The sequence below is a fragment of the Scomber japonicus genome, chromosome 8 (genome assembly GCF_027409825.1).
Source record: "Scomber japonicus isolate fScoJap1 chromosome 8, fScoJap1.pri, whole genome shotgun sequence".
Lineage (NCBI taxonomy): Eukaryota > Metazoa > Chordata > Actinopteri > Scombriformes > Scombridae > Scomber > Scomber japonicus.
The window spans coordinates 17,120,757-17,181,704 of record NC_070585.1 but is presented as its reverse complement, the minus strand read 5'-3'; the positions used below and the strand labels follow the sequence as shown (position 1 = coordinate 17,181,704).

At 40.4% G+C, this 60,948-nt stretch overlaps 2 protein-coding genes across 3 annotated transcripts; both read left to right on the top strand.

Annotated features, from left to right (window-relative positions):
* The first annotated feature begins 798 nt into the window (after positions 1–798).
* On the top strand, positions 799–19,042 carry jakmip1 (janus kinase and microtubule interacting protein 1). 2 transcript variants are annotated; one of them, XM_053323343.1, is made up of 22 exons: positions 799–845; positions 3,689–4,003; positions 4,878–5,210; positions 5,820–5,981; positions 7,429–7,647; positions 8,134–8,247; positions 8,494–8,640; positions 8,956–9,126; positions 9,653–9,712; positions 10,998–11,126; positions 11,327–11,455; positions 11,596–11,679; positions 12,674–12,736; positions 13,832–13,930; positions 14,844–14,945; positions 15,027–15,080; positions 15,245–15,310; positions 15,523–15,591; positions 15,852–15,929; positions 16,882–17,091; positions 18,782–18,847; positions 18,992–19,042. In XM_053323343.1, the coding sequence occupies exons 2-22, from the start codon at positions 3,848–3,850 to the stop codon at positions 19,040–19,042; spliced, it is 2,562 nt and encodes an 853-aa protein (XP_053179318.1). In that variant the 5' UTR covers positions 799–845; positions 3,689–3,847. The 2 variants fall into 2 exon arrangements, with proteins under 2 accessions (XP_053179318.1, XP_053179319.1); XM_053323344.1 differs by lacking the exons at positions 14,844–14,945; positions 15,027–15,080; positions 15,245–15,310; ... (3 more) ...; positions 18,782–18,847; positions 18,992–19,042 and having other exon boundaries at positions 7,429–7,641; positions 13,832–14,207.
* Positions 19,043–20,317: 1,275 nt separating this feature from the next.
* Positions 20,318–36,548, top strand: LOC128362775 (golgin subfamily B member 1-like). Its single transcript, XM_053323627.1, has 17 exons — positions 20,318–20,490; positions 20,833–20,974; positions 21,821–22,669; positions 23,386–24,176; positions 24,258–25,236; positions 25,347–25,433; positions 25,795–25,950; positions 26,277–26,393; positions 26,931–27,053; positions 27,146–27,202; positions 27,344–27,886; positions 28,298–28,522; positions 28,743–29,484; positions 29,962–30,092; positions 30,185–30,238; positions 30,343–30,450; positions 36,474–36,548. Exons 1-17 carry the CDS (start codon positions 20,318–20,320, stop codon positions 36,546–36,548), a joined length of 5,352 nt encoding a protein of 1,783 aa, XP_053179602.1.
* Positions 36,549–60,948: the final 24,400 nt, after the last annotated feature.

The window sequence follows — 60,948 nt, the reverse complement described above, 5'->3', positions numbered from 1 at the left end:
TACATGAGATTACAAATAAACTATTAAAAGAGTATAGTCTACTAGTTTAAATCTCACTGAATGTTGATCATGGTGGTGGCATCCCTCAACCACACTGTCATTAACAAATGCATGTTATGTCACTCTGCAGACTTAAAGATTTCCACCAGTCAGGATTATTGCACTAATACCACACATGGCTTGCTTTGAATGGATGACTAAATTATCAGGCTTTATAGGGAGGTGTGATAAATCTAGTATTCTCATCAAAAAAGGCGTGTTTCTATTTACAGTATTTGTTTAAATTGTATTGGATTGCTGTGTACTGAAAGAAAGACCAACGGTAGAATGGTTTCAGGAACAATAACACTGAGACCTGAAATGATGATAGCAAACTGTCATGTAATTGTAACTGAAATGTAATGAAATGCAATGAGAATCACTTTTATTGGCAAAAGGCAGTCATATAGTTTTATGCACATCATCAAAATTGTCTACAGTTGTATGTCAAAGTAAGCAAACAACACCTAACAAACACTGAACTGTTGTAACCCAATACATAACAGAGAAAAGGCGTTTCCTCAGCAGTTGTGAAACTACCTGTTTGTTTGTCACGCCTTGTTCAAGTATTAAGGTTACAGCATCCAACCAGCCACCAGTAGCCAGGTATGTTCCTCTGCAGACTCACTTTTACAGTAGGTAAAAACATGTGCTGCTGTGTTGGTGCTCGTGGACACATTTGGTTGCTGACACTTTCAGGGTGGCCCACAGTTAAAGAGTTCCTTTCTCAAGCAAAGATTAGTTTAATTGTGAAACCCCCTCAGCGGCTGCAGAATTTCTTCATCACGTCTTTCTTGCGGTCAGCAGTAAGTGCTTTAGCTCCATTCTTTGTTTAAGCAGATTGTGTCGGTGCTACAGTACATTCACTGCATTTTAATAAGCCTAGAAGGTGCATTTTCTTTATTATTCATTTTATGTGACTCTGATTGATCGGTTGATTTTGAGTCATGTCATCAGCCATATCTGGGTGAAGAAGACTTTTTGATCTCTGCTGTCAGTTTTGTTCATTGAAAGGTTTTGTGTGCCCTTCGAGGTTCCCCAGCTGAATATTAGCAAGGCTAACTGTTTATACTCACAGTGAACGAGATAATTTAAGATGTATGACCTGCGCTGGCTTTTGTTTGCCTCTGTGAACATTAAAGGTGCTTGTTAGCTTCTCGGTGCCCCTATAAAAATGTTCCTGTGTCCCATTTAACATTCCTGGTTTTCTATGAGCTATAAACTTTCAGAGTTAGCTCCTGGCTGCCAGCTTGGGAACATGTGGCTCCAGTATGTGCCTGTACACACATGTTTGTCTCAGGAAAAATCTGACCTCATGTCATGAGATACAGACACTGCTGACAATTAAGGGTTTGGTTGTGACAAGAGTTTTTTTCAGTCGAGGAGCCCTAACCTAAAATGTGTAAAAATAAATATAAAAATGATGCATGAGACCAATTAAGGAGTCACTTATAGTTATTTGCGTTGAAAATAACCATTACATGTACAGTAGCCTCCATGCTGATGAAGAAAAAACAGTGAAACCATCTGTCATGCCTTACAGCCATTTCAGCGTGGGTACACCTGGTCTCCAATAATGGCACAGACATGTTTAAACATGCTGAACGGTGGCAGAATGGCAAATGTTAAGATTTTTTTGTTCTTCTAAATTATTTTTGCAACTTCCCGTGTCACATGCTAGTTAATAAAGTCTATTGCCCTACTAGCAAATGAATTGATGTTTGTGTTACTAATGTCAATAAGTTTCGAGAGCTTTTGGTGCTGGAGTGAATGTGTGTCAACTGAGTCTGTCCCTGGTTGTTCTGTGTAAGATTCAAAGAATGTGGGCTTGTGTCAGTGCTCTCTCTCTCTCTATGTGAATGATCTCTCTCTGCCTCTCTTTCTTTCTGCTTCTGTGAATGAGAGTGAGATCACTGATTGCCTGTGCTCTGTAACATCACTGTGCCAGCTAGTGTAGTGGGGGTTGGTGGGATGGAGAGAGGTTGGAGAAAGTAAGTGGAGAAGGGGGAACGGGGAGATGATTGAAGGTTGGTTTCTCTGTGTGGTTTTCCCTCTTTTCCTCTTACTCTTTCCTCCCCTCTTCCTCTCTCTTATAGTCTTAACTATTTCTCTGTCATCGGTCTCATTTTCCATCGCTACTGGTTCCTACGGTTTGACTACGTGTGCCGTGTGACAATCCATGTGGAAGAAAGCTTTCTTGCCCTCCAGCGTCGATGCATTTCTGTATCTCAGTGAACCTCAGCTGAGAGATTGCACCAGATAAAAAAAAATCCAGTGTGTGTGTGTTTTTCAAATATGCAGCCTCTATATGATGCAAGAGTGTGTTTTGTGTGTGTGACTGTGTCTCAAATTCACTGCAAGACTCCTCCTTCCCATCATCCCTCGCTATGAGTGAAATGGAGTTTTGAAAGAGCATGGGTTGCCTTGGTAACTGTTGCTGCCATCTGTGTTATGTTGTATGAATGTTTTGTAATGTGTGAGTGTAGGAAAAGATGGAGGCGCATGCGGTCTTAATGCTTCAGCTCCCTCATCGTTGCATTATTTATTTAATAGTCAGCAGAACGACTGGAAGGTTACTGGGTTACAATTCATTCCAGGAAGAGATTAGAGGAGTCCACTTGCACCTCATTGAATCTGTGTCATGGTTGCAACTCATCTACAATAAAAATATGCAAAAAATACAATTACAACAGCTTTCAGTGGGGAGAAAGGGAGAAGTAGAGATTATACTAATAATTAATTTAAATCCTTTTGTTTTTCCTTGACTTGTGTGGTTGAAGTGTATGTGACCTGTTTTTTCTGGCTTATCCGGTGTACTTCCTTATTGGTTTTGCATTTGAAATGACTTTTTAACCAGAAAAATAATACCAGTGGTCACTCCTTCTGGTATGTTCTGTGTGTTTAAGAAAGGGAAGGGTCTTGTAGTTGTATTGCACTTATGAATTATGATGAATGTTCAAATCAGGCAACTTTATCCGTCTGGTCTACAGAGTTAAGACCAAATGAATCAATGATGTGAGATTTATTTGACAAAGTAATCCAACTTCCTTTCCTCTTTATAAAAAAGAAAGCAAAATAAAAGACAGATGAACGACAGAGAAGAAATATATGAAGCAAAGATTTGTAACTTAAATAAAAGGAGACTTCTCTTGGACGTCATCAGTACATAAAGTTAGTTTTTCTCTACAGGCAGGAAGTAGACGACACTGATGCTAGTGCAAGCCTTTATTTTTATGTATGCGAATCCAGAGCAGATTAAAGCGTATCTGAGAAAGTAAAGGATGATTTTATGTAGTCTACACAAAGAGACAAGGGTAAGTAGAGATGTTACAGTCTAGGGGCCAAAATGATGGTGGCCAGACACATTTTCATGCACTATGGAGCTGTTAAGCACAGCCCAGGGAGTGAAATGGGATGATGATAAATGACCTGAGAGCTTCCAGTGTTAGATCCACGTGTATACGTTAGAGAAAAGAGGGTGGCAGAGGAGAGTGTAAATGTTAGTCCCAAAAATAGTCACTTTTCCCCAGGCTGCAGCGCATCATGTGGCTTGGGTCCAGAGTATTGTGCAGAGCAGTTTTGTGTAACCCAGTTTAAGCACTGACTCACCCTTTTTTTTCCATCTTCTCTTTTTCTCCCTGTCAAATAGAAACTCTCAGGATCCTCCAGCAATGATGTAGACTTGACAATGGTGATGATGTGTTGGGTCAGCCTTGCAGGGAGGAGGAACAGCAGCTACTGATTCTCTCCTCTGTTACGCGCAACACCTGGCACTCTATGTCTGTCCTGATTGGACGGGCAGAGTGCTATGTCATCAACCACACCCTCTGCGGCCCCGCCCCTTAAAAAGGGAAGGAAGCCGGAGAAATCAGAGGTGATGGCTGACTCGGTGCAGGCCACCAATGAGGAACTGAGGAGCAAACTCATGGACGTCCAGATTGAAATTCAGCAGGAGCGGGGCAAGGTGTGTAAGAAAAGGAAAAAAGGGAAGGCCTGGTCCAGAAAACTGATGACAGTAGGAATGTATTGCCCTTTAGATCATGACTTTAGTAAGCAGAGGAAAGAGAGTGAGGCCAATTTTGAAGAATTATTTATTAATGTTTATACAGGCTAATAGTCACAAAGCTGAAAATGCTTCAGTAGTTGCAGTGTGCAACATATTATCAGCTAAACCATAAATGGCTGCATTTATATAGCAATAGTGATTACCCTCAGGAGAGCATATGACTCTGTAATACTACACATTTTAAAGATTTGAAAGTTCTACACGTTTCATTTTCATCAAAACTGACACACTTTTTTCATTTCGCCCTAATCTATATCCTTCATGCTTGTACTTGGAGAATGGCAGTAACAATACCAGAGTAGGGTGAAGTCCAGTTCCCATTGGAGCGGGCCATGCTTTAAATCTTTTCAATTTGCATAAAAAGCATCTGAAAGATGGTATGTGGAACACTGGGTGGAAGATTATTAAGAGCAGTTTATACAGTGCAATAATGACAGCTAAGGTGAAGCTATTGGACAAATATTGAAATTCACCTTAATATTGACCATTTAAAATACCTATAATGTATAAAAATGCTGCATTTTATCATAAGAAATAATAAACTGCAGCAAAGAAACCTTTATTGTTCTTCACTTGATACTGCTCCCTGTTGGTGAATAAACCACCACCTGACAGCTGATCATCCATTTTGTTTCAGACTGCTAGGACTACATACACTATACACCAGCAAATTCAGTTATCACTGTGCTGCATGTTGTCTGTGCAAAAACACACTGGTGATGTATGTAATGATGACCTGTTAACAGTCTTATCTGCTGTGTCCCTCTCTCAGGCGTGTAAGCTCCGTGAGCGGCTCCAGGAGCAGCGGCAGGCTCGGGAGTTGGAACAACACAAACATGCTGTAGCACTCACTGACCTGCGAGCTAAACTCCATGAGGAGAAGCTACGTGAGATAGCAGCCGCTCGTGAAACCCTTGCACGGCAGCATGAAGTCGAGTTGGCCAGGGCCATCAAGATCCGAGACACTGAGGTGCAGAGACTTCAGGGACTGGTCAATGCACTGAGAGATGGAGCAGCTGACAAGCTCAAAAATGCCCTTCTCGGAGAGGCCCGGGAGGAGGCCAGGAGGGCTTTTGATGGGGAGAGGCTAAAGCTACAGCAGGAGGTATGTTGTAGCATGTACATAGGTGAAAATAATGTGTTATTGATTAAGTTATAATTATATATTGTGGAAAAATGTCAATGTAGTTACTGTGATTGATACAGTTGTGAACAAGTGTGAACGATGCCAGTAGTGTGAAGGTTTTAAACACCTTCACACTGTAATCCATTGTCAACTGTAGTGGCTGTCTTAGTTTTATTATAATTTAATCAGTAGCATCAGTATTTAGGGTGTAACATCACATACCTGAAATGACTGTAGGAGGCTGAATATTTTCTGAAAGGGTTGTATGTTTGTTTTAGATGAAGACAAACAGTTTTCTTGTGGAAAGGTGGCATTCTGAAACCATTATGTGTGTGTATCTTTGTCGTGTATTGATGTGGGTCTGTGTAAACCTTTTGTAAACTTGCTGCTGAAAAACAGGAAGCCGCATGGAAAAGCCTGTTGCCAAGCTATTGTTTCACTGTAGCCTCTCCAGATAAACAAGACACCTATCATTACGACAGTTTAAAGGGATAGGACAAGTGTTCATAACCTTGTGAATATCAGCTTCTTTGTTGTTTTTAGGTTTTGTGCCCACAATGAACATTATGTGTGCACGTGATCTTTCAGATTCAGGAGCAGAAGACAGCCAGGAAGCAGGCTGAAGAGGCACTAGCCAATGCTCTGCAAGCAGATAAAGCAAAAGCAGCTGATCTGCGGACAGCTTACCAACAGCACCAGGATGAGGTTCATCGCATCAAACGGGATTGTGAAAAAGACATCCGCCGACTGGTGAGACCACATGCTGCTATTCCCTAGATGTCACATAACACATATACAGGGGTTGATTTTTTTGGACAATTAATATTTAACACAAATCATTTTAATCTAATTAAATGTTATATATCATGGTTCACCAGTTAGAATATGTATCTTTACAGTAACAACTATACAGAAAGCTGCATTGGCAATCTTTGACTGTAATTGGTAGAAGGAAAAATAATAATTGATGTAATCAAATAATCAAAGACACATCTTACCCTTTAAACCTTAAATCTACTATTCCTCAGTGGTAGATTAGCTTGACAAACTCAACATCTGTTATTTTTCAAGATTCAAGATTAACTTTATTGTCATTCAGACTTTACACAGGGCAAGTGTATAGCAATTAGGTTGCATCTGGCTCATGAATGAAATATTAAACAGCCATTTGTATACTGCACACAATGTATGGAAAATTAAAGATGCTTAAAAAACTGATGAAAATAAAAATTATAATTATATATATCTATATACATATATAAAAAAGTAATTATTTTTACATTCCTCATCCGTCACATTTGAATATCACCAACAGTTCCTCACACACCAACATCTGTTTTCCTGCTTTTGAAGTTCAGTTTCACCTCAGAGTTTATTTCACTGACGCTGTTTGAACGATAGAAGCTAATTACTATTCTGTCTGTCTTGCTCTAACTTTATCTCACCATGTGGAGCACACAGTGTGGTGCGATGCAAAAATAAAATTCTGTGTATCTGCTGCAGTTAATCATTATCCAAATTACATGCAGTGGAGCTACAATGACAGGCATTGTCAGTAGCAAAGCAATGTTTGAACAAGTTACCCTAATGAATTTTGGAGGCAGAATGGTGAATGAATAAATGATGATGATCAAAATGATGGAGAGCAGGCAATGCAGGAAATACCTGGGGTTAAAAAAAAATAGGAGTGGAAGTAGAAGTGGGAGCATTTGTCAGAATAAGTTATGTAACGCAGAGAGCAAGAGCAAAGCTTCATGAATTAATTACAGCTGAAGCACAATATTTTAAATGTAAAAACACTGTCAATCCCTTATTCTGTTCTTAGCCATCAGCAAACATCTTGTTAGAGTGAAAGTATTTACAATTTACAGTCAAGGTTAAAATTTGTATTATACTAAGCCTAACTGTTTTCACAGAAATTACACAGAAGAAGAACCCAATCTTAATTTAAACCAGATATTCACATTGGTTTTAAAACCAGAGAAACAAATGAATCAAGCTTAATTCTTGCCTAATTTCATAAAAGTTCTTGGTGTATTTTCTGCAACTTGATCTCACAAATGTCTTCAGGACCTTTTATTGTGAACATATTCAGTAATGTTAATGTTCTCTGTAACTGGGATTTAATGGACTTTTGTCTGGCTGCCTCTTTCCACCATCCACCACCTTGTTGTGATCCTTGGTGTTTTTCCTGTAGATGGATGAAATGAAGGCGAAGGAGCGGGTGGTGTGTGCGCTTGAGAGAGAGCTGGGGCTGCAGGCCGGCTACGCCCAGAAGCTTCAGCTTCAGAAGGAAGCCCTTGACGAGCAACTGGGCCAGGTGCGAGAGGCTGAAAGACACAACCATGGCAGCCCAAAGAGGGAGATGGTGCCTGGGCTGGGGGATAACCAAGACGTGCTCAACAACCAGGTACATGCACACCTCATTCAGATATATGTTTCTGTAAATCTGTAACTGTATTGGCTGAATTAATTTTGACCAACATGAGTTCATGAAGGCTCATAGGTAGGTTTGACAAAAAAGACAACAACTTTTTTACTGAAGATGTAAATAACAGATATTTCTTCTGAAATTCATAATCTTCAAATTTGAGCATCTTCATACAAAAACATGCAAAAAAATAAATAATAATTTGAGTATTGGTGTCAGAGAGGAAAAAGTGGAACTGGTGCATCTCTAATTTCTGTGCATTATTTATTCACCCAGAGAAAAGGAAGAACATTCGTCAAATTGGAGGCGTTCAATACTGTCCAATAAGTCTAATCTCCACTTACATTCAGTCAAGCTCATCCTTCATCCTATCATCCCCTCTATCCCATCAACCTGTTCTACCTGCCTGCATGATCTCCCCTTTTTCAGTTTTTGTCTTCCTCCTCCTCTCCTCTCCCCCCTACTCCCCAGGAGGTGGAGGAACGTGACATGAGGAGGTTCCAGCTGAAGATAGCAGAGCTCCACTCGGTCATCAGGAAACTGGAGGACAGAAATGCACTGCTGGCTGACGAGAGGAATGAACTAGTGAGGAACACACATGCAGAAGTACATATATGCATTGGTATAGGCATGCAAATACATGCACAGTATTACACGTGCATATGCTACACACAAAAACGTGAAGAAACACGTGCATAAAACTTGTATTACAAAATTGATTTTCTAACCCTAGATCTAGACTGTCATGCTCAAACTGGAAATACTGTCGCTACAAGGAAAGACTTACTTAAGATTACAGTGTTTCCCCTCCTGTTTCCTTCCTCTGTCCAGTTGAAGCGGGTGCGAGAGGCAGAGAGCCAGATGAAGCCGATGTTTGAGAAGAACAAGCGTCTGTCCAAGAAGAATGATGACCTCCTGCAAACGCTGCAACGCATGGAGGAGAAATTAAAAAACCTGAGCCGAGAGAACGCTGAGATGGTGAGAGGCACCCAGTGTTTGTTTATCTTTACTCTGTTGTTTCCCACCTTCATCTTGTTATTAGCTTAAGGTACATTCAGAGTTCAAATACTATTAGAAAATAGCAGATAGTTGAGTTTTTATCGGTGGGGGGGAGGGGATTTGTCGTGGTACTTTTTGTGTCACTGAGATGAAACAGCAGGACCTCTAGTGGCCATTTGAGGAAAAGTATGACATAATTCTCATTTAGTCTCTCTGTCTCTGTCTCTGTCTCTGTCTCTGTCTCTCTCTGTCTCTGTCTCTGTCTCTCTCTCTCTCTCCATCTCCCTCCCTCAGAAAGAAAATGCCTCCTCCTCTCGGCCCCCCTCACAGCAGCAAACCCATCAATCCCAGCTGAAGCGGCCAAGCTCCCTGACAGACTTAAGCCACGCCCACGAGGAACAGGAAGTGGAATTCCTCAAGCTGCAGGTTGCTGAGCAACGTGGCATCATTGACGAGCTCACGCAGGTCAGGATTTCACTAGAACCACCAGTGTCATACACCTTTTTGCAAGCTGCTGGAATTAATATTTTGTGAAGAAATTAATTACTTCTAATTGGTTTTAATTAAAAAAAAAATCTATGAATATATTAATCTCCTTCCAGGTGTAAGCATTCATATTGCCCATTACTAAATAGGAGCATCACTTTGTGAAAGTATTAGCCATCAATTCTTGGTCCTGTCTGCCTTTGCTTCCTGTCAAAATTGGATTAGGGGAATATGATACATACTTTCATTTTCATACTTTCATACTTTCAAGTGTCATTTATTGCTTATTGTCTTTATACTCCAACACTGTTTTCTTTACTTTCACTTCATATTCTGACTCATCCCAAACAGTTAATCACAAACTGCTTATTCTTGCATTTTGTACAACTCACACTTGGATGATCCTGGTATGTAATGTGCAGCAGTCATGTCTGGACATCAAATGTGAGGTTGGTTTTGCCAGCAGCAAAGTTGAGATGTTAACCGGCTGTGTGTTTGTCTTTAGGAACGTGACCGATTGGTGATGAGTAAAAAGAACAGGAGGAAACCTCTCAAACTGTCTAAAGTAAGTGTTGTTCGAATGCTGTGGTGTTGTAGCTAAGCAACTACCCGCAGTATCTGTGGTTGACTAATCTGCAAGTAATGGTGTGTGTATGTGTGTGTGTTTGTCTCTGTGTGTTTAATTGGGCTCAAGAGATAATAATGACAGTATCCCTCACAGCTGGGAGCATCAAACTGAGAACGCATGCAAATTTTGCATGTTACTATTCCCACAGTTAGTGGAAACTTATTACCTTTTCCCCATTGTTGTTTTCTTTTGTGTTTAATAATAGTGTAGGATTTATAACAAAAATAGCAATAATGCTGAATTTGTGTGCAGCAGTTGGGCTTATGGTTTGTTGTGTGTGAACACAGAGGGGAAAGAGATGAGGATGTCTAATTGGGTAACATAATTGCTCTGATTTGTGTGTGTGTGTGCATGTTTGGGCTTAAACGTCAGGGGATTTATGGGGAGTCTATGATGTTGTTAGGAGGAGGAGTTTTCCATTGCATGATACATATATTCTCCCACCTTCCCTGCTGGAACCAGTTTGTCACCTTGCCGAGGGGGAAACGGGGTTAGGCGCAGTGGTTTGGCTCTTGGACTTTTACCTGGACATTTGTCTCTGCTTAAGAATTGAATGAGCTGGCAGACAAAACACAGAGGCTCGCCTTTTGCTTTTTCTGTTGTAGTGATTTGATTGTAACCAGACTCTTCGTTGTCTGTTTTTCCATTTTGTGTGGGTGTCTGGCAGAAAGCTACAATACTTTCTTGGAAAGGCCTGGAGTGTGCTGTATAGATCCACTGGTACAGTCCAAGAAATGATAGATGCATTTTGAGGATATTATTTATAGTTTGGTTTTAGTTTTAGTCTAGCATCATGACAGAGTACATCCTCCTCATCCTCTACTTCTCTTCCTTCATTTGTCTGTGTGCCCTGGTCTGCCTCTACTTCTCTGGTTGCCAGGAGATGACTTATAAACATGATGGTAAGGACCCTGTGGGGTTTGGAAACTTTAATAGCCAGAAATCAGTAAACATGCAGAGACTTGATTTGATGACAGAATGACAGTGCAAGTTTGACAAATTTAGGACAAAATTCTGATGAATAAAGTGGCTGTACAACAAGAAGTGCATTTATGGGAAAGTAGGCAGATGTGAGAGGTGGATTTAGGGGCTCTTTTTTGTTGCAAATAGAATTTCTTAAGTCTAAAATCAAGACTGGTTTTCTACAGAATGGGCGATTTAACGTATGTCTATTTCTGAATTTGATTTAACAAACCTGTTGTTTTGCCATTCCTCCCTGCAGAGGCATGTTGTGGAGACATATTTTGGATTTGATGAGGAGTCGATAGACTCTGAGACGTCCTCTCTGACCTCCTATAACACTGACCTCACTGACCGTACACCTGCTACTCCAGAAGAAGATTTGGAAGAGGTAAGAAATTAATTTATCTATGAGCAAAGATATGATTTGAACAAGATTCTGCCATTTTAACAGCTAAAATATGCTTAGCACAAATTGAGGTGACTGACTGGACAGAACTAAGACATTCACAGATTGAGGGACCAGTTTATTAATAGGTTATGGTGAAGGTTTGTGTGTGACTTTGACTCTGTCCTTCTTTGATACGGCAGTGTGTTTCTCGTGAAGAGTCAGAGCTTCGTTTCCGTCAGCTGACCAGAGAGTACCAGGCTCTCCAGCGGGCTTATGCCCTCCTGCAAGAGCAGAGCGGAGGCTCTCTAGATGCCGAAAGGGAGGCCAGGGTTTGTACTTTGTACTTTGTCATTTTTATCTGTCTTCTGTCGACTCTCAACCTTTTTGTCTTTACAACCCCATGACAAACAGAGCTTACTTGTGACATATTTGTACACTAGTTCCTTACTGTCTGATCTCTCCTCCACAGACACGTGAGCAGCTGCAGGCAGAGCTCAGCAGCTGCCAGGCCAAGATCATCGACCTGGAGAAGGCTCTAGTTGAGCGGGGGCAGGTAACAAAGACGAGGGATGGAGACAGGAGCTCACGGGTCGTACTCTCACTGGCCCTCCTGCATGTTTGTCTGGTTGCTCTGCTCCTGGGCTGGCGCTATGCCGACCAGGTCTGCCGCAGATTCCTGTGATGTCACTTCCTGCATGTGTGATGTCACAGCTCTGTGCCTGCACGCTCTGCCTCATCTTCTATCCTTCCTGTTTTTGGTTCTGTTTCCTATCGGTCACTTTAGTGCTGACCACAACGGAGAGGATTCTCCTACCACTTTGTTTTCTGTCAGCTATGAAAAAAATGTTTGGTATAAATAATCTTGATCCAGTAATATTTTAAGATTGAAAATACAGAATTTAAGTTAATTTTAGTTAATTTAATATGTACAAAAGTCATCATAAAACATGTTGGTCGTATGAACAAAGCCAAACCTAAGCATGTGTAGAAGAAATTAATTGAAAGAAATTCTCACACTGAGCACCTTAACTGTCACCTACACTGAATATCATGAAAAAGGCTGAAATTTTTAAGATTAGTTCATATCACTACCCTTAATTTCTTCATTTGTTCTCAAGATTTTCTGTTGTGTCACTGCATGTTGCCTGTTCCACTGTGGCTTGACTCGGCTCTGTATTTTGATTTGCTGCTCTGCTGTTCTTCACCTCAGACTGCCTTCTGTTCCTCCTATCACTGTGAACTCTTGATGACTGTGAATGCACCATCACATTTTATCTCGGGAGTGGGCTTTATTTCTCTGGGTCAATAAACTTGTGCTACCGCCACTCTGTTCCTGTCTGTTTGTGTCTGTGTTACATTTGCATGTGTCATTTGGAATTAGAGGAGACGGTCACTGTGTGGCAGGTTTGGATTTAGCTGATTGTGTTTCGGACAGCTTTGTTCATTACACCCTTTTTTTTTCTCGAGAGATTTTCTCTCCTAGTTCTTCCTCTGCTGTTCCTGCCTGTGTCATTTCTTGCTGATGTTGTGTTTGGTTGTTATGGCAGGACTCAAAGTGGGTGGAGGAGAAGCAGTACTTGCTCAGGACGAACCAGGAACTTCATGAGAAGGTAGATTTCATTAGCTTTTACTGACTTTGGTGGCAGCATGGTTGCCCTATGAAGATCTAATAGCATTACTGTACACTTGATGCATACTCGGACCTGAATGTGGACCATCAGAAATTTCTGTTGCCAAATTATATTTTCATTGGAATACATGTTTTTTGTTTTTCTATTGACAAAAACAGTCAAACTTCTAAAATGTTAAATGTTGTAGAATCACAAGCAACCATATGAGAACTTCACCTACAGAAAATAAAACAGTTTCTACATTGGCGAAGTTAATATTTAAAATAGAAATAAAATGAGAGAATTGGTAAATAGATCTATGTCAATTTTGCTTGGTCAGTCTCAAATAATTATTAAAGGATATATTCACATTTGAAGTCTGTCTTGAAACAATTGTGCACATATGAAAATTAAAACACACTGGCCACTGAAAATTCCCTTTCTAATGTGCTCTCGATGAAGGTTCATAGATATACAGTTTTTGCTCTATGTGAAGGTAGTCTTTTTAGTACAAAATTCCCTTTTTTTGTTACTATCCTGTTCACTGTGTCTGAACAGCAGACCATTCAGGTGAACACAAAGGGGGGGGGGGCTTATTTTGAAAATATCCAGTTCATGTAAATCAGACTGCTGAAGCCTCACATAAGCTTTGGAATACATTTTTGCACAAAATGTTGACTGTAGTTTTTATACCCCTTCACCTACACTGAATGCACATTAGAAAGGGATCTTTTAATGACCTGTATTAACAGGAGGAATGATTACAGCAAGAACAAATAGTTTTAATGTTCATAAGGGCCTGGCTATTGTGTAAAGACAGGCATTAAACATTGTGAACCTGTCCTTTAAGGTTTGATACCCAACCTTATAATATGTTCGTCCTCTTGGAGGCTAGCAAAGCACTACCAACAAAAGCTGGCCAAAAAGTGGAGAAACATGAGACTCCAGTAGAGACCTTCAATGATGCATTAGCCTGTTGAAATATACATAAATATGCTGTGACAACTACGGAACATTCAGGGTATTTATAATGCATTTAAAACAAACCAAACCTTTGAACTTGTGTAACAAAGATCCGTATGTGTGTGTCTGTAGATGTGTGTGTTGCAGCAGGCAGAGTCGCGGCTGCAGGCGGAGGTTCAGGACGCCCGGGACCAGAATGAGCTGCTGGAGTTCCGAGTGCTGGAACTGGAAGTAAGAGACTGCACGAGTGTCAAACTGTCACCAGGAGGCGACAACAACAATCTCAGCTCCAGACGCAAGACCTACATACAATGACTCACCAGACAGACATACATACTGTAGACTTAAACACACCTTTTGAGTTGTCCAGTGGATGAGTCTGTGTTTCCTTGTTTTGCATGGCAGCTGTGTGCATACCCCTTTCACTGAACTGGAATATTTTTTTAATGAAAGAATGTTATGTTGAGATGAATATAATTTTTAATTTGAATAAAAAATGTATTTAAGTTCACCATCCTATCCCATCTTTGTTCAGTTTGTCTCATTTTTACATTCATGTTCTAAATTTTGTTTACATTTTCCATACAAATACCATCTGTGATTTATGGATAATTAAGGACAGATTGACAGTAGTGTCATTTGGGGATTGTATTGCTGTTTGTTGCTAAACAAATTTATCTTTAATATTAAAGTTAACCACATGTATATCATCAAAGAAGTTTGGTAATTTACACAAGGGCTTAGAGGCATTAGGTAGTTGGAGTAGTAATAATCACATAACCAACCTCTCGTATCTGTTGATTCTGCATCCATTTATGTTGCAGATAACTTCCTCAGATTTGAGTTTCAGCATGTGTTTTCAAACTCCTTTTTAGTTTTATTTGGTTATATAAATCTCCGGGTTACCACCTCCCTCATTTTGGCAGCTTCTGATCATGTTTTCAGTGTCATGTAAGTAAATCCCTCCTTCACTCCCTTTTCATTCTGTCATTTGCATTCAGTATCTGTTGTCACATGTCTCACTGTTCACCACCACTAATGGTGAGGTGAAAGCAGGATTGGTTGAAATCTAGTCATTTTAGCTCATCAGATGATGCATTTAGGTGTTAGTTTCTAAGCATTAACATGATTTGTGCCCCTGCAGGAGAGGGAGCGCAGATCTCCTGCCCTCAATCTCCACATGTCTGCCTTCCCTGAGAACAGCAGCAGTGCCCTGCAGCTCTACTGCCACCAGGAGGGGGTCAAGGTGAAAACGCACTCATACAAACCCATTTATATAAATATATACAGTCAATATGAGGTCTTATTTTGACCTGTGTGCATGCAGGATGTAATCATTCCTGAGCTGATGAAGAAACTTGATATCCTGGGAGATAATGGGGTGAGTTCAAAGACTGGTACAAGTTCTTTTTTGCTACATGTTATTAAAGTAGTGTAAGACAGACATTGGTGGAGAATTAAAATGAGCTCTGGTACTTCTGGTACTTCTCTACTTTTTGAATCTTATACATTCTTATGTACGCTACCTGCCCATTATTTCTGCAGAATCTCAGAAATGAGGAGCAGGTCGCAGTGATCCAGGCAAGAACAGTAATCTCTCTGTGTGAAAAGGTGAGTGGAAGGCCTGTATGGTGTCCACTAAGTGTCTTTACTGACACTTAGTGGACACATTTTGTAATTACACTGTTTTCAAAGCAGTCCCTGTGTTGTCAAGTCAAAAGTGGAAAGTGAAACAAAATACCATTCTTAGTTTCTGAGACATAATTAATGCCTCTCTTTTCCACTTTGCTCCCCATTCTTACTTTTCCTCTTGTCCTGAGCAGTGGTTGAAACAGATTGATAGCACTGAAGCCGCTCTGACGCAGAAAATGATTGACCTGGAAAATGACAAGGTGAAAATTCTATTTAGCATGAGAATACACCATCTGTATGTGTGTTTTTATTGTTTGTTCAACTGATGCAAAATATAATTCTGCACACATAGTCCATCACACACATGAAGTGTCCCTGTGTGTTTTACTGTAATACACAAAACAAACTATATGTTTGTTTTTATTGTTTTCATATCAAAAATTCCATCTGTTTTCACAATAGTATATGACCCAGTTCTGATATAATGTCTATTATTATTTAATATCATCTTTTGTTTCAGGAGCTGTTCAGTAAGCAGAAGGGATTCCTCGAGGAGGAGTTGGACTACAGAAAGCAGGCCTTAGATCAGGCCTACATGGTACGGAGTGTAGACCTGTACATTTTAGATTAAAGATGGCCAAAGATCTTTATTAGACAAAATAAACCCATTTATGTTAAGGACAACATTTACCAAGGTTGTGTAGATTATAATGGTTCATGATAAAGTGATTCAGAAATGCAGGGGTGTAACATTATCATTTCAGCATGACACATAAACATTTGGGACCCCATTAAACATCATGAATGCAACATTCTCCATGGAGGTAAAATCTGTCACATTGTGTCGGGATACTGCATCTTTTACCACTGAAGCCTAAACTCTCTGAACAATCTAAACCATTTGTGCTGGTATTTTGCTTCTTGGTCACATTGCTCTCTTATCTTCTCAGATATCCAATTGTTGATTTACTCTCTCTTAAACTAATAATATATAATGATTTTAATCAATCATGTGTAATGGTATTCAATGAACAGAAAAATTGAGAATAAATACTCCTCCACACCCAATGTACCTCACTGATTTGAATAGGTGGTAGCCTGAAATCAGAAGTCAACAGTTACAGTTGGTCACTTTCCATATACTGTAATTCTAACCATTGGTCAGTTTTGGTGTTGGTTTGTGTTTATGGTCCCATTTCATATTACGTTGGCTTTACATGGTAACTTAACTGTGTAATAAGAATGAAAACACTGTTTGTGTTGTTATAGTTACCCTGTGAAGGTGAAGCCTAAACACCCCCCAATATAAAGTGGAACAGTGTTCTCCATATCTGCCATGATCACAGTGGTGTGTGTGTGTGTGTGTGTGTGTGTGTGTGTGTGTGTGTGTGTGTGTTTGTGTGCATACCTGTATCTGTGTGTGTGTGTGCCTCTTGTGTGCTTGTGCATGCATGTATGGTTTCTGCATGTGCATGTGCACGTCTGTGGGTGCGTGTGCTTGTGTACCTGTACCTGTATGTGTATGTGTGTGTATGTGGCTGGCTGTGCAGAGGATCGAGGAGCTGGAGGCCACGCTGTATAGCGCTCTGCAGCAGGAGCAGCCGGCATGCCAGGCGGTGGCCGAGTCGCTGACAGACAGGCAGAGGGAGGAGCTGAGGCTAGCCGTGGACAAGCTGCGGCGTCAGATTCTCCGGCAGAGCCGGCAGTATGACAGTCAGATCTTACAGGAGCGCATGGAGCTCCTACAGCAGGCCCAGCAGGTAAGGCTTAAAACAAACCCAGCCAGGTTACTGAATCCAGCCCGCCCTCAATCTGACCCCTATTACTTGAAAAGTCTGACCCCACCAAACCTCTGGTGTATGAAAAAGATGCAGTATCCCCGTGTGTGCAATCTGTAACTCTACCTGTAAGTGTTGATGTAGAAGTGAGAGAGTGAGAAAGAGTGAGAGAATAACTTGTGTGAGAGTGTGTGTTTCATTGTGATTTGAAATATCCCTCACTCCTTCAGTATTCCTCCACTCCGCAGCCCTCACAATAGTTTCACCCATGGCTTATAAAGTGTGTTACTCATCAACTACATCAAACAACCACGGCACCTTGAATTTCATGTGAATCAGTTTTGCTGTAATTAACTAACACAGCACCCTCTAACTACATAGCACTTACAACACATGCTTAATCAACTACTTAAGACATGCACTACTAAATAATTAAATACATATAAACTAACTGTATATTCATGCCTGTATGGAGAGTCAACAGCAGAAAGCTGACAGGAAATGGAAAAAGACAGACACAAAGTGAGAGATGGGGAATGACATGCAACAAACGGACTTGAACCAAGGAGGCTACCAATCCAGGCCACTATCTGCTGTATCCTGTATATTTAACCTACAGTTGAGCCCAGAAATCAAAGCTTTAGAAAGCTGCAAACATCCTGAATATCAGAGAAATTCTGTATATATGTCCAGTAAAAATATTTCTTTTTCCACACAGTTGGGCTTTTATTTGCCCACTTCTTCAGTCCCCTGGTTTTATTCAGTAGTGGCCATACTATTAAGAAAGCTTATTTATTATGTATTTATTATTCAACTTACTATTTATATGTTTTTAAAAGAATGTTTAGTTGAAGCTTAAGCTCCACCAAATACTCCTCTGGAACAGATGATATATAGTTACAGAATTTAATGACTGTACTAGTGTATTTGTAAATGAATTTACTAGAGCTACAACATTTTGTTGATTAATTGATTAGTTGTCAACTATGAAATTAATTGTCAACTGTTTAGATAATCCATTAATCATCTGGAGTTATTTTTAAGACCAAAATATCTACAGCTTCTCAGCTGGTAATATTTTTTGGTTTCTTTAATCCTCTGCGGAGGTAAACTGAAAATCTTTGGGGTTTACTGTTGGGCAGGACAAAAACAAGACATTTGAGGACATAATCTTGAGCTCTGGAAAACTGTGATCAACATTTTTCACCTTTTTCAGGCATTTTATGGACCAATTGATGAATTGAGAAAATAATAGATAAATAGATGAAGGAAGTAATAATTAGTTGCAGCCTTGAAATGTATATTCTCCTTTTAAATGAAAGATGCTTTAGCTTCTCCAGACACGAATTCAGTGTGGAGTGCTCTTTAAGCTAATGTTTTATCCCAGAGATAATGAATAAACTGCTCAAGTTCAAAGTCACTTACACTGTTCACTGTTAGAGCCAGTCTTTGGTTGCCATGGCAGCCCAACAGCTACCATGGAGACAGAGGGCATGATGGGAAGGGAGCAGTGTTTTTGGAGTACATACAAAAATAGTTGGCCTCACAGTCTTTAACTGTTTCATGACTGTTTGTTTTTGTACAAATGTGCATGATTGTGTGAGATTTGAGATGGTTTTACTTTTATTTGAACACATTTAACCACCTAACCGTGTCTGTGTTTGCCTTGCAGAGAATTAGAGAGCTGGAGGACAGGATTGACTTGCAAAGGAAACAAATAAAGGAAATAGAGGAGAAGGTACATATTTTTTTTTTAAAAAAGAGAGAGTATAAAACACTCAACATTTACTGAACTGTTGTGTGTTATTTTATAAAGTTGTTGACACTCTTTTTTTTCTGTCTCTTTTCCCACCTGTCCATTAAACCTCCTGTGTTCTTTTAGTTTTTGTTCCTCTTTTTGTTTTTCTCTTTAGCATTTATTCTTTGGCCTTAATGAAAGTGACGGGTCCCACATCAGGTAGCTCCTTTATCCACCTAATATTCATTACAGAACTGCACTCTACTCTACTCTACTGCATAGTATTCAGCACATTTATGGTGGTGATAATGATAGGAATAAACATGAAGAAGGTATTAAAAGATGTTTTCTTTTTTCTCAGGTGTTACGGTGCTCTGGAGACAAGAGTCGACAAAACAAAACCTAATTGTTTTTTATGCATTTGTAGACAGCTCATGAAAACCTTATGGCCTTTTTGATAAATATGCACTTTTTGCAGAAGACCTAACCTGGAATGCAAACATATGTGAACGTTTAATAAATAACAAGATATACATGAGATTTATGTGAGATTGATTTATAAATGGCATCTAATAAAGTGATACCTGGACCTGGAGCATAAACTCTAACTGCTTTGTGAGAAGCAAACACATGGATTTACTGAGAGAAAACTCTGAATCAGAGGATTTATTAAAAGGAGAAGAGCCACAGCCTCAGTTGTAGGTATGCCCAGTCGGACATCAAAGAGTGCAATCACAGAAGGAGAGGTGGAGGGAGGAGAAGAGGAGTGAAAGTAAAAGGCTGAGAGAAGTGGCAGAGTGAGGGGGTCAGCAGTCTGAATGCCAGCTGGATATGGACAATTCTGGCAAAGTCCAGCGTCTGTGGCGTTTCTAAGGAAACAATCATGCAACAAAGTTCACGGGCGAAAAGCTGAACTCATAGGAAGCTTGCCTCTGCATGGAGAAGATGAAACTACAATCAGTGGAGCAAAAACACAAGGTTATTATTTAAGGTAAAAAAAAAACAATCATTCAAGAGCCAATGTAATGACTTTTACTTGTTTAGAATACAATATCTGTTGATGAACAATTTTGTGTTTTCACTAATGTGAACTGATTGTCCATTAGTATCTGTGTTCTTGTCTACTTGGTTATGTATTGGACAAACCTGTTTACTTATTAAGCCTAAAATTTCAGGATGGTAGGATTTGTGAACAGTGGAAGGAGGTGCAGGATGATTAGGAGGCGGGGTAACCTGAGAGATACCTGTGCTCGACAACTTGCTACCAAGCTGTTGACATCATGAATAATAGATGATTGTATTTTTTCATCAAAGATACACATTGTGTATTTCTTCCTAAGTTTATGCTTATATTTTTTATTTTGGTGTGTCTATGTAGAAAGACACAAGAGATGTGTTTTAACATTGTTCTTCTTTCCTGTGCAAAATAAGTCTGACACTATCAGTTCCTGTGCTCCAGGTAAAACTCCAATGGAGGATCACATGACCTCATCAGACATGGCGGCTACCGGAAACATTTCTGTCCCCATGGTAACAGGCTCAATAGGAACCGACCCAGACTCGCAGGTTCTGTGTGACAGAGTGAAGGTCTGTGAGCAGAATGCAGGTTCAACCATCCAGTCTGACAGCTACCTGTGGAACAGGTGAGAGACTGGGAGAAAGGGGATCCAGTGACACACACACGCACATGCACGCACACAGATGAACACACGCACACACACACATACACACCTGCTACTATATACTCACTTTTGACGAAGGTGTGATATCACATATCACACACACTCCTGGCTGCACTGCACACTTGCATGCAAACACGCTGCTGTTAACATCCACCTTTCTGGAATTACTTGCTGCAGGAGATTTTATATTTTCATCTATTCTCACATTAGGAGGTAAAACTGAGTCAAAAATATAGATTTAGATCAACTTAACAGAGACAGTAATTAAACTTGGCTGAATGTGTGCGTTCTGTGTTCTGGTAGGATCAGAGAGTTAGAGAGGTCAGAGAAGAGTCTGCTGCTAAGGCTCCATCAGCTGGTCTCTGCTTCCCACCTCCCCAGCATGCAGCACACACAGAGGCTGGATCAGAGACTCCACATGCTCAGGGAGGAGGTCAGGACCATGGTGAGTGAGAACTCTGGATCACTGAATCCATCAACACCCATGAACGTGCAAATTGTAAAACATGATGACTTATAGGAATGTGAGTTCTTGAGTCAGGTCCTGTGGTAGGACTAGACAGAAAACATTATATATACATATAGATGACATTTGTCAGCATTTGTTGGTTTGATGTGATATGCAGGTTATATTCTCTTATTTGTACTTAAAGGAGAGGCTCACAGTTTTTCAAGTCTGTCTTAAAACAATAGTCAGATGTCCAGATTAACACTGAAATATATTTTTCTTGTAATAATCATTCCCTCTGTTCATAATGGACATTAGAATATCCCTTCATAATGCACTTAAAATGTAAGTGATGGCAGGGAAAAAATCCAAAAGCCTCCTTCTGTGCACAAATGTATTTAAATTAATCTGAAGCTAATAGGAAGCTTTACTCATCCAAATTAGTCAAATCAAGTAGATATGATTCAACGTTACAGTCTTTTTAGTGTCAAAGTGCCTCTTTTTGTTATTATACTTCCACCACAGCTCAATAGAGAAACTTTCTTAGCCTCATATAAACTTCAGATTAACTTTTAAATACATTTTTGCACAAAATGACTGAGTGGACACACTGGATTTTTGAATGTGCATGTGAAGGAGATATCTTTCAGTGTTCATATGGACATCTTACTGTTTTAAGACAGATTTGAGAAATGTGAATCCTTAAATATATTTATTGAAATTGTTTGGTTGCTCTTGCAGTAAAATAAAGAAGAAGCACAAGTCAGACAGGTCACAGCAATTGACAGCTAAAGATATACTTGTAACCTACTAGAACAGTTAACACACATTTTTACCTCTTAGACTCAGGACAAGGAACGGGGAGAGCGGGTATGGAGGGAGCGACTGCAGCGCTGTCAGAGGCAGCTGAAGGCCAAAGAGGAGGAGATGAGCCGCCAGTCCCAGTACTTTGAGAACTTTAAAGCCCAACTCCAACACAAGCTAAGTCTGGCCCGGGACAGAGAGCAGAGCCTACAGAACCGTATCCACACCTTAGAAAAGCAGCTGCTGGACATGACTGTGAGTGCCGCCACTGGTATTGCAACAATCAGTGCCGTCAGAATTACTGCTGGGACTTTAACACAGCGGGAGGAGCAAGAGAGGCTGCTTTCCATGAGAGGAGAGGGTGAAGGAGAGGAAGAGAAAAAGGAGGAGAGGAGAAAGCAATGGCAGCCAAACAAAGGAACTGAGAGAGAAGGAAGACGAGAGGGTGATGAAAGAAAGACAGACATCAAGCAGAACTCAAATGAGGCCAGGCTCCAAAGTTTCATCCTGAGCCTGCAGGAGGATCTCAGGGTGCTGCTGGAGAGAGAGGAAAGTGGAATGACAGAGTGGAGGAGGCTGACGGAGCAGCTTCAGGAGGCTCAAGAGAACAGCCATTTCCTGTGCTGCAAGGTGGAGGAGATGAAGGCAGAGGTGCAGCAACTGAAGCTGTCTGAAATCTCCCTGATGGAGGAGGCTGAAGAGCTGAGAGAGGAGAACCACAGACTCCAGCAGAACCTCAGGGATGCAGCTAACCAAACACCCAGTCAGTCATCCACAATCCTTGAGTCAACATATCCAAGTCCTGGGAACAGCTTGCTGAGCTGCAGCCCCGTTGTTCCCATGAACACTAATCCCACTGGACATTATTCAGATGAGAGCTGTGGAAAGGTGTGTATAATGCGATTAGGAGCATTTATTCAGGCACAAATAGATTTGAAAAGTCACAAATTCCTGCATTATTGTGTTAAAACCCTTATAAAACACAGTTAAATCCAAAAGTATGATCAATCTGGTGTTTCTTTTACTTTTCAGTGGTTTATTTTTCACTCTAGATGCTTTGGAGGCTAAACATGCACAATAAGAATAACAATAGGTGCAGAGAATATTTGATGCAGAGCTATTATTGACTTTGTGTTGCTAATTCCTTCTTGTAATACTGTAAGAAGCTGTTAAACAGCATAATAAGTATGATTGGATGTGGAGAATATAAAGTGAAAGCTATATTCCCAGGATTTATAGTGTTATATAACCACAAAACTGAGGGTACCCTGTGTACAGCAGTGCTGCTCTCCTGGGTGCCAGCTGGTGCAGGGTAAACCACAGTAAGATGAAAAATCAGTATTCCGGTGCACACCAAGACACATGGATTGACATTTCTTATTCACAGATTACATTTCACATGTTGATTCACTGGATTCGTTCTGTTTTTTGGCTTTCTGTTACATAACCACTGAACCCCCCCCCCCCCACACATACACACACATATTTTAAATGCTTGTCTGTGTGTCTGAATGTTAATGCTTTGCTATAGCTGAATTAGGATAATATTATATTTCATACAATTATATTATCATTTTAGATGATGAACTATGATCTTTGTGCAGGTCCAGCTAATCTTGGATGAACGAGAAGGCCAGTCACATTCATCTGCAGTTGTGCCTGTTCACCATCAGGCTGCAGCAGAGAGCACACAGAACAACACAGAAGACCCTTCTGCAACTGTAAAGTTAGATACTTTGTCTTCACCTGAAACCGACTCTCCAAACCTTATTACCTGCCTTGCCTCCAAATCCAACCTCAGCCTCCAGTCACTATCTGTGACTACAGAGACAGTAGATGACTTTAAACTGGGGACCTGGTGCTCCAGGGGTGTCCTAAACCTCGAGGAAATCCCCAGTGAGGAATCTGATGCCCTGAAGGAAGCGTACAGGAGTTTGGGATTAGGGGAAGATCTTGAGGCTCCCCAAGAGCAACGTGGCCCCCTGGAGGCTGTTTTGCAGCACACACAGGAACAGCTGCAGGTGATGGCTCAATACAACACTGAACTGAAATCACAGCTCCAGAAACAAGCAGAGGAGCAAGAAACAGAGGCATCTCCTGTCCTTAGTAACACCATCCTCGCTCAGGATAATCTTGTCCAAGCCTTGAATCAGGAGAACCGGGCCTTAGCGGACAGGATCCAAGAGCTACTGGCTCACATTGAGCTCAGAGAACAGGAGATGAAGACAGAGCAAACTCAGCTGAGGGAGCATATTTTTGGCTTAAAGGAGGACCTAGCACGGCTGGAGCAGGAGAACCAGGAACAAGGGTGTCTTATCACAGAACTCACCAGGAAGACTGAAGATGATCTTAATACTATCATGCATCTGCAGCAGAAGTTAGTAGAGAGCAGAGAGTGTAAGGAGGAATCACAGGTTGACAAGGAACTGTGTGGATCTCAGTGGCAAAGTGAATATACAGCTGCCACTTCAGGAAGTTGTCAGCAGAACAACCTAGAAGAACATGTGCATAGTTTGGTGGAAAATGTGCTAAAAGGGGATGAAGAACCACAGCTGATGTTGAGTCAGCAACTAGACAATTTGAACACAGCTTCAGCCCCTGATTGTCAACATAATAAACACAATAATCCATTGCAAAACAGCCCACAAACCAATGTGCATGCTAGTTCAGTGACAGATGAAGTCGACCAGCTGACTAAATTGGTCCACAGCCTCAAAACAGAACAAGAAGAGTTAATCTGCCAAATGAATTCTCTCAGAGAGGAGCAAAAAGAAGTAGCTCTGTCAATCCAAACACAGACAGAAGAGAAGCAGCACCTAACTCGCACAGTTTGGGGACTGAAAGAGGAGAAAGACCGAATATCTCAATCTCTGGTTGGTATTAAGCAAGAGAGGGAGCATCTAACCAGGACAGTCTCTGGGCTGAAAGATGAGAGAGACCAGTTTATAAGGTCCATGAATAGTCTGAAAGAGGAAAAAGAGCATTTCATTATGTGCTTATCTGGTCATGAAAGAGAAAAAGAGAAACTGTTAGAGTCACTCTCAAGTGGAAGAGAAGAGGTAGATCAAACCGTTAAATCACTTCAAAGTTTACAAAAAGAGAGCAACCAGTTAAGCCAGTCAGTGCTCAGTTTGAAACTGGAGAGAGATGAACTAATAGATACCCTCAAATGTCTGACAGAGCAGAGAGATCAGGAACAATTATCTTCTATTTTACAAGAAGACCGTGACAAGCTGCTAAAGTCAGTGAGCAGTTTGAAAGAAGAAAAAGAAAGAATTGAACATTCAATCAGTGTTTTGAAACAGGAGGAAAAGCAGACTATACGATTATTTCAAAAGCATCTGTTGAATCAAAACGTTGTTGGGCTGACAAAGAAGACAGAGACTACTGTTGGGACTGGAGATAATGCTGCACACAGATGTCCGATTAATAACTACAAAGAAAACTCTAAACAGGTATCAAGAGAGATGTTATTTATGCCTTTGTTTGATGTGTCAATATCCTTTTCAAGTTATGGCTCATTGTGTGTCATGTACTAACACAACATGATTCTGATGGAAAACAGGAGGAAAGTGATCTGATGAGGGAGATTGAAGCTTTGGGAGCAAAACTAAAGAAGTCACAAGAGGAACTGGACAAGTGCCACATACAGGTGAGTTTGCACAAGTTTGCTTTTTCTTATGCACATTTGTGAATATTTTGTGCAATACAAGAGATAAGATTAAGAAATAACTACAGCCGAGGTATGGATACAGATAATAATACAAAACATATTATATTAGGTTTATTTGACTATATTTTAACTGTATAATTTGTTAAGCTTATTCTGAAAGAATATGATGATACTGCTTCTTAATTATGCTAATACTCTACAGCACTCTTATTGACAGGAAATAAAAAAAATAAATTGTCAGATTTACAAACTTCGAAGTCTGAAAATGTCCATCATTGGCTCTCCATGTAATAAGTAACTTACATAACTCCATGTTTTCATCTGTTTGGTGCATGTATAGACCAAGAGGCTGAACAGTGAGTTGTGTCAGTCAGAAGCCAGGAGGGAGGAGGCAGTGAGGAGAGCATCTCAAGTAGCTGACAAGGTGATGAGGCTGACAGATGAAGCCAATCAGATGGAAGAAACCAATAAGGAAAATGACCGCCTCATGACCCAGGTATTTAACTACTGTAGATATACATTAAAAACATTGTGTCATAAATAATCGTGTCTTGTCTGCTCTGTCAGTATGTAATTAGTTACATGTGAAGTTCAGATTAAGTACCATAAAAGAAAATCTTGCAGACACAAATTAAAAACATAAATACAGTTAAAACATTGCTGCTCTGACAGAGGAGCACCTGCACTAATTTGCCTTCCTACGACCTTATAAAGACATCAGTATGTGGTTTGGACTCTCTGTTGTAGCTTTCCCTCCAGGTGCAAAGTGAAATAAAGAGATTGTTTTTCTGGCAGGGCTAACAGTGGTTGTGTTTCCTGCAGGTGAAGGAGCTACAGAGCAAACTGACAGGTCAAGTCAGGGAGAAGACTGACGCTCTGTCACTGAAGGCTCAGATAGAGGAGAAATACAACATCCTCACAGCTCAGCTCAAAGCAAAGGCAAGAATATCAGCATATCTGTTTTTTGGTTTGTTATACAACATAAATGAATTCTTAATGTCTGAATTTGTTTAAGGCAATGTTATGAATTTGATATCAGCAGTTTATTTGAATTTGAACAAAGACAATGTAAAAGATGGAGGATTTGTGTGTCGCCCAACCCAGTGCATTTCTTCTTCCTGAAAACCTCAGTTCCATTGCCAACAATTTAAGCATAAACTAGCAGATGTTTAAGTTCATACAAGTGTTAATGCTTGTGTATAGAACTATATGCAGATCTAAAGCTGAAGCATTTCCCTTATCTAGTACAGACAGACCAGACTGCAATACACACATTCTACACTTTTTATTTTAAAGATCTTTAGCATATCATCATTTTGACATGTTGACTCGAGGATGTTTGGACTACTTTAAATTGAGCAGTGGTGGATAATTGCAAATACATGAGAATAAAAAACAGCAGGATCACAAGGCATTTCTAATTATAGACATGTTTCTGTATGTCTGTGTGTTGAATTGTGTGTAAAAACTCCACAGACAGTGGCTCTAGAAGAGCTGAACTCTGAGTATATCGCTCTGAAAAGAGGACAGGGCAGCAGAGATGATCTGAGCACTGTTCTCATGTCCCTCCGGACACGTTACAACGACATCAAAGCTAAAGTGGGTAACCAGCCAGCTGTGAATTTTTACAGTTTGTTTTAGGTTACTAACTGTTCTGTTTCTCATGTTGCTTTCATGCTTTTTGTTTGCAGTATGAGGCACTCCTGAAAAAGAAGAGCCAGACAGATTTGGATATATCTCCTTTAAAGGTGAGGAAACAGAGACGTACCTTTATATTACTTCATCATTGTGTTCTGTACATGAATAACTATCGTTATCCGTCAATAAAACTTCTATCAGACTGCTCATAGCAGGTAGTTTTGACTGACAAATGTCTCATCCAATAACAGGCCAAGCTGTCATGCCTGGTGGTGAAGTGTCAAGAGAGGAACAGCTTATTGATGCAGATGATGAAAGTGATGCACAAGCAGGGCTGTGTGGACTCAACACTAATGCAGCAGGTAGAGCAGCTGCTCTGTGATGCTGCTCTGCAGGACTACACTGCAGCATTCACACCAGGAATCACTGTAAAGACCCAGAATCACCTGAGTGGGTTTACACCTGAATTTATTCTAAAAGTTCAGGACTATTCCGGTGGATTCACACCTGATCAAACCTTTCTTGCTGCAATCCCACCTGTAAACCAGAACCAGAATGAATTCACAACTGAATCTGGGGTGAAATGCAGAAAAAGTGACAAACACTCTTCTATAGTCACCACTGAATTCACAACGCCTCTTCAAGGTGGTGGTGACAGCACACCTACACCAACAGTAAAGAAAAATGCCAACTCACTTTTGCCAACCTCACCAGTGCAGGAGCATGCCAGAGTCCAGAAGGCACCATCACCTGTTCCAGCACTGGGCAAGGGCTTCAGTCCCAACACAACACAGGTGACATAAAACAAACAGTTTCCATTTATTTTTACACTTTGTTTCACATTACTCAGGCAGCAGACTGTAGCAATGAAATGTTACTGCAATAATTCTCTGACATACTAATTCCTCCAAACAAACAAGATAGGCAGCATTTTGCTGGCCTCTATAGTATATTTGATCTTTGTTTCACTAGGCCTGAATGAATTAAAAATAGACAGACTGCATATTTTTTCACAATGGCTGATTGTGAAACAAGTGAAAGCTGATGAAAATAATTTGTAAAATGCGATTTTCTCTGATCACAATAAATTAGTCATGAACACATTTATAGTTAAATGCTAATCAAGGCACTCTTAGTTCAAATAATACAGACAATTATTAATTGTAGGAAAACTATTACAGTTGTTTCTCAATTCTACCATGCAGCTGTCTCCCTCTGCCAGTGAACCAGAGAAATTAGGATTTCCAGGCAAGAAAGTGCTGTCCTCCCCAGATCCGACCAATTCTTCAGAGGTGAGAGGTGGATCCTCCCTGAGTCTTGCTCCTTCCTCTTCAGCCATTCGTGTCAGTCCGAGCAGGAGGCTGAGCAGTCCTGAGAAAATCATAAACCTACATGAGCAACTGCAGAAGACTCTGTTGAGCAGCTATCAGGTATTGAGCCTATAGTTATCACAGGCTAGTGATGAATTATAAGTACAACTTAGAAAAGTTGTGCTAGTTTTTCCTCTTAAGAAGTGAAATGTAAAATCTTATCCTTTGCTGTTTTTCTCTTCTTTATGAGCTCATAAATCTCATTAGATTTACAATGAAAAATCTAAATAAATGTTGTATTAGTATATGTCTAATAGATGTGTTTGTCTTTTGTCTTCAGGCTCCAGTAATCAGAGGAAGAAAACAGCAGCCCAGGAAAAGTCTGTTGTTTTCAGCTCCTGCTGACCTGAGCCCATCCTCTCAGATAAAGATACTCAGTGTCAATACTCCACATCCCAACCATCTGCCAGCCACCAGTGTTTCAAGTCAAGCTAATCACACTCCAATAGTGACAATGAAAGCTGTTGCCGCCACTAAGTCAACAACACTTTTTAATGCTGTCGCCTCTAGATCAGCTAATGTTTCATTCAGTCCTGACATGTTTACAAAGCATTGCTTAAAATCAGACATGTCTACAATAGCCTCTACTCTTTCTAGCTCTTCCAGCTCTTCTATTAACACTGTTGCATCAAGTAAAGATAATTCTGCCTTAAACAGAGGCACTAACATACCAATATCCCCAAAACTGAAAAGGCAAAGTACTGCTATCCATAATACTAATCATACAGCAACCACTACCTTTAACACCGTCAGATCTGCAGCTACTGACTCAAATGTCTTAATATCTCTTGATACAAATCCAAAAACCACTGCCTCAGACACAACTGCCTTGAGCATATCAACTGCCACTAAGGCTAGTATTTTAAGCATGACTTCGAACCCTAACCCTGCCCCTGAATATGATGGCCTCATATTCACTTTACCCTGCACTCAGTCTGCTCACTGCTCTCCTGAGAGATCCTCCAAGTCCAACAGAAAGTCCCCTAATGCTCCAGAGAAGCCAAAAACAAGACCAAAACCAGGTAATGCACATAATCCGTATTGGAAATCATTTACACAAAGGCAAAAATAGCAGTGCTAATCCTGATAGACGACAGTGTTTTGTTTTTATGATGTTTTGTTTTTTGAACTGGCAATAAAACATTTGCTGAAAGTGTTTGATAGAGCTTCTGAACATAATGTTGCAATTTAACTGTGCATAATATTAGTTTCCGGTTGCATTCTGTTGCAATTTGATTATACCCAGCCAAGATATGGCCCATTTTCTGTTTGTCTGTCTTGCATTGGAGAATATCACATTTCATTGTCTTGTTCATGCACTTGGTCCTTTTATTATAGTAAAAATCTTATGTACAATAAGAGAGAAAAAAATATATAATTGTGTTTTCAGACTGCATTTTGTGTCCTTTATGTACAACATTAATGAGAGGGTTAGATGACTTATTACTGTGCTTTACCTTCAGTATATTTGTCTGATATATTTGTCTGATCCCCTCCAGAAGCTCCCGCAGATGTGTGCTCCGTTGAAGTAATCAAAACAGTGGGTCAGAGCAGCCTCCTGATTGGCTGGGAGAGACCACCACTTGACGAGCTGGGATGCAGTAACGGCACGTTTGTGTATGGATACAGGGTAGGCAGAGGAAACTGACACATTGACTTTGTTTTGAGACGATGTAGAGTATGTGTCTTAAGTCTTGTTTATTTGTTTGTTTGTTATTTCAGGTGTTTGTGGATGGGGACTTTCACAAGTCTGTCATGAGCTCAGCGTGCACCAAGGTATCAGTCACTAACAGCTAATTGCTGTTTATGTTACATTCTGTTATTACAACAAAAGCAAACTAGAACAATGCACATATTGTATATTATTTCTTTTTCTACAGTGTATTCTGGAGAACGTCGACCTGAGTGTCCCATTGCACCTCAGTGTCCAAACACTGGGCTCCAATGGTTTGAATTCAAACAGTGTCCACACCATGTACAGGACTACAGTCAGTACAGACCATAACTGAATCACAAGTATGTCTAGTAATATTAAACATCTCTGTATCTTTCATGGTTACTCATAAATGTGTCAAATTAAGAAATGTTTTACATTTCTATTTCCATCAGCGTCTCTAGCATTATGGCAAATTCTCAGTGAAACAATTCATCACCACTGGCCAACGTTAGAGTGGTAAGTTGCCTTTGTGTTGATGTATCAGCATCTCTCTACATGTATGTCTTGCTGCACTAAGTTGGTTGAGTGTTATTAATTTATGTCACACAACTGCATACTTGTAAAATTATTTAGTTTTTGTTATGTATCTGAAAATATGATGCAAGACATCAAACAGACATGACATTAAAGTAAAATCTAATATAATCCAATTTTAATATATGTTTTAAAAAGTAGCCATTACACACACACATTTCCAGGTCTATATTTATATTCTGGGGCTCTGCTGGAATATCTGCATGATTACAGTTATTAATCTTAAACTCGCTTTTTTTTTTTTTACAGACCCTTAGTTCAGGCTGTTTTAATTCCTATAAACAAACAATAGCGATGTAATTAAAAATATAAACTTCTCATATACATCTGTACATGTTCAAGCCAGAATTTGATCCAAAAAATGCAAGTGGAACTTAACAACAACCTTAGCATCAAGACAACAGAACAGACAGCCATGTGTGGGTATGTGGCACATTATGTCATTTTGACGAGAATGTAGAGGTAACTTTAAAAAACATTTTTACACACGGTAACCTCAAGTTTTGTAACTTTGACCATGTTTAACATAAACATCCAACATTATAACAGTATAACAATAAAAGAAAATCACATCACAAAAACACATAGTATGTCCTCTATATAAGCTTTAATATCCTTTTCCATACCAGTACTTTTCATTTTCCACTTTAGGTGTAAAAATCAGTGACAATCTGTTATTTCCTCTGTCCTGTGTGTCCTGTGTGTGCGTCCATCTAGCCATCTGTAGCTGCAGCTCTCTGAGGGACCGTCCTAACCTCCACCGCAGTCAAGAGCAAGGGAGACACCATTACACTCCTGGGCTAACCTCGCCATGTGAGCCTCAGGTCAACAAATCAGAAGTACTAATTTCACATGGTCATCATTGACCCGTGGCTGGTCTCAAACTGGTTCACTGTTAACCTGTTTGTTTAAGCAGACGAAGATTAGCTGGATCCTTGTCAGAAGAATTTCTCATCAGTTGGATTTCACATCATGAATAGATGGGACATTGTGACTGTCAGTCTTGAGTGTTTGCCAGGTGAAAGGCCGGAGTGACTGCCAATGAAACAAAACCTGACAAACTGTTAAAAAAATGTCACTTCACTGCAAAGTTTCTGAAGCCAAGATCAATCACTCACACTAAAATTTAGTAACATTGTTCAAGCAGGAAATGTTGGAGGTGTGTTTGCATCTGCTGCACATTTTCACACTGTGTTCAACACTGAGAGACCATGTGTCATATCAATGTTGACCCCCGCTGCTGCCTCTCTGGACTCTGTGACACAAATTGTTGCCTAAAGGGACATTTACAAAATGCCTTTTTCATAGCAACACACACTGTATAATGTGCCGATGCATCATTGTACCTAAAGGTCATCTTACAGTACTTGATTTTTACACATTAAGCCAAATATGAGAAAGGATGATTCACTCCAAAGACTTATCAGTTTCCTTCTCCTCATGAGTCTACAGGATTACTTTGAACACAGGAGTCAGATGTTATTTGTGTTCTGAAATTTGCACACAATCATTAATATATACAAGAAGAAAATAGAAAAAGAGATTAACACTAGTATTTTTTTGTAGAGTATATTATAAAAGTATGCCTACGGTGTATACAGAATTGTACCACATATGTTTGTATGAGTGACACTTGCTTTTTCACACCTGTCTATATTAATAGATGTTATGTTTGCACGCACACATGCACGTATTATTTTTTTTAATACAATTTTCACAACACATGGTGTTCTTTTGCTACTTATGTACGGGTGTGGAGTAACCATGGTGCAGCAAATGTATTTTTCTATCAGTAATTGATAATATTGATTTCCCATTGATTCCTTACAACTGTACAGAGAATAAATGTTTATATGGTAACTGTGATTCAAGTGTGTGTAGATCAATGCCAAGGGTTAAAATCTATGTATACATACATATCAAATATTGGGTGTGGATTTAGCTCCACTCCTTGTCATTAGTTTGACTCAAACACTTCTCTTTAATGAACACTAGATGGCAGCCATTCTTGGATAGAGAGTCACGGCCTATCGACTCTGTATGGTAGCACAATACTGTGTGGGTTAAGTCATTACATCTGACAGGTGCTTTCAGCAGAGATTTAGTGGAGTGGATGATGCTGATGTGCGTACAAAGACGTGCTCAAGTAGCCTAAAACATCTTAGTGTCTGCTCCACATTCAATATAAACCAGGCACGACACCAAAAACGAACAGGAAACGAAGAGGGAGAAGACGCGTCAGCAGCAAAAGGGAGCTTTATAATTACCTGCTGTGCTCGGCAGCTTTGGGAGCCCCTCTGAGAACGTCGTCGCTCCTGCTCAGCAGAAAATGCTCCGAGTGGAGGAGGGAGTGTGTATTTGTGTGGTAAGTTAGGCTACAAGTTTAGGGTGGAAATATATAAGAGCCTGTTAAATTTTCTTTTTTTATAACATTCCTCCTGCTCCTCCTCTCATTGCAGTGAGTATGAAGATCACACAAACACAGACATTCTAATGAACCAAAAGTTTAGCTACCTCAGAGGTGAAACTATTAGTCAATTAATCGATTAGTCGATCACCTGAAAAATATTCTTGTCATTTTTATAATTGTTTGATTGTTAAAATATTTTTAAAGCAAGTAGGACAAATATTCCTGTTTATGAAGAATAAAACGAAAATCTTGGAGTTTTGGTGGGACGATTCAAACAATTTGAGGATATCACCTTTTGCTTTGTGAATTTTTTAAAACTAATTTCTTAATAATAAAATGTTATAAAATGTATTGCTCTTTGTCTATCTGCCCTACAATAACAGTTTAATTAATGCTGTAAAGTATTTTCAAGAATCTGACTTCCAGCTGCCTTTTGACTTAATAGATAAATCAAGTCTTTAATGCAAAACAACCACTCACATTTTGGTGCATTGCATGTTGGATCCATTATACCTGCCACAGACCTGTTGGGTCAGACTCAAGTTTAAGATGAAGTGCTCCAATGCTGGAGTCCTGCACTGCAGCTTCAATAGAAAACTGCAGTGCAGCTGCAGAAAGTCCACTGGACCCGCAGGACTTTTATTACACTCCACCAGGGAGGCTCAGCTTCATTATTAACACACAGTCCAACATATATGATGCTGTGTGTTTCTCACTAGTGTGCTTAATGTCATGTTTACATGAGTTAATGACCTCTGTGTTAATTAAATTTTCATGCTTGATTTTAATGAATGCTAGGCTCAGCTCTGACTCTTCACATGTAGGCCAACATGGGAGTTTCAGAGAATCAGGGAGTAACGAAGGCGTGGTGGTGAGATGGAGAGAAAACAGGAGCTCCAGATAAAAGAAGTGTGTGTGCACGTCTTATCATTACAGGGTTATTGGTGACATCAACAGCTGGGCTCAAGCCTCATGCAAGAATATTCTGTTGACACTTCTGGAGTTTTTTTGTGTGTGTGGGTGTGGGTGTGAGAGAGAGAGAGAGAGAGAGAGCACTGTAGAGTATACCTCTGTCTTGCAGGATTGTGTGTGTCAGTGTGTGTGTGTGTGTGTGTGTGTGTGTGTGTGTGTGTGTGTGTGTGTGTGTGTGCGCGCAGTGATGCAGACAGACAGTTGTCATCAGCCGGGTGTCTTGAGGGGGGTTTGCTAGAAAAAGGAGCTGCAGATGAGGAAGAGGAGTGGAGAAAGGGAAAACAAAGAGGAGGGGTGGGGTGTGTGTTGAGGTTTTAATTTCATCCAGAGGGGACATTGTCACTCCATCGCTGCCACTGACACCTTGAGCGTCCTGGGCCTGGGTGGGGTGTCGGTCTGAAGTTGACTTCTAGACCTCCAGGGCATCGCTAGCTGCTCACACCCAGAGATGAGCTCTAAAAGTGGGTTTCTCCCTCTGCTGTGTCTGGGCAGATGGGACTTGGTTGCTGGAGGGTTGTTATCATGACAGTGGCTTTGTTGAGTTGTCAAACAACAGTGTGGTGGCTATGACATTATCCCTTGTCGTGTGTGTGTGTGTGTGTGTGTGCAGTAAGTGCTGGAATTTGCATGCATATTGTCGTATTATGCAAGCACATTCACACATGCTAAAACTGTCATTCCATGAAAATTACCAACTGGTGAGCAGTAATGCTTTTTGCATGTGTACAGATTTTGCATTTTTGTATCACGTCTTTCTTCCCTCAGTGTTGTGAAGCCTCCTTTTATTCTCACCATCTCTGTGTCTGTTGTTGTGGCCGTATCAGTCCATCTCAGAGCCTGTTATATTTAGAGGCAGAGCCCTATCAGAGCTTACAGCTGGCCGCCTGTGATTCAATTCTGACAGATCTACAGCGTTCAAACCAATCTCCTCTCTTTTTGTCTCGCTCATTTTTCCTGCCTATCTCCACCACCCATCCCCTCTCTTTTTCACATGCCACCCTCACTGTCCTCTATTTTCTCTTCTCTCCTTTTGGCTCCACACTACTCTCCTTCCACCTCTTCTTCTTTCGTCCTCAGGTTTTATATCATATTCACCCTTATACTTCTAACCATTCTTAGTTCCTTTTTTTTCTTGTTTGTTTCTTTTTCACTTTAATCTCCCTATTTCATCTCAGTCTCTTTTATACAATCCACTATTGTCATTTGCTCCTTCATCTTTATCATTTTCTCAGCCAAGTACTTCATATTACTCCTTTTTCTCTCTTTTCTTTTTTCATTTTGACCCCTTTTTCAGTCTATACAGTTCAATTTAAAGTGTGTTATTGCTGTTGTGCGTCATGAAACTCTATCTCTCCTTCAGCTCCTCTTGTTTCTTCTCTCCACCACTTTAGTTCCCTTTCAATTTTCTTCACATCTTTATTATCCACTGTGTCTATCAGGTGTGCTCTCTCCTGCAGCACCAGGCAGAGGAATAAGAGCTTTATCACTTTGAGTAAATCCATGTTGAAATGAACATAAAACATTACGGTTTCTAATTTTGAAGAGACAAGCAATTAGCTGCTATTACATCCTTGAATCTGTGCGCAAAAGCAACCCTAATCTCATTAATCATGAACAATGGGGGCGGTAATACAGAAGCATGTTTATGCAAATTCCCCCACACAGTAATATCCTCCGTGCTTAATAGCCAAACAGTGGTGGCGCTTCAGAAAACAATCCTCCCCCTTCTTTTTCGTTACTCAACCATTTGACTTGCTTTCATTTCCCCTCCTCTCATCTCGTCTTTCTGGATTTTCTTTTACCCAGCACTCTGTGTTTTCTTCATCCCGCCTTCCAGCTGGCTTCATGAAGTCTGAACCAGAACATTCAAGAGGCTGCGGGAAATGTATTGATCCCAGTCCATGCCAAACCTTGGTGTTTGATAGCAAATAACCAAGAGATTGTCTGTGACATTGACTTTTACATTCCACCTCCAGCAAACACCTCTCTTTCTCTTGGCACACTCTCTGGCTCATTCTCTTTCTCTTCCATCAATTTTCTCTATTTCTTTAGTTTTTTATGCCTTTTATTTGCATTTTTATTGTGTCATTGCTTCTCTCTCTCTCTCTCCCCTCTCCAGTGTCTGTTTACATCTATTTCAGCATTTCTCCTCCTCTTAACTTTACTGTTATTACTGTCCATTTTTCTCCTTTGGATTTTACCCTTTGGTCCAGCATCCATATGCGATTCAGGACTAAATATAGCCCAGGACTACATTATAAGATTATCTCCCTGCATCGTTTCTCTCATATTCGTTCTCTTCCTCCTGAGCTCCTCTTTCTTCTTTTCTTCTTTCTTTTGGTCTTGTCATCTTTCTTGAGTTATGTTCCAGTTTTCAGATGAGGACAGTGAGCGTGGTGTTAAAGCCTGGTCAGGATGGAATCAGCGGCCTGGCAAAGGTCAACAGCATGTGATCCATTACAAGATTGCTCAAACACATCTGAATCAATTGATTGGCGGTCCTGCTGTCTGGCTGTAGGTATATTGATTGAGTTTGAGTTGGGGCCAAAGGAATCAATAAAGTACAGCGGTGTTAAGATAACCAATAATTATTTTAACATTCAGTGGTGTGAATCTTACCTTCACTGCTGGAAAAGTACATTTAGTCAAATACGAAGTACAAATTTAACAAGAAAATATTGTAATTTTACAGTTAGTTACTTTTATTTTACAAACTATGCATTACAATATGATCCAGCAATATTAAGGGTGCGCACCAAAACAAAACAAAACAAAAAAGACGATCGGTTTTGTATCGCTCATTTGTATAATGTTATAATCACTTCATTTCAATTCACTTCTTGGTATTTGTGATTGTATATAATTTAGGTATATATAGTTGTTATTTCCATAAATACCTAAATTATCTATCTATAAAATATCTATCTATATGGGGAAACCTTTTACAGTGCTTGCATATTGCATACTGCGTGTGATAATTCATACTTTAGAAAGTAGAACTGAAGTGACATTCATTACAAGATGATTTGTTAAAACATATCCAAATACACCTGCATTATTTTGCATTTTGTGACTTTCAAATAACTTTCATTAAGTTAAAGTTTTCCTAAAAATAGTGTTAAAATCTCGTCTCGATCTTGTGAACCCAATATTGTGTCTCGTCTCGCCTCTTCTCGTGAGCTGAGTGTATCGTCACACCCCAAGCATATTTTAATTATTTTATATTTTATATATATAATTGTATATACCTCTGCTGCTTTTGGATTCTTGTCACATAATATTTTTTAAATTGTATTTAGTATTAGTAGTATTTCTACTGCACTGCACAGAGCACACTTAAATTCTTTAAAAGTTATTTTCTCTTGAAAATCATTTTATTTATGCAGGAATCTAGAATTATTTCCCCTGAGAAAATATTATAATGGGCATCATAGTATAATACAATCATCACCATTACCGACACATACATAGCATGCACTGTCAGTACACTCATGTATCTCTTACAGTATTTAATGGACTCTACAGTATCAGATATTTTATGTTCTTATTATGATGAGGGTCATCTCATTATAAAATGAAAGAATCGTTGAATTAATGTTTGCTTTGAAATGGCAGAAGATAGACATAGCTCACTTTATCGATTGATGAAGTGTCTTTATGTCTTCAGGTTGTGGGAGGGGTTGGAGGAGGAGTGTGTGTGTGTATTTGTGTGTGTGCCTTTGCCTACAGAGCGAAAAACAGAGCGAGCTCAGTGCGTTTGTGTGTCTGTGCATTGTGGGGAGCTGTCCATTGTCACTGGTGCTGAAAGTGGATTACTGCTTCCCCACTTAAAAGAGGGGATGAATATGATAAGCACAAGGGAAGAGGAGAAGAAAAGGAGGGAAAACACCAGGAGGGGTTCATGATTGCTTCATTACTGCAATCCCAGAGGCTGCCTGCAGATTGGAAGGAAGTTTCTTGGAAACTTGGATTGTAAGACCACATCTATCAAGCTGTAGGTGCCTTGCTTGGAGTTTATTTCTTTAGCACACTTTCTATCTCTCTCTTTCTCTCATGCATGCTCATTACTTTAACACTACTTTGGACACATTCAGAGGTGGGATGGAAAAGGCAGAGGAGGAGGAGTGGGGGAGGGAAAGCGGGGGAAACGGAGGGAGATCACCGTTTCTTTCTCTTTTGTCCCTTCAGCTCAGCAGGACGAACAGCGACACAGTAAGAGGAGCGCTCTCTCCTCTCCGCATCTTCCACACTGTTGGATTTTTACACTCCACCAGAAGAAGTTGTATTGATTCCCACTTTGATCTCAGAGTGCTGTAGCTGCTGCTGCTGGAGATTTTGTCCCGGAAACCCCTGTCCTGCTCTGGCCCTGGTCAACCCGCTGTGCCCCAGGTCACTATCAGAATGGCAGGTTGTGCAAAGCGTTGTAAACAAGGAATTGTCAAGTTTGCCTTGTCCCTACACAAACTGGTCACTGGCACGCTCATTAAAGGTATGTAAGTGCTTGAATATGTCCTTTTATAGATTCCATTTTTATTTTTTTGTGCAAATTAAAGCAAATTTGAACTTATGTGTCCAAGTTCCTGTAGGCTACATGAAGTTAAAAATCTTTATAGGTTGCAAGCACTAAAAGTTATATGTAGATCCAAAATGTTGGTCATATTATGTTGCAGCAGGCAAGCAAACTAAATTAATGTTGAAATATCAAAAAAGCAAAATTGTGAGTCCAATCCACTTTATCTTAGCATCTTCAGCTCATACAACTCTTTTTCTTTGCCCTCCTGCGCTCTACTCTTGGCTGCAGTTGACCTCGTTCTGCTCAGTATGGTCTCCAGAGGGAGGAGTGAAGGAGACAGAGATGAAGGGAGTAAGCAGCTAATAGAGAGGAGAGATAAAGTTGATATAGAGCAGTGTGTTTGTGTGTGCGCACTTGTGATGAATGCGAGTAATAAAACGTGTCGGTGAGGCAACAGGGAAGAGGAGCCTTACACACACAACACTGAGAGGGAGGGGAGGGGTTTACTGTTGTGATTCATTAGTTGTTTGTGGTGCGTGCATGTGCAACCATGGTTGGATGTGTATATGTAAGGTGTGTGTATGTGTGTGTGTGTGTGTGTACATCAGTGCATGTGCAACATTAAAATAGTACTTTTTAATCTTATTCTGCTGCTTTTTTTGTTAAAGACGGGAAGCAGTGCTGGAAAATACGCACAAAGCTATGCCACAGAAACTGTATGCAGCAGAGCAGCAGCCTCGAGGCACACACACACTCCCCCACACACTCATGCACACACACTTACAATGTAATGCTTTTTGAGCCAATTGACATTTTGTCTGGAGGCATGGGAAACATCAAAGAAGTCAGTAACACACATACAGTAGATGGACAAAGACATACCCAAATGCACACATGTTTGTGGATGGCTCAAGTATTCAGCCACAGTGGGTTGAAATGCCCTCAAGGTCTCGCACACGCACACGCACACAAACATGCACACGCATATGCACACACACACACACACCAAACAAACACACGCACTCACACACATACACATGTGATGTCACAAAGGAGCTGCGGTTTGGTTGCGGAACAAATTACTCCTTAAAAGAAAAACTCATACATTCTCATACATAAAGTCTTGCTTTTCCTCACATAAATAGAAATAAAATGAGCTCAAGAACACGCAAACACACACAGGCACACGTATGTTAAAAAACACACGCACGGCACTGATATGATGATATTAAAACACCCACACAGACAATGAGGAAATGAGCTGCAGAAACAGGAGATCTGGGTCTGCAAAATATCACACACACACACACACACACACATGCACAGACGAGGACACACACACACACACACACAGACACAAACGCGCACACACAGGTCTACATCTGCTCTTTCTCAGAACTCCGGCGGGAGTGAGGGCTACATCTGCAACAACATCAGATTAGAGAATGGCTTTAAAGGCAAATGGGCTAGACGTGCACACACACACACACACACACACACACGAATCCCAGATCCTTAAAGGGCCATTACTATTTTGTAGTTTTATGGACTGTATTTACTAGCAATTGCTTTTCAATTTGTGTCAGCAGCGTTTTAATTGGGTGTGAAGAGAAAATTGTGTGTGCTGTCTTTGTTCATTTTACATTTACTTCTGCTTTTGCAATATAACAACAAATAGGGAACAAGTAATATTGATCTGAAATGTACGTTTAAGTGGATGCTGAAGTCCATTTTAATGTCTGCTGCCCATAAACTAAGAATGTAGAAAGTTGTTGAGGCATTTGCAGTGAATGGAAAGAGTCTAATCCAATGTAGTTTTACTTGGCTTTATGTTTCCCTAAGGTGCCTGATAGTTTCTAATATTCTAGTATTTTGTTTTTCTAAGAATCAACTTTCCAAATGAACTGATGGAGGTCAGATGGCTGAAACGTTGCGTCACAAATGTTTCTGTGAAAGTGGTGATATTATGCAGGAGCTTGTTAAAGGAGTTAAAGTAATTTAGTTTGAATAGTATCCTCTCAAAGCAGCACTCCAGTGATTTTAGTCTTGCACGCCCATTATATTGGGGGCTCATGAAAGAGAGCGAGATTGAATACAGAAAGGTCAGTTTCAAACCAGCAGAGGCGTGAGATATCTCGACTTTTACACAAATATGTAACAACTTGACAGAATCTTTATTGAAAAAAAGCCAAAATGTTTCAAACTCCACACTGCTACAGTCTGTATTATTCTCCTCACGACAAGTAAAGTGGCCCTTTAACCTTTTCTTTTTCTTCTCAGTCTTCTTTGAAATGCAGCTATGCCTACAAAACTATTACTAGTACTGCAACGATCACTCTTTTACAAATACACTGAATTAAAGTGTCCTCTGTTTTCTCCTCACAACTGAAGGAGAAGACATGTGGCTTTGTTTAGGAGCTGTAGGCAAGAATACAAAGGTCAGAGCACAAATCAACTTCTACAAAGGTTAAAACACATTGGTTTCACTCCCATAAAGTAAATCAGATGAGCATTTACCTCAGAGTTGATGTATGGCTGAGTACAATATGTCAGTGCTAAGGTATTGATCCACCATTCAGCACAGTCACTGAATCTATTCTTTGGTAAGATGCTGACATTAGAGGACAAGTGGGATATATACTCTGTGCAGCTTTTTCTACATTTCACTGTAAGTTACAGACTTTATTTCAGGTGACCTTTAACAGTCAGCATTTTAGGACAGGGTTAAGAGCCAGACTTATACATTGTGGAGAAATAATAGTTTTGCTCTTTTACTCTTTTCAAAGTAGCAACAGGAACTTTTAACCAGTTCCCACATGCCCAGTAAATATTCAAGTTTTCTTTATTCAGTGCACTGAATGGCAGCGAAGATATGGATGTACTCAAAGGATTTTGCTCTGTGTAGAGTGACTATCAGAGCAGCATTGACCTCTGCTGGCAGCAATGAGAAAGTACAGGTTAATAGAATCACATTTGCCAACCTGGATGTCATATTTAACTAGTCATTGGCACCAAAGTTCACAAAAAATGACTTAATTCTTTTTCTAGCTGCTCAAATGTTGTGTTTTTACTCTGCTCACAAACATAGATAAAACAGTGAGGTCAGGAAGAAGAAAACATGAAGAGCTAAGATTGAATGGTTTAATTATTAATCACATCTACTTTCAGCATGCAGCAATGTCAATGATAAGACTAAACTGTAATTTCAAAGTGATTTGCCAAACTGGGTCACATTTTGTATCTAAATTCCAGATTAAGTTGGTCAGAGTCAAAATCATATTTAAAAGACCTTGTTAGCAGTCTAAGATTTAACTGTGATGTTCCTGTTGAAATGTCCCTCAGTAATTTATCCACCATGGCTTCTGTCAATCTCTACCACCTACTATGTAATAGAGGGAAACATTTTACAACATAATCTTAAAACACAACCCCATTAGCTGAATTTCATATTTATTTTGTCTCTAGTTCAGGATTTAGTTTCACAGCATCTCTCTTATGCCCTGCTCACTTTTTTTAGCTGCAAGCTGATTAGACCAAATCCCTTTCATCACTTTGGTTTTCTGTACTTTGACTTGTCATATTCTAAACAGCCTTAGTCCTAAACTCCTCTTCAGCTTCCAGTCATCTCTGGAAAAATGTATAAACTTCCTGTCAAGCTGCGCCAGGCTGTAAACAGCCAGCATGATTTCACTTATCCTATCCATGCAGCCTGCCTTCAGGTGCTTCCCACTGACATACAAATGCAACCTGTTTGGATGCAGAATACCATGCTCTGTGGTGGTCTGGGCACATGTGACGACACCTGATGGCTGCTATCAGCATACAGAAACCCTCTTTGGCTGACAATACACTGCAAAGCACATAAAATGTGCCTGAATCCTTCAGCCAGAGGACAACAAGAAGGCCTGCAGCTTATTGACACTCAGATTTGCATGAATCCTATCTATTCTCTTATTGTTAGTCTATTTCCCAACTATTTAAAAAGGCGAAATCATGCCTTAAAAATTTCTACTTTACTTTTCCTTCATTTGCCTCCTGGAGTGTCTTTAGTAATCAGAAACAACTACCTTCAGAGGAAATTTCACTTGAGCTCATAGGACTTGGCTGTACAATCATGTATTCTAATCTGCAAGCATTCCTTGTGGAGATAGGGGGTAAATGCTTCACTGGGGTCATCAGGTGGGCACCCTCCTTCCTTGGTGTTTTGTTGAGAGGTCCACGCAGTCAAGGTTCTTCTGTTAACGATTCATTCCTGTTTATGTTGACTATAAATAATAACCAGCAGTGTGGGTTGGGTCAGAAGCTTCACTGCGGTCATCATGTGGTCACCCTCCTTTCTTGGTGTGTCTTTGAGGTCCATGACACCTCCAGATGGAGTGGTGACACCTGGCATCCCAGGCGCACCCCCCTCCACTTCAAACTCTCCTGCTGGCTGATCGTATCTTGCCACCCAGTTTTTGTCCTTTTTATTTTCAGCCCCAGCAAGTTGCTGCTTCACTTGGCAGCCTCTGCCACTGACTTGATGGCCTGTCGGATGGCCCACTCTTGGACTCCCATCCCTTTCAGCTGCCTGGTGGTTGACATGGCCACAAAACCCCTGCAGCAGTCCCCCACAGGGAGCACCTGCATGCTCAGAGTACTTCACCTTTGTATGCTTCACTAACTGCATCCTCCTATGTCAGTCCTATGATAAATAGGGCCTCTAGTGAGGGTGACCACAGGATTAAATCGGGTGCGAGACTGGCTGCAGCCTAATAATTCTTCGTGGCAAGGCGATCTTCTGGTTTAGTTCGACCTTCATCTTCCAATCACTGCCTTTATCCAATAAGCGTCATTCTTTTACCTTGTGGTTGATGAGTAAAATCATGGACGAACAAAACAAAAAGCTTTGAATGTGCTGACTCGTCTCCGAGTTCAAAGCGTTCCTCTGTTGGGAATAGGAGGAACATGCAATGTTAATCATCCTTCCTACAGTACCTTTCAATCTGATAACCAGCTCCGCTGGAAGAGCTCATCTCCAAAAGGGGGAAAAAAGTAACCCTGTTTACTGACAAAAGCTTACACCAGCAAAATATAACTCTACTGTTCTAAATTGTACTGCCTTATCAGAAAGTACCTGGGTATTAACTGCAGCAATTATGTTTAAAAGATTGTAATGTTATGTCAATGCTAATTTTATTATTATATTATATATATTATAATTTTAAAAAAATCAAAACCCAGTAATTTATACTTTTTTCCTTCCCAGTTGTGAATTTCTCAGACTGCACAGCAGGTGGCGTCAGATTCATCTCCTTTATTTCGCACCATTACTGTAATCCCACAATGTCAGAGAAGATCAGAACAAATGTGAATTGTAGTATTAATTAAAATATTTTATAAATATTTGAATATTCAGCATTTGCAGATGAATCAGCTCTTCCTCTGATGGTTGATGAATGTAAATGGACAGTAAGGGGGATTTTCAAATTGATGGTACACCAGCATCAGATCTGAGGTGTTCCTCATAAGTGCTTAATGAAATATTCAGTGGATTCCTTTTTTCCCACCAGATATTCACTTCATGTCCCCCCTCGGAGTCTGGGGGATCAGGCAGTTCTTGTATTCAGAAAAGGAGGGAAAGTAGGATGGATGGGTAAATGAAAGCACAGAAAGAGGAGGAAACAAAGAAAATTGAGAGGATGGATGTATGTGTGCATCTCTGAACATATTTGAGTGAGCATATGTGTGTCTTTGTTGGGGCACACTTTGATGTGGATATTAGTGTGTGTGCTTTTCCCACTGCATGCACTCTGCACCTGTGTGTCATATCACTTTCAATGTGCCATAGGGGGCACATTTAATGTTTAATACAAAATATAATGCATAATAATTCATATGGAAAAAGCTCTCAGGGGAGGAGGTGCCGCACCCCCCCCCCCCCCCCCCCCCCAACCCTGTAATCAATCCCCAAGCTGCATACAATTAACACTTCTATCATTCTCATCTGCTGAGGAGGGAGGGGACGAGTGAGGGGAGGAGGGGGAGTCAATAGAGTTCTTTGTATGCAGTTCACAGATGCCACTAAAGGTGGGTAGGTAAAGAAATAGGACTTAGCTGCAGTTAACAGAAATGTAATGTAATGTATATTCTTCATTTGCACTTTTGAAAAGAAGCAAACAGTGTGTCATGAGCTGACTGTCTGTGTCCAGGAATAGTAGGGGAGGGTGACAGGGCTCAGGTACAGTAACACCCACAGGCAAGGTGATGCTGTCTGTAAAACATTTATAGCAGAACAGAAACAGTAAATATTTCAACCAAGCTGAAAAATAAATGGATCAACTACTTAGTGTTACTGTGTTTCTCACTGGTTTACTTACTGAACACAGTGCCATGTGGTGCGTGTGCTAGTCCACCTCAAGCTGACCAAATTTTAAAGATCCCTGCAAAATGTGTGTTGTCCAGAGGGAGTTTTTCTCATCTTGACAGGTGACATAAAGTAGCCAGTGTGGGAGGCTTACAGCAGTGAATCTTTCTGAGAGATTCACTATGAGGCAGAAAAACAGCAGCCGTGGCCTTGAGGGGAGAAATAGGCGTTTGTCAGGAAGAGAAACTTCAAGCAGCACAGACTCACAAATACTGGCTCCCTGTTCCCTTCCAGACATAATATTGTTAGCACTGATCAGTCTGTTAGAAGTGGGCACCAAAGCAGAAAAGTAATCTGTTGTCTTGTTTTTAATCAGTTAAAAGCCAGTTCACCTAAATTACAAAAGAGCATATTTTCTCACTTATGTGGTAGCTGATCTAGCCAAATATAGTTTTAGTTTAATTTGTCCAATTCTTTTTGTAATTCAGGTGAACTGATTCTTTAAGTGGTCATCAGCATGTATAACACCATGCCACTCTGGCAGTGTTTACTCACTTGTTGTACATTGATGGCAGTTAAGCCTGGTTGCACAGTTCTTACTCAGTGGATCGTAGCCTGTAGGTGCAACTGACACACGTTTGGCTTTGTTAGAGGAAGATGTGATTACTTCTTTGCAGCAGGAATTGGCTGATCTCGGCAGCATTGCACCTCATTCCCAAGTCTGTCAAGATCGTTGAGCTCGTCTGCTCTGCTGCTCACTCCAGTATATCAATCTGTTTGTTCTGATGACTCAGATGACACTGAGCCAGATAGTGGACAGGTGCAGTTTTCACTCCTCCCTCCTCACCCCCCCCCCCTCATTTGTTTCCCCCCACCTCCTCTCTTTCCCTCCCTAACCTCCCCCCATCTGTCTTGCCCTCCAAATTCTCCATTCTCATTTGTCTTGCTTTCCTCTCCTCTACAGATATTGCCCCTCTGTCATTTTTTCTCTTACTCCCTCTTTACTCCCCTCCCAATCCTCTGCTTTCTTCACCCTCATCTTCTTTCCTCCGTGTGGTCATCGCCATGACAGATTCCATCCAGCCCTCGGCTGATAAGACCGGGCAGCAACTAACCAGCCAATTTATTATTCACTGCCTGCTTGCCACATTTCATGTGCTTGTCAACAACTTCTTTCGCCACTGTCAAACGCTTTCTACATTTCACCCCTTTACTACTCCACTGTCTAATCCCATCTGTTTTTCTTTCTTTACCTTCCATTCAATCCAGCCATGCAGCCATCTCACTCTAGTAAAAGGTCTGTTGTGTAATGGTTAATAAATGATGAGAAAGAGGTAGGTTGGCACTCACAATGATCCACAGCACCCTGAACAGACCTGAGTAACAACACAGATGATGTTGGGCTTAATGTCTTGGAAGAGTTTGGCACTCGTCCTAATGTTATGAACCTGTTGTTGTTTAATGTTGCACGGGAAGCTATGGAGCTATTTTATATCATTATATATCATCACTGAGTTAATGCCTCAGTTACTTCGTCAGCAGGATACTGAATATCAAAGGTGTATTAATTAGATCTATTGTTTTGTATCCATGATAAAATATTCTCAGTTTCACCTACCATCTTTTTTTCTGTTCTTTCAACTGTGTTGAGACTGCCCTCCCAGAAAATATGACATTTGTCATTTTAACAAATTACCCCAATATGGCAAATCTTCAAGGGTCACAGCTCTCTACCAGCTGTAGGAATTATGACTCTTGTTTGTTGGGAGCCAAAGTAACATGCCCTTGTTATGAAGCCATAAAGTCCGCAGATGGAGGAGATTAACCAGCAAGATTAGTCCCTTACCCTTGGTCTTGGAAACCAGGAAGTTTGGTCACATGATAACAGGGTGGTCTCTGGACCTGGTTTGATGTGATGTTCACATACTGAGATTGTCTGTTTCCAGTGCTCCTTCACTGTCCAGCTCAGGACCCTTGCTGTTTCACCTCAGGTTATACCCCAGCCTTCAATTCTGGGCCAGTCCAATCAGCAGAAATCCCATGTACCAACAGCATGTGATGACACCTGAGCAAGTTCCAGAAAAAATAGTAAATTAACTTTGAGTTTACAGTATTTTTCCACAGGTATGGTTGGTAAAGAACAAACAATTAATCTCTTAATTGATTGACAGAAGATTAACCTGTAACTATTTGATTAATCACAATCATGTTTGGTCATTTTTAAAGCAAAAATGCCAAACGTTTCTTGGTTCTCTTGTCATATAAGACAGTACACTTAATACCTTAACATTTTATATTCTTAGTAAGAAAAAAACAAGCCAAGACATTGCTATGGCCTCTGAGAATGTATTAATATAATTTTTTCACTATTTTCAAATAATTCATAGCCTAAATGATGAATCAATTAATAAAAAATAATCATTAGTTGCAGCCCAGACAGAATAGGATCTGTTCTATTCTATTCTATTCTATTGTTTCACTGATTGCATCCTGTACTCTTTAAATAAGTTAAGTGTCACATCTTGGTTAAAATCTTGATTAATAGGAAATGTCAATTTCTCAGGGACTGATCAAAACAGCCTGCCTGGTTTTCGGCTTCACTTCTGTGGGTTTTTTCAGTTTATCCAGTGGATTTTTGAAAGTGTCTGATCAACCAAAGGCTTTCTCTACACTGATAGATGCGAGTATAACCCCCCCACTGAAGTCAAACATCATTGCTACAGCAAATCACGCTCCCTTATCTCATCTATTCAGCTGAGCTTTCAGAATGTAATCAGTATTTCTGCGTCTCGCTGCCATAGTGTGTATTTAAAAACCTGTTTCTCTCTGTTGATGTATTGTCTTTTATCTTCGGTCACCAGTGGGTATTGGTCCACAATTTATGCTTGTGTGGCTGTGTGTGAATGTGTTTGATTTTGATTAGAAACTGCTGTCAGATCATTCCCTTCTTGCAGAGCTAGAAAAGGAGAAAGAAGAGTTGTGTGTGTGTGTGTGTGTGTGTGTGTGTGTGTGTGTGTGTGTGTGTGTGTGTGTGTGTGTGTGTGTGTGTGTGTGTGTGTATGTGTTGGGGTGAGCCCTTGCATACACAAAACATTTCTGTCATCATTACAGACACACACCTGCCCTGTTGTTCTCCTTTTTCTCACTTTCTTTGTCTTTCCTCATCTCTTTGGCTCGCTTTTCATTTAATTTCCTCCTCTCCCTCCCCCCATCTTGTTTTTATTCTGCATTGATTCTCAGCATGCAGTCTACTGCAGCCAGTAGCTTTTAATGAATGCCATGGCCTAATGGCTTTATCATTGGCCTTGATGGCCTCAGCTTGGCTGTAAATTGTTTTCCTAAGTAAAGCCATGTGAGGAATTTCAATAGGGGGCTGTAGTCGATAGAAGCAGTGCAGCCCGCCAATCTTAACAGCAGTGTGTTACATGGGGGAGCAGTGAGGGGTTAAGCGTGATTGACAGAGAAGTACATGTGTGAGTTCGACTGTGTTGTGTGTGTGTGTGTGTGTGTGTGTGTACGGTTGATGGATTCATCAGCAGACTGGAGACCAAAAACATGTCTGGTACAGCATGTTGATGCTGGCTCTGACATGTGTGGGGAGTTATTTCTGCAAATGTAGTGGTGTCAGATGTACAGGGCTTTGTCTGTGACCCACCTGCAAGTAGAATAATTACACACACGCACGCACACAAGCACAGACAGGCACACATACTGCCTTTCAGACCCCGTGCATGTAGAGATAAGGCAGCAACTACACTCTCCACAGTCAGACTGTTTGTTAGCTGAATAGTGAAGGGGGACTGATCAGTCTAGCCCTCCCTTATCTCCCCTCACCTCTTGCTCTCTTCATCTCTCTATCTCCCTTTTTCACCACCTATCCCTCCCACCATCCCTCTCTTGTAAATCCTACTAATTTGTCTCTGTCTCCTCTTTTTCTTCACCTCCCCCTCTACTCTCCTTCCCTTTCTCCCCTATTTTCTCTCCGCTTCTTCTTCCTCCTCCCTCTCTTTTTCTCTCTCAGGCTCTCTTTTTGAGTTTTGTCCTCCTCTCCCCCCTCTCTCTCTCTCACAAACACACACCCCTCCCTCTCTGCCTCTCTCATCTCTGTCTCTGTCTTTTCCTGTGCAACAGTGTGCAATCCTTCTTTCCCCACCAGACAGACAAAGAGACAGAGCGACTGAGACAAATAGAAGGAGAAGAGGGAACCGAGAGAGAGGCAGAAACAGAGAGAGGCAGATACATAAAGAGGCACAGAGGAATTGATGGAATGACAGTCCGGTGGCAGGGGACACACTGAGAGAGAGACTGAGGACGAGAAAGAGGGAGGACGTTCATGGTAGAGAGAGATGTAAAATAGGCAGCTTCAGTGACAGCGTAGACAAAGGTAGCTTCAGAGTGCATGTGCACCCTCTTTTTCATTCACACACTCGCTCACACACACATCCTCTCTCTCGCTCTCTCACTCACTCACTCACTCAATCACTCACTCACACAGACACACATATACACACCCTCGAGCAGAAGCAGCAGAGCTGTGTGGGTGTGAGGCAGCATGAGAAGTGATATCTGTACTTCAACACATACAGCTGGCTGATGGACTAACTTAATTGCAACAGACACACACATACATTTATTGTACGCACACTCACTTGCACACCTTGATTATAGGCGGGTGCGCACACACTCACTCACACACACAACCTGTCTACAGCCAGAAGTCAACATGGGTCTTGTGATGGGAACCTTTTCCATGCAATCCAAGCAGGTCAGCTACCACAAAGGTAAGAATTTATTTTTGTAAAACACTCTCAGGTTGTGTTCCTGACTGAAAGCACATGCATGTCATATGAGACAAGCACCTGTCATGTAGTGTATGTGCAGTAATGACGGAGTCGTGTATGTTTGCTCTCAGAATCATGAATATTGCACAAGCAGTGCATTATGGGAATGAGCTGAACGTATACTGGGCTTTGATGTAAAGTTCGCAAGACAATGTCATTCATTACTGGCTTATGATGCAATTTCAGGGCCACCTGTCCTCTGTTTGAACTGTAGATTTAGGAATAAACAGTTGTGTGCGTGTGTACAGATGTGCCATTGGGCATGTCTATAAAAGGTGATGGTATTTACCCCTGTCTGTTCTCCAAACCATCCTGCTTCCTGTCTGCCTTGTTACTGTTTGACAGGAGGAAACTGGCAATGGCACTTGACGCACATATACTGATGTAATGTGTTCATAGACATAAATTAGTGTGTTCAGCTTTGTTCATTAAAATATATGCGCACATATTTCACTCCTGAAATGCAGGAGCGTGTAATACAATAATACAATAAATTCTTTATTGGGGCAATTTTACCGGAGCAGCTTGTTGTACACAAATACAGTAACATATAAGGGGTGTGTAGGGGGGCGTACATTTTGTCTGTGTTTGTGTGAGAGTGTTTATGATGGCTTCTGTGTGTGTCTGTGTGTGTGTGTGTGTGTGTCTGTGTGTGTGTGTATGGGTGCTCACACTTAATTAGCACGGTGTAATCCATCAGCCTCTAGCCATGGTCTGTCCTGCATCTGTTGACCTAAAACCTGATGGTTATCACCAGCAGATGCCGAGCTGCATCACTCAGAACGAAGAGGCAGAAAAACAGGAGCCAAATCTAGTTTCACCAAACTGTCACATGTCAGAGAATAAGGAAAACATGCAGAAATAGGTCATTTACTGAGTGGGATCATGTAAAACAGACTGTGTGTTGCATATGCTGTGACAAAAACTGTGGAGGCGATGCACGTGATGCAAATTATGTGCTGTGGATGTTGTGTTGGCCCCTCAGGAAAATGCTTTTCTATTGCCTATATTTTCTGTGTTATACCTGTCAAACATTACAGCCAGACCACACAAAGTGAAATAGCTGTAAAACACTTCAGAGACCCTGCAAATGCTTTTCTGAAATACAGGCATATATAGCATCCTGCGTGGGTTGTTTATTTTAATTCCCATTCTGCGTTTCATTTCATTGCATGGCAACAGCTCTCAGCAGATACTTCAGATCTGTGCTGAACAAGATACTTGAGGCACATTTTCAAGGTGGATGTTTTCTGCAGCCTAAAGTATGAAAACTAAAGGAAGATAACAGATAAAATGCTCCTATCTCTGAAAGAGAAATGCTGCCATGTTGTCCCCTTCCATTTCAAGCGCAACCCATTGACTAGTTGGGTAAAGGCAATAATACTTACAAAGCAAGCAAGATGTATTTTTAGTAAATGTTGTGCCGGAAAAGCTCACCTCCAGTTAAAGTATAGGGTAACCTTTAAATAGCAGGCACTTTGAAGTTATCACTGTTAGGGTGTGAGTCTGTGTGAGGAGGAAGGCGTTAGATGAGTAAAGGGGGGAGAGAAAAATTGAGAAAAGTTGAGAGAGGAGGTGAGGTTACTCCTCAGGGGGCTCTAATGTGAGTGTCAGTGAATGTGTGTGTGTGTGCTTCACCATCTGCTGCACTGTTATAAAAAGTGGCCTCATGAAAGCAGGGCAGGATTCATTTTGCATGGAAGGTTGGCCCATCCTTGATCACGATCCAACATGAGGCGATGACCAGCTGACAATAAAGAACTTTTCAGGATAAAACCTTGGAAGATTATTTCATAGCATGCAATTTGACTCGAGCGGACTTAAGCCACATGACTTGGACTAGTCAGACTGGATTGGATTAGACAAAATCAACAGGACAGCAAATTAGCTATAATGACTTTTGACCTTACCTTGACTTGATTTAATTGTTTTTGTTGGCGCAAATATTAAACGTTCTGTATGTAGGAAACAGAAATTCCTTTACATTTGCAACACCTGTGGCTATTAAGCTTGTTGTCCTCTTGTGCAGAATTGATCTGACTCAGCAGATGTAGCCTTCCATTCTGCTATATGTGTGTTACCGTTTTTAAAGTTGTCATTGCTACATGAAACAACAGCCTCAGAGCTAGCAACCTGCACACTGAAAATGGCAAGTTTGTTTTTTTCATCAGTAAAAGTCCTATATCATAGTTGAAATATGTCTTATATTGTTTTATGTGGCGTTTTCTTTTGCAAGGATTTAGCCATTTTAATGCTGGGGCTCAAACAAGTACCCCACCCCCAAACTATTTAGCAGGGGCAGGGTTAGGGTCATTGTGGAGCCAAACCAACAATGAACTGATCTTTCTAACAGGTATAGTATGTTCATGGAAAGCCTGATATATGTTAGTCTTCTGTGCTGTAAACCTCCTTTGTTGTCCAAAACCTATTAAAAACATGTCAGTGAGACACACTTCTGCACTGGGTGACATGTTCCTTCCCCCTGAAGACTTCTGGGAGTGTTTTAATTAGAAATGGCTCCAAAGACTAATAACAGCGATCATGTTTTCAGTCTCTGGAGAGCAGTTCTGGGTACAACAGACGCCACTTCACATATGCAGGAGCGAATCACTGTAAACAGAGCTGTGTCCCCATGTATGCCTTGTGCGCATGTTTTTTGCAGTTAATAGCGATTATCGGTAATCATTTGTGTAAGACTACCTATTTTACAAATGATCGGATTTAGGAACAATACACAGGTCTCACTGTCTGACTATAATGCAAATGAAGTTACACAATATCAATAAACAATATAAAACTAATTGTTAATCACATAAATGTTGTTTTACATTGCTCCTTAGGTTTTTCCATATTTTAGCCTGTGTGCTGCTCAAAAGGTCAAATCTGTCACATGTCCAGATAAATGTAGACAAATGTAATGTCTTGAAAAAGAAGCAAGGGAACTTGAATGGTTCCCAACCCAGAAACAAGGTATATGTGTATGTCATGAGATGATTAAAACATGTTCTTCTTGTTCAGTTTATTTTTCTGCCTTTTTCCTTTTTTCTTGTGAAATTCTAGATAGTTTAAACACACAATGTGGTAAAAAGTAGATATTGCCTTGTTTTAAGGAGACACAAGTGAAACATGTTGGGAACATCTGCTGTAACCTAAATCCATGATTTATCTGGTGTCCACTTGAAGTATCCTTGGTGAATGAGAGGCACATTTTATACTTTTATACTGTAGAATAAAAGCACTGAATAAATACAGTCCATTTACAGTCCTATTGAAACCATTTTATTGGGTGAATTGATTGAATATATTAAAGAGAGCTGTAACACAGTCTGGAGCAGGTGTTCTTGTGTTTGTTGCTGCTTCCTATAAAGTCTTACTAATTCTGAGAGGGAAGAACGCTCATTTGAAATGTGCAGACCTCGTATGGCCATGGATCTTTACATGGAGCAAAAAACAAACAAGACATGTCACTGTACACAAACTACTCTGCTTGTATGAAATATTTCCCAGTGGGTATGTCATAAAATACAAAATCTGCATCTCGCCGACACATTCATCTCCCTGTCCGTGCGCTTCATTTGTTTTCGCCTCTCCTCTCATTTCTCTACACTCTCTCGCTCTGTCAAGTGAATTCTAACTCTCTCTCTCTCTTTGTCTTGCTTGCTCTCACCCCATTTCACCTTCTCATTTAGTCTTTTATGTGTTTCTCCCTTCAAATTGTCTTTCTTCTTCTCCCGAGCTGCTCTCTTCTTGATCTGTTGCGATTCGTCTGCCTTTACTGTTGATCTCAGGGTTTCTGCCTCTCATGTCTCTTTCGGGTTCTCAAACTCTCACATCTCTTCCTGTTTCTAAGTTTTGCACAGAGGATAGCCTTGTCCTATTCAAAGATCACTCCAACTGTTTGAAGCCTCTCTAATCATCTAGTGTTTGGGTTTAAGGCCAGAAGAATATATGTAAATATGTGCTTTTGCATGTGTGAGTGTATGTGGGTCTTCTGGAGAACGTGTGTTGCTCAATGTTTCCATCTGCTGCAGGGCTAAAAAGCTGAGAAGAGAGAAGCTCTGTATCTTTAATAGGCTTTACAGTTTCCGCCCCTCTCTCTCATCCCTGCACATCAAAAGAAGTGCACCAAAAGAGCCAATTAGGACAGCAAAAGAGCTTTATTAGGCGCATGGCAACATAAAAATGGGTTTTTGGTTAATCCCATGCCCAAAGCATGTATGTGTGTATGTGTTTATGTTGAGCATTAGTGTGTAATGATGGGATTGTGATATCCATATCTCATTTTTCTTTAGACCCTAGTCCACATTGTGTAGATATTCACAGGAAGCATCATTTCCATGTAAAAATCCATGTAAATCTGTCCATCATTTAAGATCCTATGTCAGCGTTTGATCTTTCAGTGCAAATTAAAGCCACATTCAAGCATTTTATTAAATAAAGAAATCAATACACTGTATAAATAAAGATGCTTAATTTGCATAATATTTGGAGGCAAATGCTTTGCTCAGTTCCTCAAAGATAAACAACATTTTTCATGCAATTTATCTCCGTAGACAGCTCAGCCCTATACTTGCCTTCAGGCCTTTGTAATACTGGCACTGATGAGAGGAATGCAGATGATGAATATAGATAGCTACTTTGTTCTGACTATATGGTTAGACCTGTATACACACTTATGAGCTTATATATAACATATATGCACCAGTGACACTCATCATGTCAACAGAGTTAATGTGACAGTTAAAATGAGACATATAAGGAGTAAACTGTAGATGTTGTCAATATGGCATTCAGGGGGCCCAGTTTCAGGGGGCATATGTTAATAATCACACCATACCAAGTCTTAACCAGTGATCTGCTTCTGCTTTTATGTTCATGATATAATAGGCCCCACTATCAGTAACTATCAGCAACTATAATTGAGTGGCACTTATTAACACATTTAACAGCAATATTGAACAAGAACATGTTCGTGAGCAGAAAAAGTAGACTCATTTTTAGGCTATCAATCCTGTCGCCTCCAGTTGTCTGTTTTATCAGTATAATTAGGCAGACTCAACACCACAGTTACAATAATGAAAAATGTATAAGAGTAATTAAACATTTATTTGATTTTAGATAATGTTGCATTTAATATTAAAGCTTTTCACGCATATGAACAGTTCTTACAGGTGTATTATAACAGAGCAATTCCTGTCCTCTTCATCTTCCTCTGTTGTGAGAGCTGCCTACATGTCTTCCCTCACCATATCCATAAACATCCTCTTTGGCATTCCTTTTTTCCTCTTGACTGACAGCTCCATGTTCAGCATTCTTCTCCCAATATAACCAACATCTCTAATTTGCACATGCCCAAACCATCTCAATCTCAGTTGGTCTCCAAACTGTCCAACCTAAGCTGTCCTAATGCACACATTCCTAATCCTGTCTATCCTCATCACTCCCAATTAAAGCCTATCTTCAACTCTGCCACTTCCAGCTCTGCCCCCTGTCTTTTCGTCAGTGCTACCACCTCCAAATCATACAGTGTAGCTGGTCTCACTACTCTCTTGTAAATCTGCCCTTTCACTCTTGCTGGTACCCTTCTGTTGCAAATCACTCCTGACACTCTCCTCTACCCACTCCACACTACCTGCACTCTCTTCCTCACCTCTCTTCTGCACTTCCCTTTACTTTGAACAGTTGATCCTATCCTGTTATTGTGAAGCGATCTTGGGTTTCTTGAAAGGCGCTATACAAAATAAAGTTATTATAAATATTATTATTATCCTAAGTATTTAAGCACATCCACCTTTACCACTTCCTTGCATCCTCACCATACTGCTGTCCTCCCTTCCATTCATGTGCATGTATTCCATCTTGCTCCTGCTGACTTTCATTCCTCTTCTCTCTGGTACATCGTTGCATCTCTCTTCTCTGCCTGCTCTCTACTTTCGCTACAGATCACAGTGTCATCCGCGAACATCATAGTGCACAGAGACTGCTGCCTGATCTTGTCTGTCAACCTGTCCATCACCACTGCAAACAAGAAAGGGCTCAGAGCCGATCCTTGATGTAGTCCCGCCTCCACCTACCCACTCAATCACTCCAACTTCACACCTCATCACTGTTACACTGCCCTCATATATATCTTGCACCACTCTTACATTCATTACACTAATATGCTTCGTCTAGATCCACAAAGACACAATGCAACTCCCTCTGACCGTCTCTTTCATTCTCCATCAACATTTTCAAAGCAAAGATCTGTACTGCTCTTTGCAAGCATTAAACCATACTGCTGCTCACTTATCACCAAATCCCCCCTCAACCATCACTTCCATTATTCTTCCCCATCTTAATGCTGTGGCTGATCGTCTTTGTACCCCTGTAGTTACTGAAGCTCTTTGCATTACCCTTATTCTTAAAATCCAAAATATCAGCAGACTTGTTATCCACAGTCATCCTCTCATTTTCCAAGATTGTGTTAAACAATCTAGTTAATAACTCCTCCGCCATCCATCCTTAAAATCATCATGCCTCCACAAATACGTCATCTGGACTAACCACCTTTCTCCACTTGTCATCCTCTTCATAGCTGCCCTCACATCCTGATTCACTACAACCACATGATCCAACCTTCTCCCTCTCTCCCTCCCTCTCTCAGTCTATCAGTCCCTCAAAGTTATCCTTCCACCTCAACACACTCTCTTCGCTAGTCAGCACATTTCTATCTCTATTCTTCATCACCGTAACCTGCTGCACATCCTTCCCAGCTCAACACCTCTGTCTAGCCAACAGGTACACACCCCTTTCTCCTTCATTAGTGTGCAACCTCTCATACAACCCACCATACGCCTTTTCCTTTGCCATCATCACCTCTCTCCTCCCCCTTATGCCGTACTCCTGCCTACTTTCTTCATCTCTCTGTCTATGGCGCTTCTTCTTCTCCAACCTCTTCTTCCATATACTTTCCTGTACTTCCTCATTGCACCACCAAGTGTCCTTGTCTTCCTTCCTCTGTCCTGATGACACACCACAAACCTTCCTAGCTGTCTCCCTCACCTTTTCTGTAGTAATTACCCAGACATCCGACAACTCTCACCACAACCATCTGATGCTGCCTAGCTATGTTCTCCCATGCCACCACCTTTCAGTCTCTAATGTCTTTCAAATTGCACTTCTTGCATAAAACATAGTCCACTTGTGTGCTCCTCCGCTTTAATACATCTCCCTCTTCTTGAAATATTCACCACAGCCATTTCCACCTTTTTTGTAAAAACCACCATCTGTCCTTCCATATACCTGCCCTCATCACTTCTGTTCCCTTCACCAACATGCCCATTGAAGTCTGGTCCAGTTACCATTCCCTTCTCCTTAGATACACTCTCCACCACTCAACTGTCAACTTCAGAATTCCTTCTCTCTCGTCCATCTCACACCCAACTTGTAAGATGGAAGATAAGCGCTGACAACATTCATCACCACACCTTCAATTTCCAGCTTCTTACTCATCACTCTGTCCAACACTCTCTTCACCTCCAATACACTCTTGATATTTTCTTCCTTCAGGATTACTCCTACCCCATTTCTCCTTCTGTCCACACCATGGTAGAATATTCTTAACCCAACCTCCAATCCTCCTGGCATTACTCCCTTTCTACGTGGTCCCCTGCACACAATATTTCTAACTACCTGTTATCAGCCAGCTCTCCCCCTTTACCAGTCATGCCAACATTCAAAGTTCCGACTCACCTCCACACTCCTACCCTTCCTCTACTCCCACTGCCTCCTGACATGTCTTCCCCCTCTCATTCTCCTTGGCTAAATGGCACCCTACTGATTAACATTACCGGTGGCAGCCGTTACCCCGGCCTCCACAAATCCAATATGAAAATCAGATTTTACAGAAAAAAAAACAGTAAAAAACTTAAATGATGTTTGATTTTAGACAGTCATCAGTTGTCATTATGAGCACATGTTGTGTTCATGTCATTTGTGGAGGCCAGAGATGGGAAAGATTTTTAAGTTAATGAATTACATGTGTTATGAGTGTTCACATCATCAAAGTTAGGTTAGCATATGATTACAGATCTATATTGGAAAATCCCAGTCATAATTGTGACCTGAAGGTTAATGGTTTTTTTTAAAGACTAATTGGGTGGAAAGCCGCCCAATTTGACAACACTGTCTTCTAGCTCCACTGATACTACATAGCGCTAGGTGGAAGGAACCAAAAACAGATAGGTAGGGTCTATGTGTGTCTGACAATAAAAATAAAACATACAGAAAAGCAATTTTTGTTTTTCTACTATATTATAAACGCTAATTAAAAAGACTTGTGAATATAGTATTTAACACATTGTAAAACAAGGGTGGCACAGTGGTGCAGTAGTTAGCACTGCTGTCTCACAGTAAGAGAGTTCATTGGGTCCTTCTGTCTCTCTGTGTGGATTTTTTGCATGTTCACCCGGTTCTCTCCCAGTACTCTGGCCTCGCACAGACCAAACACATGCAGGTGAGGTTAACTGGTGACTCTAAAATTGCCTGTAGGTGTGAATGTGAGTGTGAATGGTTGTCTGTCTCTGTACTATATGATTGTGCTATGAGTGGCTGGTGACTTCCAAGTTGTACCCTGTCTCTCGCACAATGTCAGCTGAGATTGGCTTGAGCTCCCCGGTGACCCCCGGTGGTATAGAAAATGGATGGATGAAAATTCTAAAGTCATCCGAGAGGGCACGTACCACGATAAATGACTTACATTTCCTCTGGTGGCATGTTTCACTGCTGGCATTACAACAACCTGCATTACAACAAACTGAAACTTGAGATATAGTGATTTGCATGTTGTGTCAGAAATCAAAACTATGCTCTTTTCTTTTCTTACTGGACATAAAGAATACAGACAAAGAAAGCTTTTTATTGCAATGTACAGTAATTCCTTTAATAAAAACATGCCAGACACTTTGTGGTGCTTTTAAGTCATATTGGAGTGACAAGTTAAATTGGTTTGTCTGAATATGTTGTTCTATTTTCCTTAGATTCCCATACCAACCAGTGCAGACTGTATAACTAACACACAGACACAGAAAATTATTCATTTCTATTTTCAGATTCATTTTCATATTCATTATACTAATTAAGCCTGACAGGAACTTATTCATGCTTGATTTAAAAAAGATAACAATTCAAATGGATCAGTTCAACAGGAAGAATTACTTATTCAGTAATGTCAAACAGACAACTGAGTTTCTTTATTCTTAATTATTAACACATTTATTAACAAGGGAACCAATCAGCACATGTCAACATTTGAAGGTGAGGTTGGAGGAGGTTGATTCTAGCTGTCGGCAAGTAAATTTACACCTCCGATGCTCATTTGTGACTGCAAGATGAACATCTTCAATTACACACTAAATAAAAAACTGTGAATTTGAAAGAAAAAGAAAGAAATTGGGACATTTATCATTCTTTTTATTGTATTACATTCACATACTCGACAGTCTGTGGTGTTTCTGTTCATTTGTTTCTCTGTGCTACTGTTTGTGGAAAATAGATATTACAGAACAATCGGACACTGGAAACAACACACCGACTGTTAAGCTGTTAAAAGTCATTTGACTCTGAGGATGCATGGGTGTTTACGTTGGTCGGTGTGTGTGCAGTGTCCAGTTTTTCCATAAATAATGCATGATGTGTCTTAGGTGCCCTCATAAGCATCAGGTCAGTGACTCATGGTTCACCGTTGTGTCATACACTTGATAGATATCTTCATCCAATCATTCTTTCAACAAAGCAATGAATAAGTGCAAAATTGGAATTTAAGATTATAATTATAATACATTTATTGTTTACTGCATAGGTCTACAACTTATGACTATTTTCATCACTGATTAATCAGACAATTATTTTTTATAGTAGTACATAGTTTTTTCTATATTTTTGTAAGTGAGAAGCTAGGAATAGTGTCATGTTTAGCATTTATGACTTATAATACAGTTTTTTCTGTTATTTTTATAGTGTTATGATGTTGGATGTTTATATTAAATCTGTTTGAAGGTCAAAAACCAAAAGCCAGGGCTTCAGCCTGCTCTGAATGCTAAATTTGCAAAGTTACCTCTTTTTCCTCCTCGTGATGACATCAATATATTTGCGTATGCCCACAAATGGCTGTCCGATCTGTAGCCTTTCTAGCTAAGATTGTTGTTCAAAAGGTTGTTTACATTGTCCACTTGCATATTTTGGATTGTATTCAGGCTCCAATATGTACAGTGTCATCGTTTTTGCAATCTTTGTGTTTTTGTTCTTTTGGTTTAATGTGTTACACATCTGTTATCAGTCTATTTGGTCATATGGTTTTGCTAGTAGTTTGCATGATTATGGTTACATCTTTAAAAGGACTTGCATGATTGTTTAGCTTATAGTGTTGCATTCATAAGTTTATATTCATGCATATTCTTTGACAGATTGATGTATGCTGGGTTTTTTTGTGTTCCTGTACTGACCCCCCCCCCCCCCCCCCCCCCCCCCCCCTTTGCCCCTGTACACACCTGCCCTGCATTTAGCCTTATCAGCCCTGCCCTGCTCTGTGATTTCCCCAGCCAATTGGCTCTCTGTCTGATCTCCCGTTTCATCACTTCATTCCCCTTTCCTGAGCTCACCACCCATCTCCCCACCTGCACCTTATCTCCTCATAAGTTCAGTTTATATTTTAGTTTTAGCGTTCATTTTAGTCTTGCTGTATCATTTGTTCGGTTTTGCTCTGTTCTGTTTAGTCTGGCCTTCCTGAACTTCTATGTCCTTTTCCTGAGTTGATTAATAAATATAGTCTTCAGCTCTTTTTGCATGCTGCCTGGAGGGGGGCCTAAAAGAGACAGGATCTAAAACAGATTGTTTCAGACAGTGGCTTAACTGAGGGTCTGTATAAAGAACCAATATAAGATAAGGATTTACAAAAACAACTGTAAATCATGCAAAGATATTCCAGTACATGCCCAGAATATAAATATCGACCTGGAGATGCACATGATAAGTCCCCTTAAATTTTTTTTTTAAATGATTAGTTGGTTGTCAAAATAGATGGCTATTCATTTTGTGCATATTGACTAATGGATTAATTGACTAATCGTTTCACCTGTACTGTACTGTACTGTACTGTATATGATCACTTATAG

What these genes read in the sequence shown, in the direction of transcription:
- jakmip1 (XM_053323343.1), top strand. Translation starts at nt 3,848, where the DNA reads ATGTCATCAACCACACCCTCTGCGGCCCCGCCCCTTAAAAAGGGAAGG. An exon ending in AACCTCTCAAACTGTCTAAA is followed by an intron (nt 9,713 to 10,997) that starts GTAAGTGTTGTT and finishes TCCTCCCTGCAG; the next exon opens with AGGCATGTTGTGGAGACATA. An exon ending in TTGACCTGGAAAATGACAAG is followed by an intron (nt 15,592 to 15,851) that starts GTGAAAATTCTA and finishes CTTTTGTTTCAG; the next exon opens with GAGCTGTTCAGTAAGCAGAA.
- LOC128362775 (XM_053323627.1), top strand. Translation starts at nt 20,318, where the DNA reads ATGGAGGATCACATGACCTCATCAGACATGGCGGCTACCGGAAACATT. An exon ending in GGGAGGAGGTCAGGACCATG is followed by an intron (nt 20,975 to 21,820) that starts GTGAGTGAGAAC and finishes TTTACCTCTTAG; the next exon opens with ACTCAGGACAAGGAACGGGG. An exon ending in ACAAAGAAAACTCTAAACAG is followed by an intron (nt 25,237 to 25,346) that starts GTATCAAGAGAG and finishes GATGGAAAACAG; the next exon opens with GAGGAAAGTGATCTGATGAG.